The following is a 72,089-nucleotide window of genomic DNA, read 5'->3' on the forward strand; positions in this document are numbered from 1 at the left end:
CCCTTTCTTGAAACATGAATTTTCCCACTGACTCTTACTGATCCTTCAGAACTCAGTTTTGACATCATCTTCTCCAGGAAGATCACTCTGCTCTCTCCCTGACACCACCTCACCTGGGTTTGATGTCCCTGTTCTATGCGCCCATAGCACCTGCACGCCCTCCACCATAGACTGACATTGTCTAACCAATTTGTCTGCTCTTCTGGACCAACAGCTTATCTTTGTGCATTCAACATCAAGCACAGTGCCCTGCTCTTCATCGTGCTGTCTTTCATGCTGGGTTCAGTTTTTAACAGAGGTTTACATGCTTCTCCCCCAGACCCTGATTTGTATGTCAAGTAGAAAGTCATGGCTAGGCTCTTAGATACTCCTGCCACTGTGGCAGAACTGTACCCCTGGGAAACTAATGCTTTAAGTCTCCGTCCCAAAGACCAGAGGTATGTGTAAATCATTTCTGTCAAGCACTGGAAACTTCCCAAGAAGAGGAAAACCACATCTATCTCATGAAGTTGACAATGTAGAAGGAGCTGTCACATGCCCTTTAATACTCCCACCTAGCCTCAGATACAATTGTCTTCTTTAATAGATTACGAAACCAAGGCCCTGAGAGGGACTGACTCAGTGTTCCAGAGACAAGAAGTAGTGAAGCTGTGACTAGAGTCAGTGGCTTCTGTCCCTGGACTGCAGACCAGGGAAAATAGTTCTTCTTCACTCTTCTCCCCTCCTCCCACTGTCCTCCAGACAATGGTGTCAACACTGGGCCTGCAGAATCCCCAGGAAGAGTAACAGAGGCAGGTGACTGAAGCAGACAGCTCTGCAAGGGCCTGCCCTCTGTGGTCTCAGGAAGAACACCATGTACTCTTCCCCTCTCCATCTCAGCAGTGCATCGATCCCACACTTGGAAAAATCAATGTTGGCGAGGACAGGAGAAAGATTTGCTCAGACACATTTGTCATTTGAGGTGCCTACAAATATACTCACACAGCAGTAGCCCATAGCCTCTGTTCCCCCATCACAACCACCTACTCAGACCAGAGCACCTGCTATGGGCAGGGCTGAGTGTGAGGAGTCAGGACCGTGGGATATCAGGGTCAGAGGACCCTTAGAGGCCCCCGGGCCCAACTCCCTTCTGCACAGTGGAGGAGTCTGAGGCCAAGAAGTGAGTGACCTGCTCAAGATTACACAGCTGGGAGGCGACAGGGCCAGGATATGAATTCAGATGTCTGGATGGCATTCCCACACCCTCAAACCTGGATCGCGTTGTACACATATGATTGGTGATGGGAGGCCTCCTTTCCTGCCCCACAGACAAAGTGTCATCACATCCTTGCCCCCAGTGCCCAGCGTGCCTCTCTCAGGATTCAGTGGCTTCAAGGAGGGAGTTAAGAACGCAGGCTTGGGGTCAGACGAACCTGAGATTGTGACCTATTCCTACCAGACGATTATGTAGCTTTTCTATCTCATAGTTGCCATATCTGTAAAAATCACATCCTGCGCCAAGAACTGTTTAATTCCATGTATTAACGCCTAAAATCATTAAAACAATCCCATGAGATTGGTCTATTGCCTATGGTTGCTTTAGGCACAGAGAGAGATTCAGAAGCTTGCCCAAAGTTGTACACCCAGGAAGTGGCAGCAGCGGGCCTTGCACTCTAGAGCACACGCTTTAATTATGGTGCTGTCATACTGCACACCAAACTCTCATCTCCTTCATGCCCACCCCACCCAATCCAGCAAGCACAGCCCCTGCTTGCAGGTGACAACACACCTAGATCATGTGTCCCCTGCTGCACACCAGGCAGTTGGTCAGCTTGTCCCATCGTTGGCCCGTGGGTACAGAGAAAAGGAAAACCATTGGCCACCTTGGCTTCGTTGGGATGCCACAGACCATGCTCCTTGAATGTGCATTCCCAAGACATTCTGTTATCACCAGAGCCTGGTTTGCTTTGGGCTGGTTTATTTCTAAAGCTGAAGGATTCAGAGGCATTTGGGCATATCCAGGAAAGGCCTAACAAACAGATGACTGCTTTTGACCCAACAGAGTCCCACAGTAATTTGGTGCCACAGTGAGGGTGGCCCAGGCTGGATACTCTCAAACATCTCTCCACTCAGCATGTTAATTATTCATCACGTCCTTAAATAATCTTCTGTGAGGAAATGCTAAGTGACACATTAAATATTCATCAGGATGCACCTAGCACGAGGCCAAGGGTGGAATTAGGCAGAACAAATGTGATTTCTGATTACGTCTCTTTAATTCTAGGCACTGAACACCCCCAGGCAGCTAGGACTCCATCCCATTCTGAAAGAAAGCCAGGAAAGTAGATTCCACAACATCCCTTCATGTTCTGCCAAACTATCTTTAGAATCTTGGCAAGAAGTTCTTTCCTTTTTCTTTCTTTCTTTTTTTTTAGCTTTTAAAAGCTGAGGTATAACTTATATGCATATATGTATGCACCCACATAACCACCACCCAGATCAACACATAGAACATTTCTAGCAGTCCAGAAGTTTCCCTCATGCTTCTTGCCAGTCAATACCACCCCACATACACGTATAAGAAATCACTATTTTGACAAGAAATTGTTTTTATCTTTAAGTATAACTCACATCCTTCCTTCTGTCATTTCTGTTCACTTCCTCTCATTTTCAGTTTGAAGGCAAAGGCCAAGTAGTAATCTACTGCCCATAGATTTGAAGTTCACTAGTGTGGGAGCATGGAAAACAAGAGGCAGTCCAGGGAGAGGAGATGCTGGCTTGTTCTGGAGCAGGAGTGGGGAAGATGGAAAGGAGGAGAAACTTGTGGAATGTATTCTGAAGGTAGAGGTGACAGGATTGGAAGCGACAGTAAGGGAAAGTGTGGAATCAGGCATGATATATAGGTTTTGAGTTTCTTGTTGGAGGGTGCTACCATTTGTTGAAGTAAAGAAGATGGAAAAGGAGCTGCTTTGGGGGCAGGGCAAGATCAAGAGCTCAGTTTGGACCTGTTATCTTGAGATACTTACTAGGCATCCACACGTAGAGCCCAAGTCATCTAGAGCTTAGGGAAGATGTCAGGCCTGGAAAGAGATATGTATTTGGGATTAATCAGCCTACAGATGGATTTCAAAGCCTGGGGATGGCATGGAATTACCAAGGGTAAACAGAGCAGAGAGCAGGACCCATGATAGAGCCTTCTAATGTTCTTGGTGATGCTGATACTTGCCTTCAAGCTCTAACAAATGTTAGAAAGGAGAAAATAAGCATCGTGTAATATATAATTCAGTCTCAAAATTGAACAAATTTATTTTCAGCTTGGAAAAAATATTTTTAAATGTTCTACAGCCTCTCATGACAATACAGTGGGATTCTGATGATTAATTTTGGTCAGAGCAGCCATCCCTTTAGGGTCCCAGTGGCCCTGCCCCAGTGAACACAGACCTCTAGTTGATCTCACAAGGGCATTTTGTTATTTCAAAAAGCTTGATTGAACTTGTATGCTTACCTACCATAAAGACATATATGCTAACCACAACATCAGGTTTTTCTGCTTTCATTAGAATTATATCAACTGGCAACACTGTATATCTTGTGATGATCAGAACTTTGACAGTAACATGTCTTCAGTTATTTTTTAAAATGGTAAAATGTACAAGTGCCTAATCCGTGCACTTTTTAAGGAAGACGGTTATTTCAAAGACTCAGTTAATTAATCCGAAAATGAAACGAATAATAGTTCCTACCTCTTTGGGTTACTATGCAAGATTAAATGAGAATGCATGTGAAGGACACATTGTGAGTGCTTAATACATGGCTGTGGTGATTATTACTATTGTGAATATTCTTGATATAACACAGACTCCAAAGGGAACAAATAATAAAAGCTGCCCTTTGTATGAAAGGTGTGGAGACCACACTACTGTTCTCTTCAATGATACATCCTTTGGTGCCGATCATAATAATCCACTGCACGGAGTCAGAGGGCCCTTGTTACCAGTTCACATATTTCTGCTTATGTCTGAGGGCATGGCCCTATCCCTACTCAAAGAATCTTTCTTCCAGAAAGCTAGACAATTAGCCTGACTCCCTCTCAGCTGGGCCCCCGACTGCGGGAACAGTCAGCTGCTGTAACGAGGAAAAAATAATCCAGTCGTTCCTGAGCCAGCTCAGATGGTCAGCCAGAGATAGAGGCAGGCTGACGTAATCTGGCCTTTTGAAGTAATTTCAGCTGATTTGTTCATTTGTTTGCCAATAATCTTGCTTTTGAAACTCAAAAATAACAACAACAATAATAGTACAAAAGGGGACATTTTGTCCTTCTACTGTCAGAGCCATGCCTCAAGCTCCCCACACAGATGGAAACATCACCTGCAAAGTCTGTGAAAGAGTATGGTAGGGTTGAATTATGAAGGGACAAGAAGGGAGGCAGGTGTGTCCAGCCCCCAGGTGAGAGGAGTGGCATTTTAACAAGGATATCTAATTAATGCTTTAAAGTTTTCAAAGCACTTCCACATAAATCATCCCATTTGATCTTCAAAATGCCCTTGCCACGTCAGTAATATTATATTCATTCCAGAGATGAGGATTCTGACGCTCAGAGAAATTAAGAAAGTTGTCCAAATGCTGGAGGCAGTTCCCAAACCCTGCCTCTCTTCCTATCCACTGTCTTGCATGGAAAATCTCCTCTACTACCCGGCAGCCTGTGGATACACCTGGCTCCATCAGGGGTGGGTGTGCATGGTCTTTGTCTATCCTAGCCAAAGGAGTGGGTCCACAATCAAACAGGGCGTGGCCCTCAGGGGCCCAGGATAATCATTTAAGTCATGCTTTCAATGTTTTTAGGGATTTGTTTTATGAATAAAAACATTCAGTCAGACATCTGGATATTTTACTCTAGCTGGAGTCAACTACCTGAATACTTTTTTTTTTAAAGATTTTATTTTTTCCTTTTTCTCCCCAAAGCCCCCCGGTACATAGTTGTATATTCTTCATTGTGGGTCCTTTTAGTTGTGGCATGTGGGACGCTGCCTCAGCGTGGTCTGACGAGCAGTGCCATGTCCGCGCCCAGGATTCGAACCGACGAAACACTGGGCCGCCTGCAGCGGAGCGCGCGAACTTAACCACTCGGCCACGGGGCCAGCCCCTGAATACTTTTTTTTTTTTTAAAGATTTTATTTTTTCCTTTTTCTCCCCAAAGCCCCCCGGTACATAGTTGTGTATTCTTCGTTGTGGGTTCTTCTAGTTGTGGCATGTGGGACGCTGCCTCAGCGTGGTCTGATGAGCAGTGCCATGTCCGCGCCCAGGATTCGAACTAACGAAACACTGGGCCGCCTGCAGCGGAGCGCGCAAACTTAACCACTCGGCCACGGGGCCAGCCCCAACTACCTGAATACTTTTTAAACGAGTATCTATATATGCATCTCTATTTTTCTTCCATTTTCTTCCAAATGTTTGATATTTACAACTAAAGTAATTCTCAGTCTCATTTTTATTTTGGCAGAAACATAAGACTCTGGAAAATCACGGCTGTTCACTGAGTTTGATTTGAACTATCGAATGGCTATGTGTTCCAGAGCAATTTACTGAACTCTCTAGGCTGTCGTGGTCCAATAGAACTTATGGAAACATTACAGATCTGCACCGTCCAATGTGGTAGCCAATAGTCACAAGTCTATTGATAAAGTGAAATGTGATGAATGTGACTCAGAAACTGACTTTTTAATCTTAATTAATTTAAATTTAAATAGCCGCATGTGGCTAGTGGCTATTGTATCGGATAAAGCAATTCTGGGCCTATGTCCTCACCTATAAAATGAAATGTTTATGCTAGAATCAATCTTCCCAAGATTCCTACCATAATTCCTAGCATAGTGGCACATATTAGACAGTCACTAAATATTTGTTGAATAGATATTTCTAGAATGAAAGAATAGCCAAATGAATAAAGAAATGAATGAATAAATTACTGAATCTTAAGGGAACATCATAAATGGAATTAATTTAGGATGACTTCCTGGAAAATCTAGAGTTTTGAGGGATGAAGAGAAACTAGCATTAGCTGCAGCGGAGTGGGAACCCCTGGCTGCTGTTCCCGTGGGGACAGAACCACTAGAATCCAGATCACATTTGCCTTTCCACTTCCTCCAGACCCAGAAAAGCAGCTTCCTGCCTGGGAGTATTTTCATAACCTACGTCTCCCGGTGAAGAGTCTCAGTGCTAGAGCTGTGGGCAGGGAAGAACGTCAGGAAAGAGGGGACAGTTGTCAGGAAGCCCCAGGGAGAGCTGCCAAGACTTCCATTGGAACCATGGGAAAGCCTGCCTTCAGACAAGCTTCGAATAGCCACTGCCCCCAAACACACTGGTTAAAATAAGTGGGTGCATCAGACGCATCTATCTTGGCTTTGACTCTCCTCTCTCAATTTCTGTTCTGAGGAGTTTCTCCCTTCCAGGTGAGGCCCGCTCTCATGCATACTTTCTCTTCTCAACATGGATTATGGTGGGTGCCTGAAAGTTTCCAGGGCGGCTGTCCCATCCAGGGTGCATGTTCTCTGTTGCTAGAAGACCCTGCTGAAGAATGTGCCTTTGTCAGGAATATGAGTATGATGACCTGGGGTGACAGTGGAGTAGCGTATTGCCTGCACCTCCTCCCTGAAGGAGCACTGCACCTGCACCACTCGGAACTCTGCTCAGAGCCGAAGCTTGCCAGCTTGGCCAGGTTTTCCCTCCCTCTCTCTCTTCCTTTCAGTTAACAAGATGTTCTTCTAATCTGTGAAGTTATTGCTTTTATTTTTTAATTTTGGGGGGAGATGTTTTTATTGTGGTAAAATATGCACAGGTTGTCTAGTGGTTAACATTTCACGCTCTCACCGCTGCAGCCCTGGGTTGGTTTCCCGTCAGGGAGCCACACCACCTGTCTGCCATCTGCCGATTGTCATACTGTGGCAGCTGTGTGTTGCTGTGATGCTGAAAGCTATACCCCCAGTATTTCAAATACCAGCAGGATCATGCATGATGGAGAGGCTTCAGCAGAGCTTCCAGACTAAGACAGACTAAGAAGAAAGATCTGGCCACTCACTTCTGAAAAACATTGGCCATGAAAACCCTATGAATAGCCCAAGAGCACTGTCTGATATAGCGTCAGAAGGTGAGAGGATGGTGCAAAAAGACCAGGCAGGGTTTCGCTCTGCTGTACACAGGTTCACTAGGAGTCAGAATGCACTCAACAGCACTACCAATAAAAAAAATATATGTAACATAAGATTTACCGTTTAGCAGTTTATTAAGTGTATAATTTAGTGGTATTAAGTTCAACATTCACATCATTCTTCACCCATCACTATTATCCATCCCCAAAACTTTTTCATCATTCCAAACTGAAACTCTATACCACTGAACAACATCTCCCATATCCCCGTCCCCCCAGCCCCTGCTAACGGCCATTCTGTTTTCTGTCTCTGTGAATGAGACTACCCTAAGTACATGACATAAGTGGAGTCAGACAGCATGTGTCTTTTTGTGACTCACTTATTTCACTTACCATAGTGTCTTCAAGGTTTGTCCATGTAGTAACATGTTTCAGAATTTCCTTTCTTTTAAAGGCTGAATAATATTCCACTTTATGCATATACCACAGTTGGATTGTTTCCACTTTGGGGCTATTAGGAATAAGCTGCTACGAACATGGGTGTCCAAGTATCTCTTTGAGACCCTACTTTGAATTCTTTTGGATCTATGCCTAGAAGTGGAATTACTGGGTCCTGTGGTAATTCTGTGTTTCACCTTTTGAAGAAGTACTTTTATTTTTTAAACCATTTCTAAATTATTTTTCTTTCTTTTCTACCTTCCGGTTCTTGAGTGTTATTCCTAATCCTCTCTATGTGTATATTTTCAGCTTTTCATATCCTGGGTTGTAGCTTTTCATTTGAAATCTTAGTCTCTTATTTCTTTTCACTTTTTTAAAATCTCAGCTTCTAGTCTTTTATCTTTTTATTTTGAACTTTGTCTATTTTGTCTAATCTAATGCGTTTATTTTGTCTAATCTAACATGTAACCTATAAGCTTTTTGCTTTAGTTTATTTTTAAACCATCTCCAACTAATCCTTTTTATTTCTATAGTTTAATTTGTTTCACCTAGGAATTTATAGAGCTGACTTCATGTATCTATAATGCATCTCTCACAAATTTATCATATTTCTGGTGGCTATAAATGTTTCTCTTCTGGGATACTGTGTAAGGAGTGTCGGGAAGGTTATGTTGCAAGGCGGCTGGAGGATAAGTGCGACTGAAGTCTGTCCTGGGTCAGGTTCCCTGGGAGACAGCCTGAGGCAGAGATTTGGATTCAGGAGGTCTATAGGGGAGGGCACTCAGGAGAAGCACTTGTGAGGAAGTGAGGGGAGCAGGACTGGGTAGAGGGAGTTGAACTGGGCCTTCAGAGGCAGTTTCAAAGGAGGCCTTAGTCCCACAGGGAGCTGTGAAGCTGGAATGGACTCAAAGTGAGACGGGGGACTGGGTCTACATCCCCTGGAACCCCGCATGGACCAGGAGGCATAATCTTGGGTGAAAAGTTCCTTCCTTGAGGGCAATGCTGGGGAGGGACTCAATGTGTGCTGTCTGCAGGTGACACTCCTGGGGGCAGGGTGGGAGATCTGAGTGATGCACCACAGCACCCACTGCAGGTTCCCAAGAGAAAAATACTATATTCTAGGGAGGTAGGGTCCCGTAATCCAGCCCAATGGTGGTCAGCCAATTTTGAGGCGTGTATTAAAATTCCCTGGGTAGAGGGAGGTGGCCTGGTGGCACTTCGGTTAAGTGCGCACCTTCTGCTTCGGGGGCCTGGGGTTCGCCGGTTCAGATCCCGGGTGTGGACATGCATCATTTGGCAAGCCATGCTGTGGTAGGCATCCCACATATAAAGTAGAGGAAGATGGGCACGGATGTTAGCTCAGGGCCAGTCTTCCTCAGCAAAAAAAAAAAGGAGAATTGGCAGCAGATGTTAGCTCAGGGCTAATCTTCCTCAAAAAAAAAGAGGAAAGAAAATGAAAATGAAAATTACCTGGGGAGAAAACTTGATGAGGCCCCTCCTACAAAGTGTGTATAGTTTGAGAAAGAAAATCTGATCATTCCAATATGCCTCCAGCACCCCTCCAAAGTGGAGAACCACTGACTTAGACCAAAATGACAATACCCCAACTTCTTGTAAATGGCTTTTACACAAGTTATGTTGAATCTATTTAAAGGACCCTACAAAAAAGTGTACTCTCTCTCCACGACAAGTCTGATGTAGGGGTGGATTTAGGTTTTGTGGAGCCTATAGATTATACAATTGGGGGGACCGCTATAAAAAAAAAATACAAAATTATTCATATAAAATTGCCAGGCATTGCCAGCATCTTGGAAGGGGCCGACGTGCTGAGGGGCCCCAGAGCTAGGTTTTGCCAGCTTTGCTGTAAATCCTCCTCTGGTCCAAGGCCGTTATTGCATAAGCTGACCGAGGAGCCTCCCTGAGTCTGAGGGAGGGACACTTTCCCTGGAGGGCTACACTCATCAGCTGTTTAACTACCTTCTCACTTTCAAGAGCCCTTGGGAATTCTCCCTTGGCTGAATCCCCAATAAGTCTCACCTTGAGGCAGGTGACCTCGCCTGGACACCCTGAAGATACCCTATTTCCAGGAACTGGTGGGACACACTCTACCTTACACCAGAGGAATGGGGCTCAGCAGATGTGGGCCATGATTCTTTACTGGGAGCAAAGGACAAATTATATAATGACAAAATTAGTGATAGTGATAAGTAACAAGTATTAAACATTTAGCACGTGCCAGTCCTAGTTCTAAGCACTTTACATGAATGATCACATTTAATCCTCATAAGCACACTAGTCAATATATATTATAATATATATATATATTATTGCTATTGCCATTTTACAGACGAGGGAATTGAGGTATAGAAACTTTAAGTAACATGCCCAGAGACTCACAGCTAGGAAGCAGTGTGGCCAGGATGCAAATCCAGGCTCTGACTCCAGAGTATTTTCCCCACGACACTCCCCCCACCCCCTGTACTATGCCACTCTACAAAAAGCCCTGGGGTGATGTGTGTGTTCGTTGCTCCTTGTTAACTAAAGGTCTTCACTTGAAAAAAGGCCAATTTAGTTCCTACAGAAGGACTCTGTATACTAAGTTCTTCTGAGGGTTTTAAGGTCTTTTGCTGAAAAGTTTTAAATGCCCAAGTCAAGTAAAGCACTCAAGGGATATTTAAAAGGGCAGACACTGCACTTTTGCTGTATAGACCCCTCTGATCAGATCCAGAATATAGTCTAAAGCATGCTTTAGAAGGTCAATGCTTTGTTCCCCTCAAACTGAAATACCTGTAGGCACCTTTCATTTTAGAACATCCTTTTTCCATGGGTATGGACCAGTTATTTCTGTGACCGTCAAAAAAGAAATTTTGATAGTAGCTATGGTGGATGGGCCACTCATATCTCAGTCAACCTTTGCTCCACAGCGTGGGGGAACAGAACTCCTTGCTTCTGGCCTTCCTGACAAAATGAAGATCCTCTGTCTCACCATTCACACCGCCCTGTCTGCTCAGACTAACGGTCTCCTTTTGATGATAATCTGTATTCATTCTCCAGGCTCAAACAGCATCTCTGGACACCTAACCACCAGAATTGGCAGTGATTCCAATGGGCCCCTGTTTCAAGTTTTTATAGACTGAGTGGATTCCCCTGGACAATTCTTTCAGAGACAGATTTATTAATCTTAGTGGGAAAAAAAAAAATCCTTGCCAAACGTACTTTCTTTGAAAGACAGTGCTTCTGAATGATAGTACAGGGAATAAATCTCAGAGGAACTTATATTTCTATCTATCTCGTATATTATATGTTGTGGCCAGCCCTTTTGTGCTGTGGTCTGCGTAAAAAGTGTACGTTTTCCCTCTCACTTATCTTTGCATGGCTCTCTGGAGCCTCCCTGTACTTATGATTGTGCTGGGGCAGTCAGGGGACTGGCAATAAATACACCAGGTTTTTTTCCAGCTCTATTTCAGCTGTTACTATCAAAGAATCTTTTCAACCTTGGATGCCTCAAAGGAAAGGTTTCTCCTCTCATCTCCTCTGAATGGATTCCCATTACCTTAAAATGATTTTATTCACATTCTGTTCTAGCAAATATAGGACTTACCCTCCTGGTACCTCACCTGACAGGGAAGGAGCATGTAAAGCAGAAATCACAACAGGCCATCCAGGAATTTTTCAAATGAATTTATCATAGATTTCTCATTGCCTAAAAAAACTCAACGCCATAGGAAAACACCTAAGTGTGCCTGTTATATCCTCTGTAGACAGGAACTGGATGTGAGAAAGCTACATGGTCTTGATATTGACCCCTGATTATTGATGCTTGTGCAGAACACACCTTTCACTACTCTAAGAGTTGGAGGAGTTGCAATGTGATTTTGATGCTTAATAGCACCCTCCAAATGGAGTGAGATAAACAGGGACGTGTCTTGGACTTTTTAAAAAATTGTATGGAAATGACTTGATAACATTGGTGTGGTATCCACAGATTCCCACTACAACAAAGAGAATACAAAGATGACATTCTCTTATATTAAAATGGCAAAGAGATGCTCAGCATCACTAATCCTAGGGAAATGCAAATCAAAACCACAATTAGATACCCACCACATCCATTAGGATGACTGCTATCAAGAAAGCAGAAAATAACAAGTGTTGGCAAGGAAAGAAATTGTTGAAGAAATTAGAATCTTTGTGCTCTGTTGGTGGAATGTAAAATGGTGCAGGTACCATGGAAAACAGTAAGGTGGTTCTTCAAAAAATTAAAAATAGGATTACCATATGCTCTAGAAATTACACTTCTGGATATATACCCAGAAGAATTGAAAGCAAGATCTAAAAGAGATACTGGTACATCCATGTTCATAGCATTAGTCACAATAGCTAACACGTGGAAGCAACATAAGAGTCCATCAACAAATGAATGTATAAACAAAATGTGATATATACATACAATGCAATATTATTCAGCCTTAAAAGAAAGCAAATTCTGACACATTTTACAAGGCGGATGAAACTTGAAGACGTTATGCTAAGTGAAATAAGCCAGTCACAAAAAGACAAATACTGTATGATTCCACTTACATGAGATATCTAGAACAAATTCATAGAGACAAAAAGTAGAATGGTGGTTGCCAGGGGTTGGGGGAGGGAGAGAGTTATTGTTTAATAGGTACAGAGTTTCAGTTTTGCAAGATAAAAACAGTCTAGAGATGGACGGCAATGTTTGCACAACAATGTGAATGTACTTAGAACTACTGAACTGAACACTTAAAAATGGTTATTGTGGGAAATTTTATCTTGTGTGTATTTTACCACAATTAAAAATTTTTAAATGGCATTAATGTCATGACTTAGCAATTGCCTTCATAGGTGATTGTCCCTACGTCTAATTACAGACTAAAAGAAGAGTTATAGTTCACCTGTGTTACAACAAAAGTCACTAGTTTGGGCAGGAATCTTCTGGCATTTAACTGCATCTAGTTGACACCCATATGGAGCAAGTTAATTCTTCAGTTCCTGAAGCTTATGTGTTATAATCGATTTATCTAAAAAGACGCATCAAGAAAGTTCACTGTTTAAGGTAATTGTTCCACGAAAGTCCTACTGGGAATTGTTATGGCTGAGGTGGAAATTTCACCTACTTTGTTTTTTTCTCTACTGAATTTATTATGGCCATGCTCAATGACATTGTGTCCTTGATTATTCAGTTGGTAGCTCAATAGGACCCCAAATTACTATGAATAACAAACACCTGAAAAGCAGAGATAGAACGAGATAAAAGTCCAAAGATAAGTAATTCAGGACTGATGTGGCCTCTGCATGGTCAGAGAGACCCACGCTTTTTCAGGCTCTCTGGTCCATTATCCTTGGTGTGTGGCCCTCATCTTTGTGGTGCAAGACAGCTGCTGGAGCTCCAGGTATCACACCCACACTCCAGAGGGCAGAATGGGAGGAAGGAGAAAAAAAAGGTTAACTACTTCCAATATAAGAAAACTTCCAGAAACCCCGTACAACATTTTTACCCATATATCACTGGCTAAAATTTAGTCACATGATCAGTCTTAGATCATCAGGGATGTGTCAACACAAAAGTCAGTATTCTGTTATTTCTAGATATAGGGAGAAGGGATATCCAGATGACACCTAGAACTCTCTGCCACAGCTGGGGAGACTAGAAAGATACAAATCAATTTAATTCCACATTCCCTCTATTTTCCATCTCTTCACTTCAGGATGAAGAGATGGCATTGGCTAACACCCAAAGGTGTGAAATTTGAGGGCAGTTCAGAAGAAGGGTGAGAGGCTCAGTGTGGCAGGCACACCTGGTGTGTGGTTAGATCCAGTGGAGATGACCTTAGGAAGGTAGGCAGGTGTTAGGGAGAACCTTGAATACCAAGGGAAGAAGCGTGGATGTTCTCTATCCAAATGTCAGTGGGAGTCACTGCAGGGTTTTGAGGCAGGAAGGAACCTCTGCTTCTCAACGGTTGCTGAGGATCCTGAGGATGTGGGAGGGAGTCTCGTGTTTGGCGCCTGCCTTTATTATTTGGCCCATCTCTAATATTAGGCAAGTTGCTTAACTTCTTTGTGTCTCATTTTCCTCATCTGTACTAAAGTTAATGTAAGTAAAGTGCTGAAAACAGTACCTGGCATGTAGTATGCCCTACAGAACTGTTGTTGTTGTCATTATTTTTAAATTCCATGAAGTCAAATAGCAGGCAAAGCAAAAGGCATTCTCTTGGGGCTGAGACATAGGAGAAGAGAGGCAACTAGGAGCTTTAACAGCCCCACACAGTTTTACAGGGTAGGGTCACTTCAAGGGGGACTCCTTCCAGAAGCTAGAAGAGGTTTGGGATTTTGATGAACTTGGAGCAGCACTCCACGCCAGGTTTTTCCTCCTCCCAGATATTCTTTGCTCCCTTGTGCATGGGCTCAGACTCTAGGCCAGGCGCCTCCAGGCTCAAGATCCAATTTGTTTTTTTTTGAAAGTCATATCTGGACTGAGTTGTGACAGCATCACTTTAATGTCCCTGCTCTGTGTCTACTCCCAGGGAAAGGGAAGCTCATCTTGCAGCTAGAGTTCTGCAGCAGGAAGGTTATTTTCCATCTCCGGCAAGAGGCAGACAGCCCCCTGCTGTCTACTCCTCAGGACCAGAGAATTTCCATGGGATTCTCCAAGAGCCTCAGAAATCCTAGCTGCAGCTCTCTGCTTTAAGGAAGTGGAGCCTAACCCCAGTGCAATTTAAAAGAAAAATATCTTCCCAAGAGCCTTTGAAGGAATTAATACAACTTGGAAAATAAAATTTTTTTTCAATAGCATAGCCCTTTCCCCAGATAATGCTTCTATTAGTTTAATGAAATTATCGCCAAGAGGTAAAACTGGACACCAAAAGTGATTTCTTACTCCAGCAAAATTGTTACTCTATATTTCATGAATGCTGCAGCAAAAGGATGTTGTGAGGTTGGTATCATCATCACCATTTTTTAGGTGAGAAACAGCCACTCAGAAGGTGATAGAGCTGAGTGAGACTCTGTCCCATGACTTCCAGTACCAAAGCCTGCACAATTACCCAGTCACCAGCAGGTGTTGCTATTGGCCATTACCTCCTCCGGTAACTCTTTCCCTTTGACTTCTATGATACTAACTCTCTCTCTTTCTCCTCCCTAAATAACTGATTATTCTTGGCTCCCTTTACTGTCCTCTGTTGACCTAAGCAAACAGATAGTCTCTTATTTCTCCAGCAAGAATGAGTTTATTCAGGATCAGCAAAAAATTGCAACTGAGGCTGTGCATGCTATGGTGAACCATAGGCAAATCTGGAGAGACAAAGGAAGGGGGTGCTTTTATAGAGCAAAGGGGAGTAGGGAGGGGCTGTTCTAAACGAAAGTCCATTGAAGGAAAGTAACAGTCCGGGGTGGCATGGCTTCTTATTGGCTGAGCTGTGGCACTCACTGACTGGGCTGTTGCCAGGAGGGGAGAAAAGTCTTCCTTCAGTAGTAAAGTAGTTGCACTTCTTGCCGGAGACGCAAGCACGTGTTTCTTCCTGTTTGGAGTAATTGAGGATGTATGATACAGCAGCAGAGCCCCGCTACAGGCCTTCCAAAGCCAATTTAATTTCCACACTCCTTTTCATCCGCCTGACCCTCAGAGGCTGCCAAATCCCAGTGAGCTATTCCAGAAGTATGACTCAAATCCATCCTCTCTTTTCTTGCTTATTTTAGATTTTTAAAAAATCAAACAATTTTAAAAAGCAATTAATGCTAAAATGTTTATAACTGAGTAGAGCAGTCCTGGCCTCACATCAATGTGCCCCACTGCTGGTCCTGCTCCCGAGAGGCAGAACTGCTGGGTAAAGCTGTGCAGGTTGTGCAAAACTCAACCATTTAAATGCTCTATGATGGGAATGGCACCCTCTAGAGTTGAGAAATGCACAATCTTCACCACCACATCTAGTGGCCTAGCAAAGTTGTAACCACTTTCAATTATTTTAGCTATTTCTTCTAGTATTTATCTTTATAATTCTAAATAAGCTTGTACAGCTTTTTCTTGATTCTCCAATACTGCTTGTTACGTATTGACTTCCTTTGATAATGAATGAACGCTTAGCTCTCTCAAACTCTCTCAACCTCTCCCCGTGACTTCGCTCCTCTTTAATCTTTTTATCTGTATTGTTATGTCACAATTTTATTTCCATCAATATGTAATATTTTCCTTACTGAAACCACGTAAACACTGTTTACTCCTATGTCAAGTAGTGTACTATTATTATGATTACTTCCTTGTTCAACTTCAGGTTTTTCACGTGGTTAATACTTGCCTTGTTTTTTTCTTTTTTTTTCTCATTTACTTAGTATCCTATGTACCAATGAAGGGCTCAATCTCTTTATTTTCTCCAACAACTTCTCAAATGCAGTTTGCTATCATACCATCTATTTTTTCCTGGAGCATCATCTCCTGAGCCTTTAATCTTTCTGTTCTATGGGCTGTTTACTGTCTAGGTCTGCTACACAGCTGTTGTCCTGAGACTTTCCCTCACCACTAGCCTGGGAATTCCCTTCCCCTCTCTCTTGTGTTGGATACTGTCCTCCTCGGACTTCGTACTTCCTCTTTTCTTGTTTGGTGGAACATATTGCCTGATAGCTTCTTGGGACATAATACATTGGAGGTAGGTTTGTTGAGATTTTTGTATGTCTAAAATATCTTTATTCTGTCATCACATATCTTGATAATTTAGCTAATTGTATATTCCTAGAGTTAAATAATTTTTCTTCATAATACTGAATGTAGTTCTCCACTGGCTTCTAGCTTACAGGGTAGCTGCTAATTGCTAAACCTTTGTATATGACCTGTTTTTCTCTTTGGAATGTTTTTCTATTAATTTCTTATTCCTGGTGTACTAAATTTCATGAGGATATGTCTTGATGTAGCCTTTTTAAAAATTTATTTTGAGAGGAACACATTTTGGACTTCCAATCTAGATACCTTTGTACTTTGGTTTTCCAAAATTTTATCAAATTATTTCTTTGATAATTTTGTTTCATCCATTTTCTCTGTACTGTATTTCTACAACCTCTATTAGTTTGATATCAGAGGTTGAATCTTCCAATTTCCTTATCTTTTCTCTCTTGTTATTTGTATTTTTGTCACTGTGTTCTACTTTCAATGAGGTTCCTTCAACTTAATCTTCCAATTCTTCTTTTGAAATTTTAATTTTAGCTATATTGCTTATTTATGAGAGCTTTTTCTTATTCTCTTATTGTTTCTTTTTTATAGCATCCTTGTCTGTCTGAGGATGCTAATTCTAGTTTTCTTTAAAGTAAGTTTTCTTCTGCCTTTTGTTTTCTTGGAGTTCTTTACTTTTCTCTCTGCTTTTTATGTTGTAAGCCTTTCTCAAAAATCTGGACCCTTTACCTTCCACTTGTTTTTGAGAGTGAGACACTAAAAGACTGATTGGAATTCCTTTGTGATTGGGCAAGGCAGATCACTGCTGGAATTCAACTTATACGCTGGATGTTTTCCTTGGGAATGTGTGTGTGTGTGTGTGTGTTTCCTTCCCTCCCCACCTCTGCAGGGTCATTGAGAGTCTCCAGAGAAGAATGAGCAAATCTCCTCTCATGAGAGTATAAGTGTGGCAGCTGGTCTTCTTGGGGATAGGGAAAGGGGCTGAGTGCTTCACCATTCAGCATGCAGCCTTTCATGTAGTTCTTCTCATTTCAGTTGGTCACCTCACCCAAGCCCTCTTCCATGTCTGGTGTCTCTGAATTCAGAGGCCCTCTGGTTCAGTTGCTTTAGAGAATAAATCTCTTCTCCCCCATCAAAGTCAGAAAGGGATAATCGTCTGGATGTGCAGAGTGGAGTCCTGAAGGTCTAACTAATCCTTTTACAGACTTTCAATCAATTCCCCCATTTTTAACAATACCACACCTCCACCTTCCACAGCACCTGGTACCTCTAAGTTTTCAGTCTCTTCAGGATTCTTCAGAGTGAATAGGATTAGTTCTCACTGATATACACATGCACAGACACTTAACTTTAATCTTTTTAAGCTTTCTCTGTTCTGCTAAATCAATTCCCAACATCCCATGTAGTTTTTGTCTTTATATACTGTGGTTTGGGATTATGTATGTTTTCTTAGTTTCACTAGTGATGGAATGCATGTTTTATTCTAGTCTTTTCTTATTGCTTAGGTGATTTTTTAAAGTGAAGTAGGCAGAAATGTCAACTTAAAACCAGAAGACCCTCATCCTTTCCTTGTCCCTTCCACTTCCACTGCTTAATAAGCACCCTCATTGACTCTCATCTGTACCTATCATCTAGCTGCTTTCCTAGTCTCCAATTTCTTTCTCTTTCAATTCATCCTTCACAGACAACCTGATCCAATTGCATCTCTCCGCAACTCAAGAACGTTCAATGGTACCCACAGCAAACAAAACGATGACCTTCTCAATTTGGTTTCAACCATCCTTTCCAGTCTTATTTACCTCTATACTCAAGAACTTTATTTTCCAGCATGCATCTATTGAAAAGTTACCATATGCCAGGGCCATTCTAGGCATTTGTAGATAGAAAGATGAAAGTACAGTTCGTGCACTCAGAAACCTCAGAGTCACAGACAAGTAAAGGAAGACAGCTATTCTCTCTATCTGGCATCTTCTTCCCATCTCTATATCTGTCTGTTAAAATTCTATCCATTCAAAGTCAACCTCAAGCAACAAGCCTCCTTTATCTCCTTGTTGGAATTAATCTCTTCCACCGCCCATGCTCCCATGAGCACTTTCTCTGTACTGCTATTAGAACATTAAATCCAAACTACCTTGAATGTCCTGTAGATACGTCTGTCTCCTTCACCTAATAGAGAACTCCTTAGTGGTAGGGGCCATAAAGATCTCCATTATGTCAGGAAAGTTTTTTATGTAAAGCAAGAGCTCAAAAAACTGTATTAGAAATATCAAGTTTTCCTGTTACTGAATTCAAAGAAGAAATATTCACTTGGTGTTTGTATCAGGGACATTGAATTGCTTTATTTCTTCTTTTGACATTTAAAGCTTTCTTAACCTACTGTGGCCCAGGCCCTGTGCCCTACGCTGCAGTTACAAAGATGAAAAAGACACAGTCACGTCCTGAAGTGGCTCACAGTCCAGCACGGAGACAGTAGTGCCAACAACAGATAAGATGTGACTGATGCTGTAATAAAGGTGGGAGCAGGGCAGAAAGAGCTTAGTAGAACCCCGCCTGGGAGTGATGGGGGCACTGGAAAGAAGGTGACATCCAGCTAAGATGTGAAGGATAAAGAGTAGTTCCCTAGAGAGAGAAGAAATAAAAAGGAAATTCTAATGAATGTTTTCACTTATGGGTGTATTGAGGGGGGAAAAAGAAATAAACCTTGTTCAAGCAGATTCATCCTTTTAATATTCAAATACTCATTAAGAACCTACAATGGGCCAGGTTCTACGCTAGGCAGATATTTTTAATATAAATTCTTTAAAAGGTGGATAAATAAGCAGCATATTTTAATTCAACAAAAGATTTTATAGAGAATTGCAATAATATAGTGCAAGTAAGTATTCCGATGATTTCTTAATTCAAAGAAAAAGCTTAAAAGAAGAATGCATGTAAATCATATATCTATTAGGCAGTTTCTCTCAAGTATCAACTTTCCCCAGTAAGCATTTGGCAAGAGCTGCATTGCAATCAGTTCCTGGTTGAATTCTTTGATGAGGGTCGGAAATGCCATGATTCTGTGTTGTTGATTAAAGAGAGATTCACTTGCTTTACACACCAGATGTGCAGGAGGTGGGGCCGAGGGCCTGAGCTGAATGATTAGGAGCCTGATTTATATTCTCTCTCAGAAGCAGGGGGAGTGTACTTCTCACAGCCGCTGAGGAAGGAAATGTGTGTGTATGTTGTGGGGGTGGGTGTTTAACACTAACCTCATGCCGGACACCATGCTAGGCACTTTACTTTATCTTCTTTAATTTGCATGTGATCCTTTTGAGATAGCTGTGTTATGGAGATGCCTGGTGAGACAGAAAAATTTTTTTCTCTATTATTATTATTATTTACTTTATAATTTTAGCAGGGAAGTTCCCAGCCAATTCTCAGCATAGGTAAACACAGTTGCCTTGGGACATATCTCTCTGTCTAGGGAAAAGTTACTTGAGTAGCTTTTCTTGCTTTTGTAAACGTAAGACAAGTAGGCACTCCATGCCCCAAGGAAGGTTGTAACAGCACCTGTTTTATGTGACTGTTTTTCCCTCTTAATTTCTCTGAATCTGTGGAGTTCCTAGGTAGAAAGGGACTCTGTACATTTGCGTAGGGCCAAGAAGCTCCATGAAGCTAAGGGATGAAGACCCTTTTGAGATTCAGCGTTATTAGAACCTCCTTGAATGGATGCTCTCCAACTTAAATGTCAGCTCCACAAGGGCGGGGTCCATCTCTATATCCACAAAACCCAGACAGTGGCAAGCACATATTAGGTGCTCAATAAATACTAGTTGAGTGACTCTTATCCCCTAATTCTTGACCCCATACTCTTGTTCCCAAGTTTTCCAGACTAAATTTTTACTCTTCCTTTTTTATTAACTCTTCATTCACTAACCTTCCTGAAATAATCAACCAAAAGTTTCAGCAGCTTTTGAAGTCTCTTCGTATATTCACACTCAATTGAAAATTATAAAATCAAGTCCTCAAATACAAGAGAATGTTTGTCTTCTTGTTTGTTATAACCAGAGAATGTGCAACCAGATTATTATTAATGCCAAGTTGTTTAAATAAACAAACTAAAAAGAGGTAGTAGATAATAAGAGGGTATTTTAAACCATTTAATATTGGAATTGTATCCACTATTAGGCAGATCCTACTTCTGATTTTAGTAGTAATATTTCCTCACTGGAAGCTAATGATAAATTTATTGTTTTGAGATGACACGTTGTTTGTAAAAAGATTTCGATTGAAGTCTTTGAATGGCTTTAGCTAAATTCCATTCAAACTGCTTTCAAATGACTTTGTCATCATTATTTTGATGTTTTTAGAAATCTTTATAAAACCAAGAGTTAGACAGATTCGGTTTTAGCCAGTCAATAATCTTTTCATCTAGAATTTGAGAGGAAATCAATGCCTTCTCAATTCAACTCAATAAACAGACATTGAAAACCAGATATGTGCCAGGCATCATAATATGAACAAAAGACAGAAAAATGCAAAAGCAGGTGACAGCCTCTTAGACGTTTATAGTCTCCTAGGGAGAGAAAGATGACTAAGGAAATGGTTATAATGCAGAGAAAAGAGATGGAATCGGATCTAGGGGTCTGCTCTTTTACAGGACAGAGGCCGTGTCTGTTCACTTCAACAGGAGAAGGCAGAGGACACATTTACAGATATTAGTGGTTTCTGTTCTGAATTGAAGAAAGGTTCACTTCATCTTAATCTTCTTTATCCCCTTAATCCTTCTATTACTACTATGTGTGTGGTCAGATTTAGCACAATAATATTTATGTTTAGGATAAGCTCAGAGGAGAAACACTGACCCTTAATCTTGTCTACAGTATCTGTCTGAGGATTGATGTAAACAGTGAAGGGTGGACAATTAAATAGCCGATGATGCTGGCTCCTACGTTAAAGACGTGAGTGACGTTTCCTCTCAACTTATTCTAGATTATCATAAATATTTCTAAATTGCTATAATAAATGGTCTTGGCTGTATTTTCATCTTTTGCTCAGGTAGCTATCTTTGAAAAAGAGACCAAGAAAGAGTAACCTTCAGACAAGATATCCCAGAAATTACTGCTATTCTGGCAGGCAACTCTCCTATATTATTATGTAGTCAAGAGATGTCTGAAAAATATCAAATTCAGGAAGGTGTTTGCATTTTCTGTGACATTATTACTTTTTAAATAAGTTCCAGGGGCACTATGCTAAGCACCTTCCCTATTCTATCCCAAATACTCTCACAACAATCCTATAAAGAAGGCTCTATTGTTTTTCTCATTTTAAAGGAAAAAGTTGAGTCAGAAAGCCACTAGGATGTAAGGTCCATGTGGGAAGAGATTATTGTTTCTTTTGTTCTCTGCCGTATCCTCAGAGCCTGGAATTATACAGATGCTCATAAAATGTTTGTTGAATGGATGACTTAAATGATAAAGGTCAAGGTCATGTAGCTAATAAAGGGTAGAGTCAGGACTCCAACTCAGGTCCATTTGCAACGCTTCTGATTCTAACTCCTATGCTCTATTACCTGCCCATGGCTTGAAACTGCCTTTGCAATCAATGCCAGACAGATGAAAGATCAGAATGTTTAATATTTCCAGAGGCATCAATTGATAGGTTGACCCAGTTAGTCTGGCCAAGAAGCTAGACTGAGAGTGGAGGGAGCAGTCCTTGTTTTAAGAGGACCCAGAGGCAAAGACAGTGACGGTTAATTCACCCTTAGAGTCCATCAAAGTTGGACTCTTCGAAGATAAGTTGTGAGGGTTAAATAATATCGTATATGTAATGGATTTAGCCTGGTACTTGAGACTTAGTAAGCACTTAGCACATAGCTGCGGGAACTAAGGAGGTGAGTAAATATTATAAAACATACTAGTTGCTATTATTTTAAATTTTTGAAGGCAAATTATGGTTTAGAGCGACTTTAGATGGTAAAACCAATACTCAGCATGGTTGCATGACTCACACTTAAATAATCATTTGAATGACTGAATGAGACTCCTATTTGCCTTCCTATTTTAATATAGCAAGGATATTGGGAAATGCATTTCTAAAATTCTATTCTGAGCACTTTACAATCGTAACTCACTTAACCTTCATAACAACCTTTGAGATAGATGTTATCATCATAATTGATTCCACTTTATAGATTTGATTTTGAACTGTCAGTAATTGGTTAATCTATAAGTTGAGAGGAAACAGTGGCACAGACAAGCTAAATAATTTGCCAAGCTCACGCAGTTTGTTAAATGCAGAGGTAGGATTCAAACCCAGATAGTCTGGCTTCAAGTCTTCGCTCTTACTGAGTGTGCTCTAGCCAAGAGAACAGTGTAGTCAGGCCTGACTCCTAAGCTGTCTCGGACCTGTAACTGGCTCTCTCCATGGCCCCAGGGTAGAGACTGTATAACAAACAGGCAACAGCTTCCAATGGAGCCAGAGTGGGTCATGGATACACGCTAAGCCTGTTCGCACAGCTGGAGTAACAATACCTGTGCTAAATATTTACTACTGAGAGCAGTAAAGGATGTCAATATATATGAAAGTCTTTTGTCAATTTTAAAGTGTTATACACAAGGAGAGGATTGTTATTCATTATTCTTCTCTAATTTTTCCCTTAGAGGTTTTAGATTACTCAGCCTGAATATAAACTTTTTAAGGGCACAGTCTGAACCCTTGTTTCTCTTTACATGTCTCAGGGGCAAGCACAAGGCTGTGTACTCACAGAGATCCCATAAGTGCTCATCAGCCATTCCTCACACGGCTCTCTGGAAAGAATACTTGGAATCCCAGCAGTTTTGATTAATGTTTCTCTGGCTTGCAGCAAAACCACCTGTCTGTCTAATTTGATTATATTTATATGAAACCCCAAGGCTATAATGTCTAATAAGCTGGGAAAGAATTAGTTGCTGTTCACCAGCTTCCTAGAAACATGTCATGGGACAGGGCCTGGATATTGTCTTAGTTCCTTGTTAAGACTTTTAGAGTTTATGTCTTTGGGAGACAAGTGCCTAACTAAAGCAAACAAACAAGAACAAAACCCAAGTAGTCCCTTCACTGAAGTGTGGGCAGCTTTCGCACCTAGGATTTTTTTTCTTGATTCAAATGGTGACAAAAGATATTTAGGATCATAGGCAAGCACATCTGACAACAAGCAATCCTCCATCATCCTGTTGACATCTTCCCATTCCTTCAGAAACCCATAAGCTCCTAATATCAAAACTTTAAAATAAATGAAGCAAAAATTGAAGGAATTAAAGGGAGAAAGAGGTAAATCTACAATCCCAGTTGGATGTTTTAATACTCATCACACAGTAATTGATAGAATCAAGTAGACAAAAACAATAAGAAAGATATCAAAGATTTGAACACTATCAACCAACTAGATCTAATTGACATTAGTAGAATATTTTACTATATCCAAAAAACACATAATACATATTGTTTTCAAATGCACATGGAATATTCATTAATATAGACTATGTTCTGCACTATAAAACAAGCCTCAATAAATTTCAGAGGGACAAAATGACACAAAGTATATTGTTTGTCTATGGAAAAGTTGAATCTAATCAACAACAATCTGGACAAACTCTAAATATTTAGAAATTAAGCAACGGTAACCATGGGCCAATGAAGCAATCACAAGGAAAATTAGAAAATATTTCTAACTAAGCGATGATAATTTCACAACATATTAAAAGCTATGGGATGTAGGTAAAGCAGCGCCTATAGGGAAATTTGTAGTTTTAAATATCTTTTTATTAGAAAAAGAAGAAAGGCATAAAATCAATGATCTAAGCTTACTTCCACCTTAATAAACTAGAAAAAGAAAAGCAAATTAAATCCAAAATAAGTAGAAGAAAATAAATAATAAAAATAAGAACAGAAACCAATTAAACCTTTAAAATGGACAAACAACAAATAAAATCAACAGAATCAAATATTGATTATTTGAAAGGATTAATAAAACTGATGAAATCCACGTATACTGATTGTGAAGGTTAGGAAATGTGAAATTTTATGCCCTTCCCGTCAAGAGGTGGAATATATCTTCCATCCTTTAATCTGGGCTGGCCTTAGTGACTTTGTTTGTAATCAACAGAATTTGGTAGACGTGGCACTACTTTACTTCCAAGATGTGTCAGAGGGCCAAGCAGCTTCCACCTGTTTCTCTTGGGATGATCGCTCTGGAGGAAGACAGCTGCCGTGCTGGAGAGACTATTGGAGACACTCCATGCGAGCCCAGCTCCCAGCCGACAGCCGGCACCAGCTGCCAGCCTGTGAGGCAGCCATCGTGGACAGTCAGCCTGATCGTCTCACAGGACTGAAGCCCCAGCTGACAACTGAATTCAACCAAGCTAAAGACCCCAAGCAAGAACTGCTCATTTGAGATCTTCTCCAAGTTCTGACCCACAAAATCACAAGTAAATTAAATTGGTGGTTTTAAGCTGCTAATATTAGGGATAATTCGTTATGTAGAAATAGTAACCCAAACATTGATCGAGAACAAAAAGAGAAAATATCAATTTTCAATATCAGCATTGAAGGAGAGGACCCACTACAGATATTACATGCCTTAAAAAGGAAAATAAAGCAACATTAAGAACAACTTCATGGGGCCGGCCTGGTGGCGCAGCCATTAAGTGCACATGATCCACTTGGGTGGCCTGAGGTTCGCCAGTTCGGATCCCAGGTGTGGACACAGCACCACTCAGGAAGCCATGCTGTAGCAGGCGTCCCCCATATAAAGTAGAGGAAGATGGGCATGGATGTTAGCTCAGGACCAGTCCTCCTCAGCAAAAAGAGGAGGAATGAGAGCAGTTAGCTCAGGGCTAATCTTCCAAAAAAAAAAAATGAAAAACTTCTTACCAATATAGTAGACAATTTAGAGTAGGCAAGCAAATTTCTTGAGAGACATAAATTACCAAAACTGATACAAGACATGGAAAATCTAAAGCCATGCCTGTATAATAATAAAAAGAAATTAAATTCATATTCAAAAATCTTCCCACAAGGGAAATTCCAGTCCCAGAGAGTTCAACAACAAATTCAATCAAATATTTAGGGAAGAAATAATACTAATATTACATTAACTCAGAAAGCATAGAGGGGCCCGCCCAGTGGTGCAGTGGTTAAGTTCTCACATTCCGCTTCGGCAGTCGGGGGTTTGCCAGTTTGGATCTTGGGTGTGGATCTACACACCGCTTGGCACGCCATGCTGTGGCACACATCTCACATATAAAGTAGAGGAAGATGGGCATGGATGTTAGCTCAGGACCAGTCTTCCTCAGCAAAAAGAAAAGAAAAGAAAAAAGAGGAGAATTGGTGGTAGATGTTCACGAAGGGCTAATCTTCCTCAAGAAAAAAAAAACACATAAAAGAAGGAAAATATAGAGGCTAATTAGGAACATTTTCCAACTCATTTTGTGAGACCCACAGAATCTTGATATCAAAGACAAAGGCATTATAAGAAAACAAAACTTCAGACCATCAACATAAGTGCAATTATTAACAAAATGTTAGGAAATTATGTCTAGAAATCTATAAAACGGTAACACAACCTAAGTGAGTTTATTTCAGGAACACAAAGTTGGTTCAACATTCAAATGTAAATTAAGTTCAATACATAAAAACCAATTGAACTTCTATATAGTAGCCACAAACAAATGAAAAATAAAATTTAAAACTACCATTCACAATAGTAACAAAAATATTAACTATCTAGGAATAAGTCTAATGAGAAATGTGTAAGATGCCTACACTGAAAACTACAAAACATTTTCAAGAGAAACTTAAAAGGACTTAAATAAATGGAGATATATGCCATATCCACGATTGTAAGAGTCAATATTGTTAAGATAGCCGTTCTTTCCAAATTAATCTATAGATTCCATGAAAAACCAATCAAAATATCACAGACTTTTTAAAAGAAACTTGAGGAGCTGCTTCTAAAATTTTTATGGAAATATAAAGGATCTAGAATAGTTAAAACAATCTTTAAAAAGTTGAGGAAATTTGGAAGATTTCTACTATTTGATTTCAAGAGTAACAGTAAAAATATAGCAGTCAAGTTGTGTAGCACTAGATAGGGATAGACAAAGATCCATGCAACAAAACACAGAGTCCAAAAATAGTTCCACACACACAGAGTCAGTTAGCTTTTGACCAAAGCCCAAAGTTGACTCTATGGGGAAAAATATTCTTTTTAGAAAATAGTCCAGGAACAACAATATCTTTATGGAAGAAAGCAAACCTGAACCTCTGTTTCACATTTTATACAAAAGTAATTTGGGATGGATCATAGACCTAAATGTGAAAGCTAGAACCATTAAACTTCAAGAAGAAAATTAGAATTTCACCTTCATATTCTCCTATACCTTGAGGGAGGCAAAGATTACTGTGGACACAAAAAGCACGAGGTGTATAAGAAAAAAATGATCCTGCCTAAATATTAAAAAATCGTTGTACTTCATAAACATTAAAAATTTCTGGGCCGGCCTTGTGGCCGAGTGGTTAACTTCGTGCATTCTGCTTCGGCGGCCCGGGGTTTTGCAGGTTCAGATCCTGGGTGCAGACATGGCACCGCTTTTCCGGCCATGCTGAGGCAGCATCCCACATGGCACAACCAGAGGCACTCACAACTAGGATATACTACTATATACCAGGGGGGCTTTGGGGAGAAGAAAAAAAAGAAGATTGGTAACAGTTGTTAGCTCAGGTGCCAATCTTTAAAAGAAAAAAGTTCTGCTCATCAAAAATCACAATTAAGAAAATGGACAGGCAATCCACAGACTGGAAAAAATATTTGCAATATATATATCTGACAAAGGACTCATATCCAAATATGCAAAGAATTTCTACAAATCAACAATAAAAGGTAAGATAATTTTTTGAACAGACTCTTCACAGGAGACGTATAAATGGCCAATAAGCACATGAAAAAATGCTCAACATTGTGAGTCATCAGGAAAATATAAATTAAAACCACAATGAGGTACCACTTTGCACCTACTAGAATGGCTAAAAATAAAAAAAAATTTGTTAACACCAACTCATGGGAGGAAGATACGGAACAACTAGAACTCTCATGTGTTGCCAGTGAGAGAGGCTGAAATATCACAACCACTTTGAATAACTGGCTGTCCTTATAAATTTAAATATGCATCTACCTATGACCCAGAAATTGTACTCTAGATATTTATCCCCAAGAAATAATAAACAAAAAATATCCACAAATGGCTTCTACAAGAATGTTCAGAGGAGCCTCACTCATAAGAACCAGAAACTGTAAGTAACTCTAATGCGCACTGACAAGAGAATGGGTAAACACGTCATCTCCATACAGTGGACTGCTACTTAGCAATAAAAAGGAAGGTGCTACTGATACACGCAATAACACAGACAGATCACAAAAAACATTTCGTTGAGTGAAAGAAGTGAGACGTAAAAGAGTATGTACTTCATTATCCTGTATGATTCTGTTACTACACAAAACTGGGCTTCTCTTGCTCGATGCACGTAAGTAAAAAAGTCATTTAATTACGGCATCAGCTCTTGGGGGAGAAGTCAGCTTTATTCTGTGAGATTGATCTGCAGGGAGGCAGGGTGTGTGTGCCCTCAGATCTGTCTCCTGGATTCAGGATTTGGGGCGAAATTGAAGAGGTTAGGGAGAACAGGCTGACACATGGAAACACTGGCAAGCCAGGTTTTGTTTTGTGGGCTTCAACATTTATGGTAAGGTTTTAAACATTTGTGAGAGGGTTCTAAACTTTTATGATGGGGTTCTAAACATTTTTGATGAGGTGGGGAAGGAATTTTAACACCGGAGCTTCCTGAATGAGGGACCTCTCACTCCTGATAAGGGTCCCACTTTCAAGTTTCGGTAGTGTTCCTGTCCTTGGGTTCCTTGAGAAGGAGGGTCTTTGATTCCATGGTCACTTCAGGTCACGATTTCTTCTTTTGTGCATCTTCTGGCTACATGACTTTGGAGTCTTTCTGATAGACAATTCTTAATCACTTAATCACTTTTGTTGATAAGAGATGGGGTATGTTCAAACTCCTCTAAATGGGCCAGTAGTTACAATTCCACTTATGAAGCCCAAGAACAGGCATAACTAATCTATGGTGATGAAAATCAGACACTTCTGACCTCTGGGTAGATGGGGAGAAAGTGATTGACTGGGAAGGGACACATGGAAACTCTCTGGGGTGATGAAAATATATCTTGTTCAGTACATACACAGGTGTGTGTATACACTTGTCAAAACTCATCAAACTGAACACTTCAGACCTGTGTGTTTTATTATACGTAAATGATACTTCAGCTAAAGATATGCATGTGTGTGTAAACACGCACGCACAGTACACACACACACACAAACACACAAGTACGCTTTTGTGAAAGAGAAAACCACAGGCCCAAAATGGTGCTAGTTGTACTAAAGTGCATAACACCAAACCTAGATTTGATACCCAATCTAATTCTAGTTTCAACTTTCTCCAGAAATATAACCTTAATCAACCAATCTGGGATTTTCTGGTCAGTACTGATGAGCTTTCTCCTTTCCCCACCTCCCCACCACCGTCCCCACCCCAGGGGAAGAAGAGGCAATCTGGGAGATAAAATCCTTGCTATTCCCTTCCCCCTAAAGGGAAGAAGTCCTTGCCCAAAATAATCCTTTCTTTTCTTTTGCTAATAACTTCCTTGCCCCCACCTTCTTCCCATAAAAACCTTCCATTTTGTATAACTCCTCTGAGTATCTCTCTTCTTGCTAGATGAGAAGCTGTCTGATTCATGAATCATTGAATAAAGCCAATTAGATCTTCAAATTAATTCAGTTGAATTTTGTTTTCTTAACACTTCGTATCCCACAGAGAGACTCCCCAACCCAGTCTCAACCCTTGGTGGGGGAGGAGGATTCAGTCTAAGACTCCAACTAAATGAAAACAAGAGAATTCACTAACCCCCTCTCGCCGCCCCCCCCCCTCCTACCCTTCTCCCCACCACCATCACCCCCAGGGCAAGGTCATGGGTAGCTTGGGTGAGTGATTGGGCAAGTCTGGGGATGAGATCTGACAGGGCAGGGCTGGGAGAGCTGTCACTTCACCGAGTCTGTTTAGGCTCCTCTCACTGTGCTGGGGTGGGTGCCCTGCATTTTGATCTGAGCTCACACATTGATGTTTTCCTCTTCTCTGTGAACTCCCTGAGTAATTCTGCAGCTAAATAAAAGCCTTCCTCCCTTTCTCCCATCACCTCACCACAGTAGTTTTCTAGTTATTTTCTTGATAAAATTCATTCCGTTTCGCTTTATCTTGACGGACAGAGCATCTTTTTATTGTCTTCAGCGTCTATTCTTCCCTGCTTCTCATTTCACTTTCAGAAATGTTTTTAAGACTACTCTATGCCCGTGCTCCTCAAATTTTAATGTGTGTGAGTCACCTATGGCTCTTATTAAAATTCAAGTTCTGATTCAGCAGATCTGGGGTGGGACCCGAGATTCTGCCTTTTTTAGGATGGTGCCAATGTGTTGATCTGAGGATCCCACTTTAAGTAGAAGGTTCTCTGTAACTTGCTGGCATTGCAATACTGGCTCTGCTGTTGGCAGCTGCTTTCTCTTATTTGCAGGGTAGGGTAAGTAAATGCAGAGTGTGGCATCATAGACGAGGAAGAAAAAAAGCAGTTCTGATTCTCTTTCACTTTTTCTCCATCTCAAACCCTGCCCTTCTTGCTACATGTAACAAGTGGCTCTGTTTTCCTAAGAGCTATACACATCCACCCCCAGCAACGGCTGTCTTCTTCTAAAGATGTATTAGAGAAGGAGGGAAGGCAGGATTACTCATTATAGTCATGATCTGCTCCATCCCACATTGCAGATGGAAAAACTGAGGCAGGAAGAGGCAAATCCTCTGAACTATAAACTAACACAACACAACGAGCTACTGTTTACAACCAAGACTGTATGAGATTAGAACTAGGTATGTTGGCCAGGATTTTCTTAGTGGTTAGGCGTTGAAATTAGAACAGCTTCTTTCATACAGTTCTTAGATTAAATCTTAGGTAAATCTAACATTCTAGGGGGGCTCTGGATAGCATGACAACCCACTTCTTTCCACCTCACATCTCCCAGTCTCTGGCCAATGTTTATTGTTTTCATTCCATGAACATTTGCTGAGCACCCACTAGTCCAGGCTTCATATAGTTTTTGAGGATACCAAGAAGAATAAGTTCATTTCTTATCCTGAAGGGGAGAAACACACAAATAAAGAAACGCTGAGATAAAGGAAGAGAATAGTTATCAAGCAGCTACCACATGCCAGAGATTATGCAGCCTTTTTCAAGTGGCCTTAATAGAGGTGGGCACAGAGCACTTAATTCTGCCAGGGGGATGGAGATACTTTAGTTTCATTTGAGCTCAGCTTTGAAAAAAAGGCTGGGAAGGCACAGAAGGGCATCCTGGGCAGTGGGAGGACAGCATAAGCAGCGATGCAAGACCAAATGGTGTGCTCAGACTTCTGGGTGGTCCTGGGTGACAGGAGTATGAATGTGTGGGGGATAGGAGCATCCCTGTCATTTGCAGGCTTTACAGTTTAGGCACTGTCTTCACACACATTGTGTTACTTGATCGGTGCAGCCTGTGCCTCCCTCCCCGGCCAGATTGCTAATTACCTGTCAGCTGGAATGAGGGAGGCTTAGGACACACCTAGGAAGGGCTAAAAAGAATGTTAATCAAAGCCTTTCTGAGAAAGTGATTAAAATTTCCAATGTGTTCTACAAGGCTTCTGCTTCTCTGGAATTTTCAATGCAATTATTATCTCATTCTTTGGGAGCAAACAGATCTCCAGAGAGGCTTCCTAAGCAGCTCTGACATTTCAGAATCAGAGCCTGCTCTCCTGGCCTGACAGCTCCCTCTGCATCTTCAGTAGCGCCCTGGCTGTCCCTGGCGATGCCCTTTGTTTTGGACCCGAGGTTCCCACGCTCCTCCACTGGAGCCCTCAAACACATCTGTGGCGTCACACACCCACACTCTGAGGTCCTTGGGCCTCTGGATGCCTGAGGAATGCAGAATTCTCAAGAGCAGCTGCTTAAATACAATGATTCCCAATCATCCATGTGCATTTCATGCTGCCAAGGGGCTTGTTAAAAGTACAGGTGGTCTGTTTCTGGACCTGGATATTCAGACTCAGAGATTCTGAAGCCAATCCTGAAAACCTACTCTTTTTGTGTGTGTGTGTGAGCAAGACTATCACTGAGCTAACATCTGTGCCAATTTTCCTCTATTTTGTATGTGGGATGCCGCCACAGCATGGTTTATAAGTGGTGTGTAGGTCCATGCCCGGGATCCAAACCTGTGAACCCCAGGCCACTGAAGTGGAGTGCATGAACTTAACTACTATGCCACTGGGCTGGCCCTGTGAAAACCTACTTTTTGAAAACAAAGCTTCCAGATGACTAGGATATAAACCAAGGTTTGAGAATACCAGCATTAGGATCTGGAAATCGCGAAATGAAAGCATCTGGACCCCCTCTACTCACTTTACAAGTTGCCTTCACGCAGACCTGAGCTCGGTCTCTGATGTGAGACAAAAGGTAAGGTTAATGTGAGACAGATTAAACCTCATCAAGTTCCCCAGCCCACACCATGCCTCAAAACAGGGGGGAGAGAATGATCTTTGCTATTTTTCTTCCAATCCCATTTGCTGTGACGTGTCCTTCTTGCCTCATCCTTTCTGTGACATACTACTAAGTGACCCAGGAGATACTGAGGGCCTCTGACCCTCCCCACTCTTGCCAATTCTGGGGACAGTGCAGCCACAGAAGGATGGTCTGAGCCTTCCCACAGGACACAAAACCCCCGGCACTGTGCTCTGTTCACCTACGGCAATCTGTGCCCCTGCTTTGCCTGCTCGCACAAAGGAATGTTTGAAAACCATTTCCAGCCTGGCTAATGATGCAGGGCTTCAAAAAGTGCCACCAAGATGAAAAACGGCTCACGAGTGGGGAGTCCTCATTATTTTACCACCACAGCTGGCAAGAAGCACCTGCCAAGCAAGATCAAACTTCTCGGGAACGTTTCGAAAAACTGATGGAAACAAGGGCCTCTGTCACACTTCTGTCACACCTCACCCCGGCGTGTGGGGAAAGCTCTCTTGGAATGGATGTTAGTCGTTTTCAGAGACTCACAAAATTGATGTCTCCAGCAGCATTGCCACTTTCACTGCAGTCTTAAAGCAGCATTCTCTGGTTTCTAATGCAGAAGGGGAAGGGTTAGAGAAACCTTCCAGGTTTTTTCTAAATGACTGGAGCAGTTTGAAGATGCTGTCTAAAAAGATGCCTCCCAAACCTTCCCTGCCCTTCCCCCCGTGAGCCTGAGCTGAGCACTGCCTAATTACCTACATAATTTCCCTGGCTTCTGTGCTGGCAGTCCAGGTGCCCTCTCTGTCCACTGGAAGCTGAGCCACCTGTCAGACATCTCTCTCTGGCCTCCTCTGACTTCCCCCTCACCTACACAACTCCATTAGTTTGCAACTCCATTGCAACTCCATAGCAGACTGACAGTTCTGCTATGATATTTGTTTTACCTCTCAAAGATTTTTCAGCCAAGTAGAAGGGAGGGGATTCCCCTGCCCAGAGCCAGCTCTGGCCTTCCGTGGTTCCCCTCTCCAATCTGTTAGGAAAAGGAGCCTGGATGCACTTAGAAAGGGAGGAGATCATGTTTTCTTAGCTGTTGGGTAATGAAGGTCAGGTCCTCCTTGCCAGCCACAAAGCAGAGAAGTCTTCGTTTATTTCTCTAAGTGGCACTGGTTTGTCACTGTGAGCAGCAGACAAACCTAGAAAAGGGAATTCATACTATGGATCAGACCAAAAGCAGGGGGAAAAAAATGTGTCCTTTGGAAACAAAATAAACCAAGTTGAATAAAATGACCATCTTTAATCCTTTAGTTGTTCTTTCCCTCCACCACCGTCATCCCCAATTTGAATTTTCTGGGATTTAGTAAGGTCTCATGAGAGAAATGAGATATAGCATACAGAGATGAGAGCAGTGATGGGGATTGGAGTGGAAAGGGGTGCACTCATCTATAGATCACTCAAATAAACCACTTAGAGAGTCCATGCCCAGATTAATGCATCCAATGAATCAGTGAGAGGCAGAATGTAATTGCAATACAGTCAGAGCCAGAAACCTGGGAGTATCCTTGACGCTTCCCTCTCTCTCACCTTCCACATCCAACCCATCATCAATCTTACAGAATTTGACTCCTAAATATCTGTCAAACCCACCCACTTCTCACGGTTCCCACAGCTACTGCTCTCGTTCAGCACTGTCACCGCTTGCCTGAATGACTATAACAGCCTCCTAATTATGCTACCTGCCCCTTCAGTCTACTCTTCACACAGCATCCAGAGAGACCTTTCATAAGTGCAAATCTCATGCCACCCTCCTGATAAAACCCTTCAAGAAGGTATTTTTCTTATCTCTTTCTCAGCGCCTGCTCTTATCTCCAAAGCCCAAGATCCTTCATAATCGGGCCCCTACTTTTTTCTTCAGCCTCAACCCTTGTGGCTTCTTGCCTCAAACACTAGGCTCCGGCAAACTAAACTTCTCTTTTGCAAAATAGACCACATGCTTTTTCACTTTGGGGTCATGATGCATGCTGCTTTTTCTGCTTGGAACAATCTTTCTGGCACTTCTAAGCCCCCTTAATTAGCTATTAAGTCCTATCTGAACTTTAGGTCTCAACCAAAATGTCAGTTCCTCTAGGAAGCCTTTACTAACCCTCAAGGCAGCTGGGCAGTCTCTCCTCTGTGCTCCCATAGCACCTTATAGATCCACACTTCTATTCTGTAAGCTCCAAGAGAGCAGGGGCCATGGCTATCAGGGTCACCATTGTATCCTTGGCTCTGGAGAGGAAAACAAAATAGATTCAATAAAGATTTTTAAGATAAATAAATGTCTGTGTCTGACTCTTTCCTACTTAATGCTGGAGATACTAAACCATAGTTTACTTCTGCCTCACAATGATAAAATTTTTCCTCTTACTTCATGGGATTCAGGATAAACTAATATCTTTCTCTCTCTTTTCCTCAAAGCCTGCCTGCAAGGGGATCTCCTTCATTGCATTTTGGAAATTTTTGTTAGTGCCTCTCTATGCCAGTTTACCCCTTGAGCTATACCCAGCCCAATTCAATCTCCTGGAATCAATGTATAATATCTCAAAACCATAGCATTCTTGTCCGCACCACTTATTCAGCAATCAATCAAGTGCTGCCTTCTGATAGCTCTTCTACTCCTGTCTTAAATTGTTCTTATTATTACTCAACATTTCACAGCTTTATAGCAAGTCTCCAAACAAAACTGTTAGTCCCTTTAGGATTTAATCATTTTTGGGTCCCCTCACAGCTTCCCCACAAGAAATCAAGCACACCTAAGAAGGGAAAAAATATTATTAAATGTTGAATGAAGAAATGAGTGTTAGGTACTCAATACAGATTAGATATGTTTATTTTTTGGTCATTGTTGAAAGAGTCTAGAGCAGTTGGCCTGAATTTAAGAATGACCAAGACAAATAAGCAAAACTTTAAAAAAATTATACGCGGTGGTGCAGTGGTTAAGTTCGCACGTTCCACTTCTTGGCAGCACAGGGTTCACCAGTTTGGATCCCAGCTGCGGACATGGCACTGCTTGTCAAGCCATATAAAGTAGAGGAAGATGGGCACAGATGTTAGCTCAGGGCCAGTCTTCCTCAGCAAAAAGAGGAGGACTGACAGTAGTTAGCTCAGGGCTAATCTTCCTCAGAAAAAAAGAGGGGGGGGGGACCAGCCGGTGGTGCAGTGGTTAAGTGCACATGTTCTGCTTCTCAGAGGCCCGGGGTTCACCAGTTTGGATCCCAGGCGCGGACATGGCACCACTTGGCAAAAGCCATGCTGTGGTAGACCTCCCACGTATAAAGTAGAGGAAGATGAGCATGGATATTAGCGCACGGCCAGTCTTCCTCAGCAAAAAGAGGAGAATTGGCAGTAGTTAGCTCAGAGCTAATCTTCCTCAAAAAAGAAAAAAAAATATAAAATAGCCTGGCTTGAAGGTAGGAGGTGTAGGGGAGGAAGACATTTCCTCTACCCTCTTTGGGTTCGTCTGGCCGGAGAACGAATTAAATTCACATGAGACAGAATAGCAGGAGAAAATTAAACAGAGCTTTATAACATATATACATGGGAGAGGCTCAGGCAAGCTGAGCAACTCAACAAAATGGCTGAAGCCACCACCTTAAATATCATATCCAGCTAAAGACAAAGGAGGATGTTGGGGGTGGGGGGATCAGTTACAGGAGGTTACCAGAAACAGGAATAAGATTATTATGCAGATTTAAGTCCTTGCCTTTGGCATTGATTAAGAGTTTCTAGAGATAAAGTCATCCCTGCTGCCAGTTCTTCCTGGTACAGAGAGGGAGGCACCTTTACAGATGGAGATTTCCCTTACAATGTAAATGTCTCCTAACAAAGGGCAAGCAAGTTCCACCCCTCAGAGCCTCCTTTCCTGTCTGCATTTTATTAAAAGCAATCAGCCCCAAATAATCCTCATGCCAAAGAGATATATCTTGGGGTGGTCAATTCCAGGCCCCCACAGAGGCAAGAATTATCTAGAATAAATTAAGCCTGCCAGTAGAATAAAGGCACACACATATAATTCTGCTGTTTCAGTTAGCACCCATGAAAGGAAGAGCATCTCTGTAACTTGGAGGGGATGGTTCTTATCAGGAGACTTACCCCAAAGGTCCCCAAACCTCCAATGACTCTATGAGGGCTGCTGAGTGAAGCAGATAAGATTCTGAGGCTTTTGTCTTAATTTTGCCCTTGCCCTCTATCAAGCAATGGAAGGAACACTTGCCTGGAAGTCAAGGGGTCTCAGTTTTACTTTCAAGACCTGCTATAACTTATATTGCTTTGTTGGCCAAGACATTTATTATCTCTGACCCTCAGTCTTGTATATTTACAAGGATTCTAATGCTTAGTCTGTCTACTCCATATGGATGTTGTGATGTCAACTGGAGTTGGATATGATGACACTTCAGAAGAGTTCAAAGAAAAACATAAATGTGAAATATTAACATCTTTATCTCAGACCCACTGGTTAACTTTCTTAGGCTTTGGCTTCTCACTCCACCCACAACCATCAATCTGATAGAACAGTGATGGGGTTAAGTATTTGGTAAAGCTTTGATGTGATTTACCATTTTAAATAATTTCTTACCAAGGAGACAGTGTAAAGGAAAATGGAATCCTTCTTAGTCAATGGTATTTTCTCTAGATCTTTTCCATAGATAATCAAGTGTTAACTATGTTAATTTATGTTTATTTCAAAAAGAATTTCTTGAGAACACATCAGTGCCAATATTGTACAAGGTATTGAGATAAGATGAATAAATCCTAATAAGACTCATGATGTGTGGTAGGAAAGGTCCATAAATGTGTCCTGATTCCTCCAAATGTCAATCACAGTCAAAACAGCATGACAGTTGCAAGGAAGAGAGAACAGAGCATGACTTTAGAGTCAAGCCTGATTTTTATAGTTTCAGAATATAAGAGCCATTGAGATATGCACTTGCTATGTCAGGGGTATAAAGGAGACCAGAGGAGCTAAGGCTGACTCCCCAAGCCGCTCTCAGACATCTGTGTCAACTTCCCAAGCCACTCTCATACATCTGGGACATTTTAGTATTGATAACACCATCCCCTTCTCAGTGAAAGTGATGTGGAGAGCAATATCTCATCACTCCCTGCAACCCACCACCACACCCCATGGACAACAGGCACTTCAGGGAGAAGGGCTCCAATGTATGGGCTTAGTTTCAGCACCAAGGACAGAGGCACAGTGCAAGGATTTCTCCAGCTTCAGAGGTTGACCATGATCCGGGGACTGAACCTAAGACTGTTGTACTAGTTAGTTTAACCTAAAATTTATTGTGTTGATGTTCTTTCTTCACTAAGCTGAATAGTCATATAACTGAAGCACTGGATAACTTTGATATTGCGTGGTCTTACTGACCAGGACCCTGATGTAGGAAGTACGTGCTTAGTGGCCATTGCTAGCTTTAGGACTGACATTCTTGCTTATCTACAGTTTAGCTGCCTCACCCTAAGACTACTGTTTAAAACCCATCTGCTTGCCTCAAAAATTGCCTTTTCATGCCATGGTTTATTATTTTCTGTTCTACTTTACAAATCACATTTTCAGGGCTAATCCAGATGAATCCTATCAGCACAGTAGAGCTTAATTTATCCCTGAGACCAGAGGAGAGATTAGATGTCTGGATTATAACTGGACTGACTAGGTAAGGATTAATCAGTAAGGCTAACAGAGCAAGATGAGAGAAGATACAGACTCGGTGAGCACTCTTACATGAGAAGTTTTGTAATAGATCAAGAGCTTCTTGAGGACAGGAACTAAATCTTTTTGCTGCTCTGTTTCAAGTACCTGACACTTGGTAGTCATTTATTAAATGACAATCAAATAAATGAATAGTTGTAATATATATCTCAGAATCCCATATAATTTTGGTGTCATTTGAGTAAGATGTGGCCCTACTTTCAAGGAACTCACAGTCTAATAAGGTAAATAGAGTCATCTGTATGCAAGTATAAAACAAGATGTAAAATACAGAGCTATGCATAGGCTTTACGGAAGAGTACAGTACCCCATCTAGAATGGGAGTACAAGGCAAGGGAGAACTGAATAAATGGGAAAAGCAGTGACTTTGAAATCAGGTAAAATTTCCACCTATATGACTTGGAAAAAGTTAATTAACTTCTGGTCTCCACTTCATTATATATAACATGGTGGTTCACAGAAGGCAAACCATTCCTGATTCACTGTATTCCCAGAGGAATCAGAGAACTTTATTCCCTTCGAACCAATTTAACTGGCAGGTTGTCTCTGGCTCTCACCTTATTCCTGCCTTGGTCACTGGGATTTGACCAGACAGAGAAAAGTCTCTGGCATGGCTTCCTCATCCTGTCCCAGAGCTGCTATTCTGATCTCAGGGGCCTCATTCCTTGACCCTGCTCCCTGATGAGATCTACAAGTCAGGAGAAGTACATTCTGGTTCTGGCTTTGCCAGTGCTTTCTGTGTGTTCCTGGACAAAGCAGTCCATTCTATCTTTCCTGTCTATCTCCCAATACACTCCAGGTGCTCTGCAAACTGCACAAACCAGGCCAGCTATCATTTTTTTTTTTTTGAGGAAGATTAGCCCTGAGCTAACATCTACTGCCAATCCTCCTCTTTTTGCTGAAGAAGACTGGCCCTGAGCTAATATCCGTGCCCATCTTCCTCAACTTTATATGTGAGACGCCTACCACAGCATGGCATGCCAAGCAGTGCCATGTCCGCACCCGGGATCTGAACCAGTGAACCCCAGGCCGCCAGAGGGGAACGTGCAAACCTAACCACTGTGCCACCAGACCAGCCCACCAGCTATCTTTTGACTACGTCTCATGTTTTCTCACCCTCATGTCCTACTCATGTGGTTCCTCACACCTTGGAAGCATCCCCCATCCCAAATTCCACCCACCTATGGGGATCCCAACCATTCTTCCAAGCTCATTGAATAAAACCTTGAACTTTCCTTGCTCCCCTTTATGGACCTTTACTCTCCACTCCTCTCTGCTCCCCTTTGCAGTGATTCTTAACCCTGGCTGCCCTTGAGAGTCACATGAGGAGATTACAAAAACACCAATGCCTGGACCTCACCCCAGACCAATTAAATCCATGCCTCTGCTCGTGGAATCAATAGAGTACTAAAGCTTCCAAGGTGATTCTAAATGTGCAGCCAGGATTGAGGACATTGCTGCCCTACTATGGCTTCATTTCTCCTGTAGTGTTGGATTTCAAATCATACGCTCCGTGGTGGCAGAGACCACCCACTCATTTTCTGACTCTAAAAAAATGCCTTACTCAGAGTGAGTGCTCAATAATTAATTGTTGAATTGAATTGTACTAGGTTGAATTAATTGCCATTGGAATAAAAAACGATTGGGCTCTGGGCCCAGATCTGCAACTAACCAGCTATACAGACGTGCGCAAATCACTTTCTCTGACACGTTTTCCAGCACCACCAAGCAACTCTCTAATTCTCAGCAGATGCTGAATGGGGGTCCCACAAATTTAACTGAATCCTTACATTATGTCTACCTGGAGATAGCATCATATCTCACAGGTTAAGACCCACAAGACTGCCAATCACAAGTTCAGGTTGTTACTGGCTATAAATCAGAGGTTCCCACACCCTCCTCCTCAAGTCTGATTAATTTGCTACAGAGGCTCACAGAACTCAGAGAAACACTTATTCACATTTACCAGTTTATTATAAGGGGTATTACAAAGGATATAGAAAAATAGCCCAATGAAGAGGTACATAGGGCAAGGTCTGGGAATGTCTCAAGTGCAGGAGCTTCTATCCCTGTGGAACTGGGGTATACCACCCTCCTGGCATGTTTGCCAACCTGCAAGCTCATCAAATCTTCTTGTTCAAGAGTTTTTATAGAGCTTTATTCTGCAGCTCTCACCCTTTCCCCTCCCAGAGGTTGGTGGGTAAGGCTGAAAGTTCCAAACCCTCTAATCACTTGATCCTTTCAGTGACCAGCCCCATCCCGAGGCTATGTAGGGATCCATCCTAAGTCACCTGATAAGCATAAACTCAGGTGTAATTGAAAGGACTTGTTATAAATAACAAAAGATATTCCCATCACTTAGGAAATTACAATAGTTTTAGAAGCTCTGTGCCAGGAATTGGGACAAGACCAAACATATTTCTTATTACACCACACCTTTCTTCTTTTGTCCTCATGGCAAGGAGAACACTTGGCTCTCTCTCCCCTCACCCACCTCTCTGCCCTCCTTGGTTTTTCTTCTTTTTTTTCAAGATAATAAACGTTATTGTTGTTTTAAGTCACAAAATCTGGAGTAATTTGTTTTTATACAGCATTAGAGATTAATACATTTTTTATTAAAGTCTGTGATCATAATTGCTATTATATATTATCCTTACTAATTTGTGAGATATGTATCAAGTCTTCTAGATCTCTTTAAATGTGGTGATTTGTTCTTTTTTTTAATTGAGATACAATTGACTTACAACATTATACTAGTTTCAGGTGTACAATGTAATGATTCAATATTTGTATATATTGTGAAATGATCACCACAATAAGTCTAGCTAACTATCTGTCACCAAACATAATTACAGAATTTTTTTTCTTGTGATGAGAAGTTTTAAGATCTACTCTCTCGGCAACTTTCAAGTTTCAAATATGCAATTGTTGGTGCAAAATAACCAATAACCATCCTACAGATTGGAGAAATAAGGTGTTTACTTGAGCTAGAGTGAGGATTATATAACCCGGGAAGGCCTTAGTAGGTGTTCCAGAGAAGCATGGGTTTCAGTACAGTCTTAGATCTTCTTAGAACAAAGAACACACATTAAATACACCTAGGATACATTTCCATCAAAATTTCAAAGAGATATTCAGTTGCAAATTAGCAGGTCAACATGACCCTGATGTCAGGAAAGGGACTAATCTAGGCATTACCAATAGGGCATAAGAGGGGAAGTATGCATTCTTAACAGAGTGCATTCTTTACTTCTGTGGTTAAGCTGATGTACAATGTATGTTTGGTAGGCCGTAAGTCAGGCTTGTTAGTTCAAGCCAAATCAGTTTTGAACTCCAATAGTAACCTCATGTACCTCAATATGTGACAATCTCTTGTGACAATACAGTATTATTAACTATAGCCACTACTCTGTACATTACACCCTCATGACTTATTTATTTTATAACTGGAAGTTTGTTCCTTTTGACCCCCTTCACCAATTTCTCCCACCCTGCAAACCCCACTTCTGGCAACCACTAATCTATTCTGTGTATCTGTGAGCTAGGTTTTGCTGTTGTTTTTGTTTTAGATTCCACATATAAGTGAGATTGTATGGTATTTGTCTTTCTCCGTCTTACTTATTTCACTTAGTGTAATGTCCTCAAGGTCCATCCACATTGTCACATATGGCAAGATTTCATCTTTATGGCTGACTAGTATTCTACTGTATACATATACCACATCTTCTTTATCCATTCATCCATCAATCTGCCTTCCTTTCTGCTCACCTCTACTCCTTGCTTCTCCTCAAAAGGAGGGAAAGCTACTGTGATTGGTGATGAGAGACTAAAATGTTGATTGGAATACATTTCCCCATGGGCAGAATTGCTGTATGTTTAAAGGCATCACCCCACTCCTCTTTTGCTTGCCTTTCTTCTATGCATCTGGAATGATATGTTGCAGCCAGACCTGGCAGCTTTGGGCAAACCAGATATTCATTCTCTGTCTCTCTTTCTCTTCTTCCTCTGAGGTTCCTTTCTCTAATGTGCTGGCTAGAGGGTGGGAATATCCTAAGGTTGCATTCAGACTGTGAAAGGATATTGGAGGTTCATTTGAGGCAAAAGCCATATTCTCCAGTTCAGAATTATGGGAAAGGTCTACAGTGAATCTAACCATCTTGTGACACTCTGTATCCCATATGGCTACTATTCCTTGACTGTTTCTCTCTCCACACCATCAGGAGGAAAGATGATTGGAGAATTCTCCTGGTCCTGAATCCCTGCCCACAATGCCATCAAAACTCATCCTCACTTGTAATAGGACTCAGTTTTCTCTTTGCAAAGTAAGAGAGTTCTCCTAAATAGCCAGAGCTTCTTCCTGCTCTAGGATTCAATTATAATTGCATAAGAGATAATAAGCCTTGAGATCGAATGGAAGGAGGAGAGAGACAGTTCTTTCTTCCTCTTCCAAAAAATTCCTTGCCCTTCTCCTATCCCCATGCTGTGTATCACACGCAGCGCAGCCCTCCAACACCTTCTCTGACTGTGGGAGGTGTGAAAAGAGCTTGAACTTCTGCAGAGATATTTTGGTGCTGCCCAGAGGGCACATGAACTTGAGAACAAAGTAGCTGAGACTGAAACTCAACCACATCCTGCTTCTGCCCCCAAATTTAGATAGAAACAAGGCAGGGCTTCTTCTCCACAAATTACATCACCCATGGGAGGGTTTTGACAGCAGCAACTATAACCTTTCTTTTATCTTAAAACCAGATCTACTCTCCAAAAAAGAAATGCATAATTGTAGCAACAAGCTAATTTAAGGCTAAAAAACCCTCAAATGTCCTGCAGGGGAGAAAATGCTTAATATGTTTGTTATTGTAGTTCGGTTTTATTTTTTCATCATGCATAAGCTTATTTAGCTGTGTATTTTGTTACTTTATTATGGTCAAGTTTGTACCTTATTGCAAATTGTCTTATGTTCCTCAGAAGATTTTACCAGTTCCACATTGCTAGGAAATGGTTTATTGTTTTTTTCTACATGTACACCATATATATGCATTTTTTCTCTTTGCTTATGTATGATTATGTTGTATTAGTTTCCTAGGGCTTCAGTAGCAACATACCACAAACTGAGTGGCTTAGACCAACAGGAATTTCTTGTCTCTCAGCTCTGGAGGCCAGAAGTCCACAATCAAGGTGTTGACAGGGCCGTGCTCCCTCTGAAGAAGATAGAAGGATATGTTCCTGGTGTCTATCCCAGGTTCTGGTAGCCTCAGGCATTCTTTGGCTTGTAGATGCATCACTCCAGTCCTCTGTCTGCAGGTGGTATCCTCCCTGTGTCTTCACATCATCTTCCCTCAGTGCATGTCTGTCTCTGTGTCCAAATTTCCCCTTTTAATAAGAACACCTGTCATGTTGGATTAAGGCTCACCCTCATGACCTCATCTTAACTTGATTACCTCTGTAAAGATCATATTTCCAAACAAGGCCACATTCTGAGGTACTGGGGGTTAGGACTTGTGGGGGACTGGAATTGGCTACCCCAAGATACGTCTCTTTGGCATAAGGATTATTTTGGGCTGGTTACTTTTAAAAACCGCAGACATGAGAGAAACTCTGAAAAGTAGCCTTTACTTACCCTTTGTTAAGAGACATTTACATTTGTAAAGGAAGTCTCCAGCTGTAAAGGTGTCTCCTTCTCCGTAGCAGGAGGAAGGGGGGATGACCTTATCTCTAGAAATTCTTGTCAATGCAGAAGGCAAGGACTCAAGTCTGCGTAATAATCTTACTCTTGTTTACTGTGCTTTTCTGGTAATCTCCCATAACTGACTCCCCCACCCCCAACATCCTCCTTTGTCTTTAGCTGAGGGTGGTATTTAAGGTGAGAGCTTCTGCCATTTTGGCGAGTTGCTCAGTTTTCCTGAGCCTCTCCCATGTACACATATTATAAAATTTTGTTTAATTTTCTCCTGTTATTCTGTCTCATGTGAATTTAATTCATTGTCTGGCCAGAAGGACCTAGAGCAGATAAAGAAAATGTTTTCCTCCCCTACAGACTCCAGTGTATTTTTGTGGGACCCAATTTAACCCCATAACACAGTCAATTCTCCACTTCTTTTGTACTAGTATAGAAATAACCAAAACACTTTAAGTAGCTGGCTGAATAATGAATTCCAAAGTTCCTTTTTTTCCTATGCATTCATGTCATTGCTAGTAATCATGCAGTTGCATCTGCTTGGGACCAACCATGGCGTTGGTGAATATTAGAATCCCTCAGTCCTCAGAAACCATCTGTCCCAAACACCTATCTGTGGCTTAAATCTCTCCCATAACATGCAAGACTTATGGTCACCCAGGCTCTACTCACATACCTTCATGACAGGGAAATTGTTGAGGTCTATTCCTTCTATAATCAGTTCTATCTGTGAGAAAGTTCTTCCTTATACTGGACCCAAATCTCCCAAATTCTGACCCAAAGAGTCAGACCCTTAGTCTTGGGTATACAGAACGCCTTCAGATATTTCAAGGGTGTGAGGTGGCTGTGTGTCCCATGTGTTCTCCATCCCAGACTAAGCAGCCTCAGTTTCTTCTACCTTGACAGTGCACAGGACCAGAGGGTTGATCTGTACAGAGCAGAGTAGAACAGTTACATCCTGTTGTATTTCTACAAATGAGGCCTGAGGTTACATTAACTCTCACGGCAGACACCTCTCTAGCTCCAACATCTCTTTTACACAGTTAGGTTCACTTCCTGTTTAAGAGCGTGCATGATCAATTTGTATCATGATTGATTCATGTACTTAACGTTTCCTGATCTCAATAAAGCCTTTTGTTAAATGCTTTCATTATCTTACCTAGTCCTCATAGATTGTCTGGGAGGCACAGTAGTTTTTTGTCCTACTTAACTGATAAGAAAACCAAGAAGATTTTTTGTCACAGGCCCATTGCGGGCAGAGCTCAGGTTCAAGTGTGTCTTTTATGTCTAAGCTGTTGAAAAGGCAATCTCAAGAATGCAGTATTTCAACTCCTTCTTGGCCATATAAGAAAGGGCCTTGGTACCAGAACATATTTTTTTCTTTTCTATTTTTTTTTTTTTTTTGGTGAGGAAGACTGGCCCTGAGCTAACATCTGTTACCAATCTTCCTCTTTTTTTCTTGAGGAAGATTGTCCATGAGCTAACATCTGTGTCAATCTTTCTCTATTTTTGTGTGTGGGATGCTGCCACAGCTGGCTTGATGAACGGTACATAGGTCTGTGCCTGGGATCCGGGCCTGAGAACCCTGGGCTGCTGAAACAGAATTTGGGAACCCTGGAACATTTTCTTACCAAGAGATAGAGTCCTCACAGCCTGTGCTGGACTTGTCACCTTGTTGCAGACTCAATGTACACTCTTGTTCTGCTGAAGAGTATGTGTCATGTGGCACCTGGCTAACCCTACTGCTATATCTGTCCTCTGTGAGGACAGCTTCTGTTGCAGAACAAGGCAGGTGCATGCAGGCCAATGGCCCTGCGTCGGCTGCAGGGAGGGATCTTCCACTCGTGGGAGACTGATTCCCGCTACTGAAGCTGATCTCCTTCTGTCTCTTTTCTGTGTGAGTAAAGCATTGTTCCATCCAGTGCTTGATTGCATTGTGTTTTCCTTAGTGACTATGATACCAAGACTCAGTGGGTAGAAGTGCTCAGACTTCTACTCCTGGTAATAAGCAACAGATGCTACTTGTTCAACGCAAGCCAAGTGCACTGTCCATTACATTGTGTTACTGCTCAGAAATGTTATTTATAAGCCCCAGTTTGTTGTTGCAATGAGTTGGATACTGTACAAAGCAAAGATCCAGCCCTTGTGGATCTTTGGCTATGTCCACAGTGCCTAAGTAAGTAAGCAGGCAAACTGTTGGATTTGTGCCATGGTAGATAATTTAAAAAAGAGTGATTTTTATCTTTCAAATTAATCTTGCCCATTGGTCAGATTCAATAAATATTGTTAACGTCTGGAAACTCAAGATGCTAGTTCCACTTTGCAGTGATATGCACCTACTCCTTCTGTGCTTGTGTTCTGTTCATATCCTTAACTCCGTGACTCGGCACTACGTGCAACTTACAAACACTAGAGGTGTGGATACGAGGCATAAATTATTTATGATCATCATTATTTGAGTTCTTTAAATACTATGGCTACTATATTCAATCTTTTCCAAATAAAAACTCACTTAATCTTTATAACAATTCAATGAAGTAGGTGCTGTTATTATCCTTATTGAAACTATGAGGAATTGAGACTTGATGAGGTTAAACAAATGGCCTAAACTGATTAAATTATGGTACATCAGCACACTCTGCACCAGTTAAGAAGAAACAGATATATTTATGTACTGACACAGAAAGATATACAGGATATAGCAAAAGGAAAAAGCAAGTTGAATAATAATAGTGGTAATAATAATAAATAATACACAACCATTTGAGAAAAACATTTTTATTTTACAATATTCATTGAAAAAAAAATTGGAAGAATATCCAATAGGGTGATAGAAATTTTAAATAGTTAACTTTTTATTTTTCATGTTAAGTTTTTCTGTAATTTTTAAATTTTTTTCATTTTTAATGGGTGTCACTTTTGCAGTCAGAAAAAAATGATTTAAATAAGTTGCCCACACAGCTAGTAAGTGATATAGTGAAAGTTAGGGTCAACTGTCTTTAAAACCTGAACTCTTAATTATAATGTTGAATCAATAAATGCCATTAAATCACAGCGTTAATGCCCCATTTTTCTGAGTTGAGTCTACTTCCTCTATTAAAGAACAAGAAGCCATGGATTAAGTCCTCTCCCCCACGATCAAGTTAGGACAGTCAGGCTCAGGGCCAGGGCAGTGCAGAAGTCTGCTGGAAACGTGGGCAGGTCTCTGAGTTCAGAGGACAGTCATAAATCAGGATTCTAGATCCCCATAGAGACTGTGATCTTGGCATTCTTCCCTGTCTTCCTGGAAAGGGCAACATTGGGAGAGATCCAAGAAAAAAAATGGATGAAAGCAGGTCAGGATCCTTTGGGTCATTTAACATAACAAATCAGCCTCCAGGAAGAGCTCTCCCCAAATAAAGGGAAAATATAAATGCTACTAAAAATTCATAGGTCAAACTTTCCAACTTCATCGTGTCTCCCCCAGGCCCTTTGTGGGAAAAATAAGTAAAACTAGTTCCCCCTTACTGGAGGGGCCCACGCCTCCGCAGATGCCTGCAATGCCCTCTGCAGGGAAATGGCTCTTCCAGGATCCTCTTCACAGAAGCCTGAGAGTCTTCAGCCTGGCTGAACCTGCTCAGGCCTCACCACTCCAAGTCCATTGGCCCGCAACATCCGCATCACCTGGAACAGGGGTCAGACACAAATCTAGCCTGCCATTTTTGTCAGTCACTGCCCTTTTTTGTCGATAAAGTTTTATTGGAACACAGCCTCACCCATTAGTTTAGTATTGACTAAGGGTTGTTTTTGCACTAGCTGCCACAGCACAGTTGGATAGCTACAACAGAGACCACACAGCCCGTAAAGAGGAAAATATTTGCTATTTGGACCTTCACAGAAAAAGCTTGCTGCCCCTCGCTTAGATGCTTATTAGAAATGCATAATCTCAGGCCCCACTCCTGATCCCAAGGGGTTCCTAAGCACATCGACATTTGAAAAGCAGCAGGGGGGCAAATAGGCTTCCAGCAGCATCCTTGGTGTTGAGGAGTTGGAGGTGGAGTCATCATGTGCAGTGACTCAGCACACGTCAAGGAGAAGGAATGTGCTCAGGGTCAGAGGCCCATTGGCTTCTCCGTCTGGCTTGGCTCCCCTCTGCACATGGGCACCTGACCCAAGGGGGAGCCCCTGCAGGGCTGAGGTAAGGACAAGGCCTCACCTGGAGGAGGTGGAAAGGTGGCCTGCTGGGAGGTGTGTCCAAGGGTCCAAGCTTCTTTAAGGAGGACCTACTTTGGCAGCCATGCTGCCAGTGACCCCTCAGGGGTGGGCTTTCCTTGTCCTGGTGAGGGAGCTCCTAGGGACCTCTGAAGAGTAAAACAGAACCTTTTTCTAAGGCAGGTTTCTTCCAGAAACAATCGTATCCAGATTGACAAAAACAGGCTGTGGGGTCAGTTAAGAGGGGTATTCCTCAGACACTCACACTCTGGCCTAGACTCCCACTTCCTGGACAGAACCCCAACTAACTAGACCCTCTGTGCTCCTCATCCCACCCCACCCCACCTCCACTGTTTACCTCCACACCCCTCAGATGACCAACTCAGGCCTGGCCTTGCCCTTCAGTTCAGATGTGCTCCATTGCTCACCTGGGTATGACGTGGCTCTTTCTGACCATGGTGTCACCTCTCGCCCTGGCAATGTACCTTCACTGGGCCTGGGTAATTCCCCTGCTGCCTCAGCAGGCCTTGGAGATCCTCCCACTTGGGCACCAGCTTCTGCAGCATTCCCACCACCCCCAGAAGAACAGAGAGGCCTGGGTGGGTCCTAATTTCAGGTTGTCAACAATGCATGACCTGTATCTCCATTCCCAATTCTGAATCAGGTCTTCAAATCTGTTACCTTGGTCTGTCACCTCTCTTCTGGAGAATTTCCCAGTGCTGGCCCAGCCAGGAGGAATGTAAGAAACAGTGAGGCTCCCTTCCCAGGAACCTGGATGCCCTGTAGCGGCATTGGAGAGACACACGCAGAGCTTCTGGGAGGCTTTTTTTATGAAAATGACTGAACTGTCCTGTTCTTTCAGATATTTGGAGAGTGAATGGCCTTTTAGCTGGTGCCTCCTTGTGATTCCAGGTTGCTGGCAACTGCTGGTCATTTTGTGGGTTGAGAGCAGGGCATTTCCTTTGATTTATCCATTTCTACTCCTCTCTGGCCTCTGACCAATTATCCTAACTCTAGAAAATTACTCTCCTGGTCAGCTTTTATGTGTGCTCAGCTGTGTGCACCCTGCTAATTACTTGCATCAAAACACTCTTGTGCCAGCATTTTGGCCTGCGGCTCCACCATTTCTTTGGCCTTCTGCCTCCTTTTGAGTAATTCTTGAGTTCCATATTCTTTCACTGACTATTCTAGCAGGCCCTCCTTTCCCCTTTATACTCTCTATCCCTTCCTGTTAAGACCCGTAGGTGGGGTCTAAGCCTGGCTCTGGGGATGTCTCAGTTTTGGTGGGGCCTGACCAGATGCTGAGATCCCAATGGGAACAGGAAGTGAAAGTCAGTCGCAGTGAGGACTGCAGGGGAGGTTGAGCAAGGTGAGATGGGGCCTGCCTTTCTTCTTTTAATTCCGAGCAACTCTTGCCCCTAATTTGTAAACAAGGGAAAACAAGCAAACAAAAGAGCACCCTGAGGTAAGGAGCTGGTTCGCACTTGTTCTTTGTTTCATTTGGGGGATGTTAATTACCCTCTCCAAGGATCCTACCTGAAAAATGGGAAGAATGCCATCCACCCTGTAGGACTGCTGTAAATGAGGAGGCATGTAAAACACGCCATAGTACCTGGCCCATGTAAACCCTTAAGGAAGAGATGCTTCTTCTTTCCTGGGGAGTCTGTCTACTTCTCTACAGTGCTTTCCCCAGGACCTAGACTCCTTCAAAGAATAGCGTGGGGTTGAATATATTTATTTATCCTGGGATCCTCACCCTCTCACCCCAGCCTGACCCCTAAGTCACTTCAGGAGTGGGAAGCAAGGAAGGTTTGGGGAGCACCAAGTGGTTGGTAGGTGAATCATACCAAGAGCAATCATTTATTGAGGGCTATTGTTAACCCACACAGCACCCCAACAGTTAAAAAGTTGAGGACGCTGAAGCTCTGCCCCAAATCACACAGCCGAGGCTTGATTTGAATCTGGCCTGACTCCAAAGCCTACTAGCTTCTTTATTACATCTTGATGCATCCTGAGAGGATGGAGAAGTAAGTTAGAGAGGCGGCTTAGAGGAGATGGGAGTAAGCATCTGGAGAAAGGGAATGTGAGTGAGATGGAAGAGTACAGGGAGAGTTTTGGGGAGGAGAGAGTTCAGGGGAGTGGAGAGCTCAAAGCTGTTCCTGCTCCCTGTGCCCAGACCTGGGGGAGGCAGGGAGGCTGGTGCACACCCTCACACGTGGGTGCACGTGCACACACATGCTCCCAGCATGGCTGACAGGGTGCAGCAGTCCAGGGCTCTCAGGTCCCCAAGGCTCCTGGGAACAGAGTGGGTGTACAGAAAGAAATGGGTGACTCCTCTTTAGTACTTCTCAGAAACAGGAAAAAGAAAGAGATCCATTGTGCAGGGTGGATGGTGGGAAAAGGCAGGACCAAGATGACACCCCCAAGAGTGTGAAATGGAGGAATCAGATTTTAAGACTTCTCTGTTATCCCTGCCCTCCTTTAATTGATGAATCAGGGAGGAGCTTCTTCTGTATTTCCTGCTTTTCTTCTCATCCCCCTGCTTGAAAACCACCCAGGAGGTCTCCCATCTAAAGCCAGAAAAGGCAAGAACAGCCGTGTAGAGCCAGCTTTCCAGACCCACCCTGGGGCACTGCTCCCCACCTGTCAGCCTCAGTTCGAACCAACCTCCTTTGAGACCTAACTCCACGGCAGCCTCCTCACTGAAGCCTCTCCTAACCCAGGGCAGAGTTAGTCTGGCCCTCAATCACTCAGCCTTATGCACTGTTTGTATTTGTTCTCAGGTCTGTTTCCTCCATTGGACTCTGAGCGTCTTTAGGGCAGAGTCTGTATCCCATTTATGTCTGAACTCCCAGCACCCAGCTTGGAGTCAGGCTCGGAGTTGAAGCTCGGCAGGTGAGTGTGGAAATGGCATTTACTGACTACCTACTCAGGACCAGGCACTGAGGACACAGGCATAGAGGCCACACCCTAATTTCAAGTTGCTCTTGGTCCACAGCAGGGCCCCTAGTAGGGAGATTTTGTTACCATCACTATCGTCATCACCAATGTCCGCCTAGCTCCCAAGAGTTCCTCCTGGACATTTGTAAAGAACTCCAGCTCCTTCCCCTGGAAACAGCAGCACAGCCACTTCCCGCTTTCAAGTGCCAACAACTCTACAATTCCCAGGTTCCAAGCCCACCCTGTTGCTTAAGGTGCCCTGAACACATGCCTGCACACCCTCTGAAACTGGTTCCTGGCTTCCCACCCCCACTTCAGCCACGAGCCACTTATTGGGTCGGAGCACAAACCATCCTTTTGCCTGGCCAGTCACTGCCCTTTTCTTTCCCTGCCACCTGAAATGAGCCCATGTCACCGTCTCTGCTGCCCATACCTGCAAACAAAAATTACCTAAGAGCAGACCGTGATTAAGTAGGACAAGGAACTAAGGACAACTGGAAGGAGGACTGCAGGGTACTAACCAAGGAACCCCAGATCGTGGCACAGAAATGTAGAACCTAGGAAGAGCATTAAAACATTGTCACGGGGGCCGGCCCCGTGGCTGAGTGGTCAGGTTCGTGCACTCTGTTTCAGCGGCCCAGGATTTCACTGGTTCAGCTCCTGGGCACGGACCTAGCACCGCTCATCAAGCCATGCTGAGGTGGCATCCCACATAGCACAACCAGAAGGACCTACAACTAGAATATACCACTATGTACTGGGGGGCTTTGGGGAGACAAAGAAAAAAAAATAAAAAGAAGGTTGGCAACAGATGTTAGCTCAGGTGCCAATCTTTAAAAAAAAATTGTCATGGGTTCTGGGCCATGGGGAAGGGCAGGATGACCCAGGGACTGGCTGCAGCTGGTCAGGCCTGGGCTCACCTTCTGAAAGGGACCAGAAAGGGCAGAGGACGGAAGCATCACTCCCTGACACCAATGTCCTCAGCAGACTAAAACAAATTGTCTAGCACTGCCACCCCACTCGGTGTCCTCCTCTGCTCTTTCTGGATATGACCAGAGGGGGCAAGATGGAGGATGATCAAGTGAGTGAGTATTTCTACCCTTTCCAGCAGTGATGGCAATGGATGAGAGAGAGCTGAGAGAGAGAGAGAGAGAGCTTTGGCCCTGAGCCAACCCTACTGACAAGGCTGTGGCAGGGCATTCCTGTCCTGATGTACATCATGGAGCTCCAGGCAGCCTCACAGGAATGAAGAGCTTGGCTATGGCCCTAGCCTATGAATCTATCCTTGATTTCAGAACTAACTTACCCTTTCCCTGCAGCATGGTGCCTTCACATAGGAGCATCCCTCAGGGCTACACCAATCACAGACTCTTCCCGTCAGCCCTTTAGCCTGAGCCTAGTTTCCTGATTCTTCCTGTGCCTCTGAGCTTGATCACACCAGTCCTGACCCTGGAAAATCCCAGGACCAATGACCCAGTCCTGCCCCTCCCCAACCCACCATCCATGCATAGCAGCAATGCTCCCAAAAGAGAACAACGAGGCAAAAAAAAGGGAGCAGGAATAGGGTAGGGAGAGTAGAGTTCACATTTATGAACAGCTTTCCGGCCCCAGTGGAATTTATGAGCCACAGCTGAGCTAACTTCTTGTCTGGTATCTGAGATATATCTGCTTTGGGAGGAAAATGGAGGGAAAGGGGGTCAAACTCTTGCTGGGAGTCAAAACTCTCCATTTAAAAGCCCTCAAACATATTTATAGAAAGATCTGCAGAAGAACTATTTTCAGGCTTTGTCTCCATTTCCTTTCAAAGAGAGGCTGTTTTGGGCACAGAAGTAGAAGCTGCCCAAAAGGCCGGAGACACGCCGTGAAGGGTCTCACTCTAGGGGTGACTCAGCAGCTGAATAAAATACTTGGAAAGAACTGCTTGGGGTGTGGAAGGAGACTGAAGCAAAATTAACCATCTCTCTCTACCCCCACCCCTCCCTTCAACCTATGCAAGTTATTCCAAGATCCTGGGAAGATGAAGCATCAGCAGCTCTTGCTCTGCGTTTATAGATTAGGCTGGAAAGAGGAGAAGAGAGGTAGGAGGTGTCTAGAGAATGCCTGGAAGAAGAATTGGAAGAACTCCATGCAGTAGAGGCTTGTTAAGGACTCAGGCTCTGAATTCAGGGAGATGTGGGTTCAAACCCTGGCTGTGCCACCTATGGATTGTGTGACATAACCTTCTCTTTTGCATCTGTGAAATGGATTGTCTATCTTATAGAATGCCTTGAGGGCTATCTGAGATAATATAGTTAAGATAGCACATGCCAGCAATAAGCAGTTGTTGCTATTATTATCTGAGATATTAAACCTACTCTAGATCTAATATACCCCATATGGTGTATAGATAAAGAGCATTTAGGAAGAAGGTCCCGGGACCAGAGGGCATTGGTAGGTTTGCTGGAAAGACTCAAGGAGCTGGTCTTGAGTTCTTAGCCCCTGGGGGGAGGCAGTGCTCAGACCTGTCACACTGAGAAAAGTGAAAAAAGTGAGGGGGTCTGAGACAGTGTCTGCTCTCTTTCCCCTTCCTCATCAAAACTTGCTTGATGACAGCTGTTTACTTGTAAGTCAAAATTTAAGCTGATGTGTTTTGCCCTATGACCACTTGCATGTGAATTCCTTGGTGTTTTGTTTTGGTTTTTGGTGGAAATAAAGGGTTGGTTGATTATTAAAGAAACAAAAGGTAAGGAAACATTAAGTGGGGAATAATAAGCAGGGAAAGTATCTGAAGGCAGGGAGAATTCCCTCACTGAAACATCCTCTGTAGTTAATGGGATGTGTGTGACCTGAGATCAAAGGAAAGTCAACTCAGATTCCCAAAATCAGGGGAGGCACCTCGATGGCCTCATTAAAAGCTGTAAAGAGGGGGAGTAGTAAGATGGGCCTGGGGGAGGATTGGGGAACTCAGGCAGTCTCCCTCCGGTTCCCGTCCATCACTGTTCCTCTCTTACCCTAGTATATCACCCCTTTCACTGTATTTCTTATCCAGTTTTCTAGCCAGTGGCTTTGAAGTTACCTTGCAAATATTTTTCAGATCTCATTAGGCAGCAAAACATTCTCTCTGCCCACTGAGTGAGCATTAAGCTGACATTTCTCAATGCCTTCAGTGTCCGCTCCATCCTCCTCATCCCTGAGCTCAGAGAACAGGCATCTGCCTGCAGCAAACACAGATCTGACCTCTGCAGATTGAGGGTCTCAGGGTGAGACAGAAAGGAAGGAGCCTGCTAGATTCCTTTTAGGGTTCCCTATGTGGTTAATGAACGCTATGGGCAGGCTACAGAAGAGAAGTGGGGAATTGAAAGAAAAATAGTGACAGGAAAAAATATCACCACTTAGTGTTTACATAGCACTTTGTATTCTCCACATTTCTTATCTATTTTGCTTTCACATCTATATGAGTTCCCTTGGGCTGCAGTAACGAAGTACCACGAACTGGGTGGCTTAATGCAACAGACATTTATTCTCTGACAGTTCTGGAGGCTACGAGTCTGAACGAAGACGTCAGCAGGGCCATGTTCCTTCTGAAGGCTCTAGGGAAGAAGCCTTTCTTGCTCTTTTCCAGCTTCTGGTGGCTCTCAGAAATCCTTGGCTTGCCTTAGCTTGTAGCTGCATTTTTCCAATCTCTGGCTCTTTCATCACATGGCCTTCTTCCCTGTGTGTATCTCTGTGTTCTTTCCTCTTCTTATAAAATCATGAGTCGTCAGATTTAGGGCCCACACTAATCCAGTATGATCTCATCTTAACTAGTTATACGTGCAAAGACCCTTTTTCCAAATAAGGTCATATTCTGAGGTTGTAGGTGGATGCATATTTTGGGGGGACACTACAACCCACTACAGTATTACTCCCAGGGATCTCGTCTTCTAACTAGCCCTTCTTAGACAGGTTTTCATCTGTGAGGAGAATACCAGCCATTCACCTCCCTTCTCCCACCTCTGCCTCGAACTGCTCTGTAGTGGAAACTTCCTCCCCCACCTTGCAGATCCTATTCAAACATACTTACTACAGATTGTGTCTTTTATGTTACATTCCCCCAAAAGCAGACCCTGAAACAAAGATTTAGCTACAAGCAGTTTATTTGGAAGGCAATGCCAGGAAGCACCTGTATGGGAGTAAGGAACAGGGAAGGACAGAATGTCAACATAGGGTTTGCTGTTGATCAAGAAGCTGTGGGCAACCAGAGCTCACTTCCACTAGGAACCTCTGGGAGACTGCAGAACCACCTTAGAGTTCTTCCACCTGAGGGGGGTTGACAGCCTCTCTTCCTTTTTTTTTTAAAGACTGACACCTGAGCTAACATCTGTTGCCAATCTTCTTCTTCTTCTTCTTCTTCTTCTCCCCAAAGCCCCCGAAGTACATAGTTGTATACTCTAGTTGTAGGTCCTTCTGGTTATGCTATGTGGGACGCCACCTCAGCATGGCTTGACGAGTGGTGCCATGTCCATGCCCAGGACCCAAACCAGGGAAAGCCTGGGCCACTGAAGCGGAGCACATGAACTCAACCACTTGGCTGGCCCCAACTCCCTTCTTTCACTAGCTGAAGACTGCTCCCAGGAGCACTTGCTTGCTGCCCTTCAAGCCTGCACTGTGCACAGGCTGAGCATGCTCCTGAGACCGGAGAAAGCCCTAAGGCAGAGAAGTCACAAACGCTTCCAATAGGGAGCTGGTGGCTTCTTCAGGAAGCAGGAGTGTCAAGGGGACAAGAACACAGGAACTCAGTATCTGCTATAACTAGGAAGACATGTTCCTTCCTGGGCCTTTCCAGGTTCCTCTTACATAGTATGTCCTCAATAAATATTTGTTGAATTGAATTGGCACAGGTCACTTGAATAAAGGGATAAAGAACGAAGAACATTCATTCAGTCATTAAAGACTTATTAAGCATTTACAGCATTCCATGTACTGTGCTAGACTTTGGAGATGCCAGCCCTGTGTAATTTTGAGCTTAGTACAGAATTATTACCCTTAACAACCAACCAACCAATCCTAGCCTTCATCCATTATTATCAGCCAAAGACCCTGAGGTCTTCCAGAAGACCTAACTTTGGCTGAATCAGCAAATCAAGCTCTGTGTGTCTCTGATAGTGAGAAATCTTTGTTTCACTGGGGGATGAGACTATCCTTCTATGCTTCCACGTTAGGATCTTATTCTTTCCAGTTCTCAGATTTATAGAGCAGAAAAGTCCCTTACTGGGTCATCTGACCAGCTGAAACTTACTACCAAGTAGACACAAAAGAAAATCTTGACACTCTTGACATTGAGACCTTATCCATCCGTCTTTCTTACACTCCAAACTATCATAGACCAATGGGGCTTAATGTTCTTTTTTTAACAAGATGTCCCATTACAGAAAGTCTCTCTCTTGCCTCACTCTCCACTGCAGAACAAATTATTCTCTCAAAGTCTCAATAATGCCATTTCTTTCTGCTGGCATTCTAGAGAGAGCCAAGCCCACAGTTCAGACAATTCCAGAAACACCCCCCCTTCCAACAGCAGAGCAGTCTAGTGAGCAACATTTCCCAAGGGCAGGCTTGTCAGAGACCAGAGCAGATTCGGGCAATGGATCCTGCCTTGAGTCAAACTCCGCACCTGTCCCTGCATACTGAGGAGCTCCCTGTCTCCCCGTCTCCCTCAGTCCCTTGATGTGCGCTTTTAATATTCATCTCCTTCTCCCTCTCTTGATGGAAGTAAAAGAGCAACTCGCAAGGCAAACAAGAGGAAAATAACAGATTGCTGCTGCTCATTAAAGCTTCAGCTCAATAGAGTCTGATAAGAGCTGTGAGATTGGATCCCCCCCACCCCAAATCGCAGGTGGAGGAGGCGGAGCACAATAATTACAGTACCTTGGATTTGCTCTGAGCTTAAGGAATTTTACGGATGGAAATGCATTTTTCTTCCTGAAGCTTTACTGCCTGGTGGAACCCCAGGGTCTAGGCTTGTCTCTCTCATTCTCCTGACACATAATCTTAGAGAATTCACTTTCACTTTCTGAGTTTCATGTTGTGTCTCCACCTGGAAATGAAAAAAAGACTAATAGCCTCCTAGGTGGACTGTAAGGCTAAACAAATGAATAAATATGAAAACATTTTGGAAGAATTATCTTTTGTGTTCTCTCTCTTCTATTTCCTTCTTTCTATCAGCATTTAAACTTGCTTAAATAACTTCCATCTTAAACATGTAAACTCCTCCTCTAACCATAGGTCCCACTTTAGCTACCAGCTATTTCTTTTCCCCTTTTGAAGTCAAATGTCACGAAATGTTGTCTATATTTATCTTCGTTTCCTCACCTCCCACTCTCACCCCTCAGCACACTACAATCTGGCTGCTACTCCATCACTCCCTGGAAACTGTTCTCACCATGACCACCAATGACCCTATTGCTAAATCCGATTAATACATTTTAATTGTATTAATTACAAAACTTTAATACATTAGTTATTATCTAATTTGACTTTCTTTTTTGAGCTGGTCATTCTTTCCTTGTGTTCTTAACTCTTTCCAGAGCATCCAAACCTCCCTCTCTCTAGGTTTTTCTCCTGTCTTTGGCTAATCCTTCTTAGGCGACTTCCTCAGTTCCCCATTAAACGTCAGTGTTTCCCAGATCCTGCTCTCATCACTGGTTTTTCTGGGAATAACTCCTATGTCTCCAGTCCATATCTCCAGCTCAAATCTGTCCCCAGAGGTTTAGACCCATAAACCCAGGTGCTTACTGAATGCCTCAAGGTCCCTCAGACCCAGCATCATTTTCTCCCACTCCATGTTTTCCTTTCCTGTTCCTACTCCTGAGAATGACACTACTATGAGCCCCATTCCCAAGCTAGAGGCCTGGAAGTGGTTTTCGATTTCTCTTTCTCTCTCCCTGACCCCATATAGCCAATCAGTGCCTGAGTCCAGCTAATTCTTCCTCAGTTCCATCACCTTCTTTCTCCCACCACGTAATCTTCCCCTCTGCAGTCTTCCACTCCCATTTCTTTGCCCAAATGGTTTCAACAGTCTCCCAAATGGCCTCCCTGCCTCAGCCTTACCATCTCCCAATCTGTTCTCAACACTGCTTCCAGAACCATCGCTTTATTTTTTTAATTGCACTGTTTCTTTTTTTTTTTGAAGATTGGCACCTGAGCTAACATCTGTTGCCAATCTTCTTTTTTTTATTAATTAATGAATTAATTTATTTGCTCTTCTTTTTCTCCCCAAAGCGCCCTTGTACATAGTTGTATATTCTAGTTGTAGGTCCTTCTGGCTGTGCTATGTGGGATGCCACCTCAGCATGGCTTGATGAGCAGTGCTAGGTCCTCACCCAGGATCCAAACCAGCAAAACCCTGGGCCGCCAAAGTGGAGTGAGCAAACATAACCACTCGGCCATGGGACCAGCCACCAGAGCCATCTTTCTAAAATGCAAATCTGATCATCACACTCCCCTTCTTCAAACAATTCAACGACTCTTCATGGCCATCGGGATAAAGTTCAAACTCATGAACATGGTATCAAGGCCCTTCTTGTTCTCACATCTCTGCATCCCCGGAACTCTATAGTCCACTCACTCTGCACTTACACGTCCCCAAATATAATATGCATGCACACATGTACATTCTCTCCTCTGAGCCATTGCACCTGTTCTTCCCTCTTCCGGGAATGATGTTTTCCTCTACCACTTATTTCAACAGTCTAGCAAACTACCTTCTGTCCTTCAAGAGCTCAGCACAGATATAATCTTTTTTAGGAATCCTTCACAGTTGGGTTTGAGTCCCTCTTGAATGCTCCTCAGCCTCCCCGAGGGTCCCTCCTCATAGCATCTATCATATGGCATTGTAGCCACCTATTTTCCTGTGTGTCCCTCACCAGACTGAAAATTCGCTGACCACAGTAACTGTGCTCTTGTTGTTAGCACCTAGTCTGGTGCCTGGCATGAAATAGGTTCTTAATAAACACTCACTCGAAGAGTGTGCGGTACGCCGAGGAGAGAGATCACCATCACCGTGGAATGAACAAGGCTCAATTTTTCCTGATGGTTGAGTGGAAGGTTGAGACACCAGAGATTTAAAAAGCACTTCCAGGGGCCGGCCCCGTGGCCGAGTGGTTAAGTTTGCATGCTCCACTTTGGTGGCCCAGGCTTTCGCGGTTCGGGTCCTGGGCACGGACATGGCACTGCTCATCAGGCCACACTGAGGCGGCGTCCCACATGCCACAACTAGAAGGACCCACAAGTAAAATATACAACTATGTACCAGGGGGCATTTGGGGATAAAAAGCAGGAAAAAAAAGATTGGCAACAGTTGTTAGCTCAGGTGCCAATCTTTAAAATAAAATAAAATGAAATAAAAAGCACTTCCAGGAAGACTCCCACTCTGCTGGATCGAAGAACAGACCAACAGCTAGTTTCACAATCCTAGAGCACAAGCTTGCTTCATTTTTCTATTCTAAAGCCCACACCCCTCTCTGAATAGGCTATTTCTCCCTCCAAACAAATGAATATTTATTAGCTGTATTTGAATTGAAAATCTAGTGGAGAGGTGTTGGCATTATCTATGTCTGGTCGGGCAGGATTATCGAACTTGCTTATGCTCTTTTTGCTTATCTTTATATTTTTATATTGAGCACATATTATGTTTAATAAGAAGCCAGCATAAGCAACTTTATTTCAGGGTTACAACTGGCAGTAACATGAAGTGGAGCTGATAACCAGGAGCAGAGTGATGATACTTTTAAAAGGAGATTACAACTGGGAACATGGAGGGAACAAAGACACAAAGGAAGTTTTAATTTAATTCAATTCACAGGCATTGATCACCTGCCAGCCACAAGGTGTTGCTCTAGGTGCTGCAGCGAAGAGGCGTGAGCAAGCTTGGTGTCCAGCTCCAGCAGTGGGAGGAAGGTGCTGGGTGGGGAGCTGTTATCTAGTGCTAGGACATGCCAGACAGCGTGCTAGGTGCTTTGCTGATTTTATTTCTTTTCCTTTTCTTTTTTTTTTTTTTTTTTTGAGGAAGATTAGCCTGAGCTAACATCTGCTGCCAATCCTCCTCTTTTTGTTGAGGAAGAGTGGCCCTGAGATGACATCCATGCCCATCTTCCTCTACTTTATATGTGGGACGCCTGCCACAGCATGGCTTGCCAAGCGGTGCCATGTCTGCCCAAGGGATCTAAACCAGTGAATCCCAGGCTGCTGAAGCGGAACGTGTGCACTTAACTGCTGTGCCACCAGGCCGGCCCCAACTGATGCTATTTCTTATCATCTTCACAACAATCATATGAGGTAGTTATCTTAATGCTGTTTTTGTGGATGGGGAAACTGAGGAACAGAAAGCTTTATTGATAGGCCCCAAATCATAATAAATAAGTGAGGATTTAAACCCAGATGTGTCTGATTCCATCCTCTTTGCACTACGCAAAACTGGCTTTGATAAGTATCTCATGAGGGAGGTATGAACACATAGGGCTTCTGATAGCAGATTGGGGAAGGCTTTCTGAAAGTGTCCTGTGGGTTAGCTTTGAAGAAGGAGGTGTGAGATAAGAGAAAGGCCATGATATAAGCCTCAGGGAAAGGCAGAGTCCTTTGCAATATTATGCCAACAACCTACCAGTGAAGCCAAAGGCAGCCACAGCTGGATAGGGTCCAGGAGCCAGGTGAGGGTGCTTAGGTATCTTGAGCCTGTTATAGGTGAATGGGAGCAGAGCAGAGGGGCAAGCTAAGACTGGGAACCAAGAGTTACCTGGCTGAGGAGGGAGCTGAAAACAGGGACCAGAGCCAGAGCGCATGCCAAGGTCTGATGATGCTGACTGATGACAAAGAACAAGGCAGGACAGGCAGGAAGCAGCAGGCCGCAGGCTGCAATGTGCTGGGGTGAGGTCCTTGACAGTGGTCTTCACTCCTGCAGGCCTACTCTCAGTGCTCTGAAGGACCAGGACTTGGAGCCTGGCAAGTGACAGGAGGAACATTCCAGAAAGAAGGAAGAGCATGGGCAAAGCATATTAAAACATGGAACAGTTTATGCTTAACCAAAGCAGGAATGTTGGATGTGGTGGGGTGTTTAAAATCTCTCAGAGGAAAGATCATAGTTTCCTGGGAATTATTTTCTTAACTCCCCACCCATGGCCATTGTCACCAATGTCAGGGAAGTGTTTGGTGATAACCAAGACTTGTGTTCGTCAATTTATTGGTGACTCCTCCCTGCTCCCTGTGGTCCCAGCACTACTCTTTGGCGCTGGTCATATAAACACAGCCAACCCCCCCACCTGGAGCCGGCTACGTACTTTGCAGGGCCCAGTGCAGAATGAAAATGCGAAGCCCCTTGTTCAAAAACCAGGGTGAAAAAGTGCTGTTAAAAGTCACTACAATGTGAAATTTTTCCTTTCTTCCTTGACCTCTCTTTTGACTTGTCATGGTGATCTTCATTTGATACTTAACGCCATTCTAAGTAAAGAAAAATTTCAAATTTTAATTATTAGTATGGATTTTTCATTCTTTATATTGTATAATGTCAGTTTTAAAGGAAAAGATAAGAGCATCCAACTTATATGGAATCATTGAAATTACACTATTTATATTTCCTAGCTCTTCACGCGTATGCATTCCATTCTTACCAGAACAGTAGGAACACTGCACAAAACTAACTTAACTGTTTCCATTTTACTTCTTGATGTGTGTACCTTCTATCAATACTCTCTGCCTTCAGCTTACTGATGAGTAAGAAGAGACTGAAAGGAAAAGGAACTGTGGGTTGTCGGGTTTTTCCCTCTCCTCCTGTGCCCTCATTTTCAGCCTAAGTGGTTGGTTGATTCAGGGGAGTAACACATTTTAAAAAGGACAGGATACAGTTCCTTGGTCATTTGTGCCTCTTAAAACATCACTGCTATCTTTCTGCATTGGAAGCAAGTTCTAGTTCAATTGGAAAGTATAGCTTCTCGGGGTTGTCCGCACCCCTGATTACTCAGTCACATATGTAGCACATTCACCCTGTTTCAGGCTCTGAGTCTCGTGGAACTCCCACACATTGTGGTTCCACTGGAATTCTGTGTTCATGGGGCATCACAAACGCTGTATGCAACTGGGTGGGCAAGGAACAGAGGCGGACACTCATATTACACACACCTCCTCTGCTCACACACATGTTCCATTGTCCCGTGAGACTTTATTTACAAGACGCAAGTTGTAAGATAAAATTATTAAGAGTTTCAAGATGGTGACAACAGGACATTAAACCACGTGCAGGGCCCTCTCATCGCAGAGCCCTGGGTGACTGTGTAGGCTGAGTGCTCATGAAGCTGGCCCTGCTCCTACCAGTCACGCTGTGGTAGATACACAAAACCAGCCCTGGACAACTGCCCAAGTCCATCTGTGCCAGACCGTTCTCTTCTTGCTCCTGGGCCCTCCCCCTTCCTTGAGCATATCCTGGTTCTCAGTCTCTGGCTCTTTACCTTCGGCTTTCAGTCTGTGATTCTGGCCTCTGAGGCTTGGCGACTCATTCTAATTCCCCTGCTTGACTCTTGGTTCCTAACTGGGGCATTTCCCCCATTGTCAGGGAAGAGAATTCCTCCTTCCACTTCTGCCCCACAGGACCCGTCAGCTGTGCAACCTTCCCCTCAACTCAGCACCACCAACTCGCAGTCATCAGGAGACTTCAGACATCAGTGTTCAGTATTCAGACAAACACCCCCCACCCCACTTGATTGTCTTTCCATCTCTATCACTTTACTAAAACTGCACTTTTAAAGATCATATTACAAATCCAACAATTGTCCACATCCTATTCTTTTGATCACTTTGGGGCATTACTACGATTGGCTAGTCTTTTTCTTCTCAAAATCCTCTCCTTTGGTTTCCATTACACTGAACTATTCTTGTTTCCCCATTTCTGTAAGTGTATTTTTGAGTGTATCTTCTCTCTTCTGCTCCTAGCGGTAGATTTCCCTCAAGATCCAGGCCTTAGCCATCAGCTCTTTCCCATTTTCTTAATTCTCGTTCCTCTCAGCCCTTGGCTGACAGTCCCCAGATCTGTATCTTCCAGCCTGACTCCTTTTCAAAGCCAGTCTATTAGCACCTCAACCTCAAGCCACTTTCCCTCTGTGGGTCTCAGTTTCCTAATCTGTGAAATGAGAAGTTTGGACTGAGTGGTCTCAGGCTATCCTCCTAGCTAAACAATGTCTTCTTTCACAAACTGAGTCTCCCTCCTGGTTACCCTAATTCCATTGAAACCTCCAACTGAGAACACCAATATTCATGTCAGTTCACTTTTGCGTGTCTCACTATCCAAGAAAATTAAGGGTGGGGCTTTTTACATTCAGATCTGAGCCCACAGCCTTTTATCTTGGGTCCTCGTGAATTTTTCACTCATTCAGCTCTTTAGAATAAAGAACACCTACCAGTGGGAGGAACTCTCAGGTCACAACATACATCCCACTAGGCAAATTACAGATCTGAAGCTTAGTCAATTCATTTTGACACAGCTTAAACAATGTCTGTGTTTATACATTCGTTTGCTACTATTCTAATCTGTTTATTGCCCAAGAATTGGCTGGTTTATCCAGCCCTAGTCTTTGAAAGACTTAATTCTTTCCCAATGAATTCAAAACCTTAGCTCAATACGTCCTTTCTGTAGCCACCTCTCCCTCAAGCCAATAATCCTCTAGCCTCCTCCCCTACGACTCCGAGGTGAGCCTTTTCTGGAACCTCTTAGCAGCCCACTATATTTGCCTAAGCCTGAATTGAATCACCCTTCTTTTTATCTACCAGAACCTATAGCAACTGGTACTGCTTTCCTGTCTGTGGAGTCTTAACAGCTTGACAAACCATCCTAATTATAAAATCAACAAGTATAAATCTCAGCTTTTTATTTAATAACTACCAAACATTTTTTTTAATTATCTAGAGGAAAAAAGGAGAACATGTTTGGCATTCAGTTTTAAATTGGGGAAAGTAGGTGTTTTCAAAATCTTAGGTTCAAATTATGAGTCATTGAGGGCTCATTAATTCTCTCAAAAGTTCTCCTTCATCCTCCATATCAGTCAGTCACCCGGGTCTGCTTGGTGACCATCCTTCAAACTCTCTCTCCTGCCTACCCTTTCCTTTCCATTCTCAGGGCATCCTACCAGGATTGGCACAGTCCCCTGACTCATCTCTCGATCTCTCTCTAGTCTCATCTCTGACCCATTCTGCAGACCCCTGCTAGAACAATCTTCCTCAGACATGACTCCCCTGATATCTCACTCCCACTCCAGTGTCTTCACCAGTTGGGTCCCCAGGATATCCAGGACTGAGTCCAGTCTCTGCCACTGTCCTTAGTGGGGACAGAGTGAAGTGGTAGGAAAAGCATGAGTTTGGAATCAGACAAATGAAGTAGCAATTCCAGCTCTACCACATGCTAGCTATGTGACTTTGGAATACTTAGTCTCAGTTTTCTGTTAAATGGGACTAATGGTATGTAACCCAACTCCCGGAATGTGGGGCTTGATTAAATGAGATAATAGATGAGAAGTATTTAGTGCACAGTGCTTCTATGCATCTGTTTGGAGCTCAACCAGTGTAAGCCCTCCTGGTCATCTGCCCACCTCAATTCTCCTCCAGACACGAGTGGAGGTCTTCCTCCTGGGGCTTTTCAGATGTCTCATGTAGGTCCACCTCTGCAGCCAGAATGGAGGCCTTTTGAACATAGGGACCATAATTCATACCTCTTTGAAATCTCTATCAGAGGACATGCCAGGCTCTCAACAAATAATCATGGAATCAGAAAGAAGGCTGCAGTTGTGGTATCATTGTCTTGGGGTGAGAGGAGTGTGTTTGGGGAGCTTCCTGCTTCGGGCAGTGTTTTTCTGAGGCTGATGTTAGGATGAGTTTCCACCTACTAAGTACTTGCTGACCAGCCCGGGGGCAGAGGCATGAGATTGGGCTGTGAGGTGGGGAACGTGAGCCTGGGAGGAAACATTCATTTCTACATGCTCTGTCATCTTCTGCCTGATTTCAGGTCCTTTCTCTGACCAAGAGTTCCCCAAATGAGCAGCATCTCCCTCTCCTCCTTCCTTTCAGTCCCTCATCAACACCCAGGCAGTGTTTTGACAGGCTATGCCTTGTTTGGGAAGAAAAGCCTGAGCTATATAACATGGTACACAATTAACAGGATCCCTGGGGTAACAGGAACCTCTCGTATTCACGATCCACATGGCTCTCTTACAGATGCTGTGTGTTAGGGTGGAAATATACTGACTGCTGGTCAGGGCGATGGTTCTAAGCCCCGCTCCCACTGGGCAGCTGCCTTCAAGTCCACTCCCGCATAGTGATTGTGTCAAGGCACGGGTTAGGAGAGAAGGTCCAGTGAGGAAAACACATCCATGCCATAAAGTTCAATATAGAGAACTTAAAGAGGGAAGCCAGTATTACAGGTTGTAGAAGAGCTGAAGAGCAAGCAGGAGGGTGAAGCAACCCAAGATTAGCAACTACAGGGAGATGTTACCAACCCGAGGCTGAGAGAGAGGGAGGGCAAGGTGTTACCTTATTCCAGGGGCAAGCCCACCCTGTGGGAGCTGGACCTGAGGCAGGGGCTGCCCAATGGAGGCTGGGGTCACAGAAGAAACGTGGTCTCTCCTTGAGATGCTACTCAGAAAAGCAGCCAGCGAGAATCACTTGGCCTCCTCAATTCTTTGGTCTCCAATCTCCTGCCTCTCATTCACTCAGAAGCCAGAGGACAAGGGAGCCCGGGAAATGGCATTTTCAGGGTTGGTCCCTGAGGTACAGAGCAGAGCAGGGGAAGGGCATTGAAAGATGTGTCAATGATGAGTATAGGAGAGTTGATTGACTACCCCCATTATCTCCACCAGCCACCACAAGCTACCCTAATAAACAATCTAATTTTAAAAAATGCTTTCTGTACAATTTCTTCATTAAAACAAGCCTGCTTGCTCCTTCTTCCAGTCAAAATGCACCCTGAGCTTCCTCCATATAAGTTCTAGAACTGGTGCCTTCCCCACCATCTCCACCGCCTCCCTAGAATTCTTCTGGCTTGGCCATCACAGCCTGGCTCCGACAAAGCCTCAGAACTCAATTGCCACATGGAGCTGGACTCAGCCAGTCAATCATTTTTCATGTGATTCTTGAAGGTAAGAGAAGTTGAAGGTTTTCAATTATGAGAAGGCTGGGTGCGAGGATAGCGGGGAGCTGCCAGGGAATGACAAGTGGTAGGCACAGCCTTTCCAGGCTGGGGCACGTCCCAGCTGCAGTGATGAATGTGCTCAGCCCCCTTGGTTGGCACCAACTTGTCAGCCCTTGATAAAGAGCTCACCAAACATTGTGCTAATATGAACAAGAATAAATGGGATGGTATGTCAGCTCCATTTGAAATACACTACCAGGGAGTAATCTGAACAGGCAAGGTGAGGAGAGAGGCCCTGAAGGACAAGAGTCGCCAGTGCGTCCTTCCTGCTGTCTCAAGTGAGTTTTCCCTCCTGTCCACTCGATTTCCCTAAAGTAGTCAGTCCTGGTCATCTCAGCAAGAAGGGACTCCATGGGGAATGAATGACAGGGGAAGACTGGTGAATACACTATCCTCAAACCCAGAGGAGACACCAGGGGGCGACTTGGTTGGAAACAGACTGTGACCACCTTGAAAGCGATTTGGAGAAGTTGGGCATGTTCCTGAGAACAGAGGAACCACCAAGTGCTTTTTAAGAGAGGAGTCAAGTGATAATAGTTATATTTCGAGAATAGAGATCCTGTGGCACTACGCTATTGGGGAGACTGTAGAGGTGGAGGTGGAGACAGCAGAGACAGAAGGACCTTTAGGAAGGCGTTTCAGAAATCCCACCAGGGAGTACGTGCCAGCGTAGGGATGGCGGGAGTAGGAAGAAAAAGTCTGATGTGAGGAGATTGTTGAATGTTTACAACACATCATGATTTCAAAGATACTCAAAGTTTCCAGGGTCCATAACTGTACTGACTGAACAGAAATGAGAGAGAATTTGGTTTATTTTTCACATTGGGTGCTAGACTTGTCGGGTTTCGATAGACAATGAGATACCTAAGTAGATTTTCACAGCAGGCATTGGACCTTGGGATAAGAGAACAGCATTAAAGCAAAAGATTTGCTGGTCTTCGAGGGTGTGGCTGATGCTATGACCTTTTTTTTTTTTTTTTTGCTTTTTCTCCCCAAATCTCCCCAGGACATAGTTGTATATTCTAGTTGCAGGTCCTTCTGGTTGTGGCATGTGGGACACCACCTCAGCATGGCTTGATGAGTGGTGCCATGTCCACGCCCAGGATCCAAACCAGCAAAACCCTGCACTGCCAAGTGGAGCGCATGAACTTAACCACTCGGCCATGGGGCGGCACCCCCTATTAGCTTCTTAACGAAGGATTAATATGGTTAAAAATTTAACTTGACTGTGTGCTCTGCAAGAGGAATAGGATCTACCTCATGTTCTATGGTTCCTTACTTGATAACTTCAAGCTTCCAAAAGTCTCTAGAGATCATATTTTCTACCCTCCAATCTCTCCCCTTTTCCTATGCACCTCGAGATATGAGCCACACTAATAGTTAGGACTGGCATCACTGCTTAAGGCCCAGGCAGGGTGAGATGTTCCATTTGGGCCTCTCAGGATTAAAAACGGGATCCTTCTTGAAGCAATCTACCTATCTGACCAGGTGATTGAAAGAAGGGCAAAGCCAGCTTCCCAAGAAGACTGAAGGTACGATGAACACCCGTGTGTGTGACCTGACCTCATGCCATTCTCTCTGGGGGAAGAGGGAGGTGCTGTCCAGATGCCATTAGCCACTAGGGGGACAGCCCACTTCCTCCCCTTCTCTGGCTGAAAGGTTGTAAGTAGCTAATCACATCTCTGAGTGATCTGAGATTTCAAGAACAAGAAGGAGAGGATTTTAATCGTAAGGGAAAAGAAGAAACCAAACAGATTAAAATCCAAATCCCTCTAGAGGAAAAGCATGTCAAGGGGATCAAAGAGCCCTTGAGACTCAAGGATACTATTGAACTCAGATTGAGGGAAAGACCCACTCACAAAATTTGGTCTGATATTTCTCTTTTGGGTGGTTTGTGGTTTTGTCGTTGAGTGGCTCACAGTGTGGGTTTACAGTGTATAGGAATGGGAGGCCTTGCTAGGATTTTGTGGAAGAAAGGAGATTAGTGCTAAGCAATCTGGAGGCACCCTTGCCAAGTCTGGCTTCTCTCAGAGTTTTCCTGGAACACCCTTCCCTTTCATTTCCTTTTTCTGATGGGCAAATCCCTATTTTTCAGTCAGTATCCCTCTCTGGAGCCAGAATGCTCTGGTTTAAATCTAAGTTCCATTTGTTTATATGTCTGACTCTCAAGCCAGACTCCAAACCTCTGGAAGAAAGAGGCAACATCTTGTTCTTCTTTGAATCCCCTCCACCCAGCACAGTGCCTGGCACCTAAGGGGTTCTCAATAAACACCTGATGAATGAGAAACTAGGAAGCTAACCTGGTCCTACCAAGTATTGACTGTGTGATCTTGGGTAAGTTTCTTATCCTCTCTATGCCTCAATTTCTTCATCTGTAAGATGGGATAACGATAGCACCTATCTCATGGGGTGGATGTGAGGATGAAATGAGGTCATGTATGTGTAATGTTTAGAATGGTGATTGGCATAGAGAGGGTACTTAATAAAAGCTAGTTATTATTACCATCAGCACTTTCACCGGCACCTCAGATGAGTTATTGGCTGTCTTGCTTTAAAGAGCTGCACATTAAACGTAATGGGTTGGTTAACAGTTTCCCTTCAACACCTAGGTTTGTGAGGAATTTGTGATTAGATGAGCTAATGATCACACAAACAAATTATAATTCAGGATTTCCTAAAGTAATTTGGCTCAGACAAAAGATGAGCTCTAGAGAGCCAAATTGGCTCATTTATCTCTGCTGCAAGAGGCTCCACGGTAAAGGGGAATCGTTCACCAGAAAGTGCCATCAGTGAGGGAATTTGTTTTCGGAAAACAGTGATTGGGCTATTTTTCAGTCTCAGCTTCAGGTGATGCATTTTTATTTTGTCTCAGGCGAAAAAGGAGTTTTATAAAAAGATGTAGGAAGTGACAGAAAGTAAACATTACAAGCTGTATAGGAAATGAGTGCCCACTGGAACTGAGGGGTAAGCCACCAGATCTAGCTGATGGCTATGTCGGCACCAGTAGCAGCCGTCAGTTTCAGGAATTCAGAGCCAGAAAACTCACTTACCCCAGAATAAGATAACCTGACTCGTGCTCTGTGCCACACTGTCGGCACGTACTTTCATACAAACAGCTCAAGGTCAGGGACCAAGACTTTAAGTTCTCTGTCTTCTGTTGAAATAATGATAACAGCTACCATTTGTGGAATGAGTAGGATGTGCCAAACATTATGCTAAGCACTTAACATAGATTGCCTTATTTTCTCCTCACAGAAACTCTACGAGGCAGATTCTAATCTCTGTTTTACAGATGAGTCAACTGAGGCATGGTGACTTGCCCTTGGACACACAGCTAATCAGTCTTTGAACCCAGAGAGTGTGACCCAAAGGCTTGCCTGCTTATACACCACACTTGGTGCTTTGTACAGGACATACTATACAAGCAGCAGCTGCTTAAAAATCGTGTTATTTGATGGATGGATGGATGGATGGATGGATAAATGAATGAATGAATGAATGAGGCTCCTGTAGGATGGAATCCAGAAATCACACCCAGACTCTCCCCTCATTGGACTCTGGACTCCATGAGTAGATACCCATAGTAGGGTAAGTCTCTGCCTTTTCTAGGCCTTGTTTTGGATGATTAAAGCAATGCTTTGGCTTGGAGTGTCTTTGGACCGTGCGCCTGCCTGCCTGGAATCCACCCCTGGCTAGCTTGGCTAACACAGAGGTAGTGGCCCCCAGAAACCCAGGTAATGCCTGCTGGCCTGTCATCTGGAGTTTTACAGTGACACAAGTTTTAGACTGAAAATCCAACTAGCAGTCATGGAATCCTTCAAATGGCAGGCTCCTGGATCTCTCCTCTCATTTCTAATACCACACCATTTTTGAGAAAGCCGCAGAACCCTTAACTTGCTCTGAGAGGCTATGTTTTTCCTTTGCGTGCTGGGAAAAAAACAGTGATTTTCAAGTTATTTCAAGCTAATCTTCAAAGACATAATCTCTGACAGAGTCTGAGAGGGCCAAACAGAAAGTAGGTCGTTAGCACCCAGAAGCCCTGGCTAGAACTGGCTGCACTGACAGATAACCTGACAACGGCAAAAGCCATAGGATTCCTGACGAAAAATGAGGACTCACCCTGTTCCCCTGCTTCCTGCACCATCAGCCGCTGTGTGGATGGCCCTGCGTGAGGGATGTCCCACTCTCCTCCCCCAGCCCACAATGAATAAGCATTCGATCCATCCAACACGTTGGGGAGGGGTGGGCAAGCCCCTCTCTTGTGCTGGAAATTCACCAGCAGAAGAATCACAGCTCAGTATCAGCCCCATCTCCCAGGGCTGTGCAGATCTGCTCCTGATTATATTCCAGCAGCTGGGCACAATCTCTTTCCTCACCGCTGAAAATGATTTGGGGGGAAATCAACAATGGAATTTGCCATGTTAATATTCTCCGCAGCCTGCTGGGCGTGAGATGCATACTAAGCACCATGGAAAGCTCATCCACCCAGAATCAGGAGGTGATCTTGGGCTCAAAGGGAGAGAATGAGCTGTTCTAAAAGAGAGAGCCCCTCAGCTAACAGCCACCAAACCTCCTCCCTCCATTCTGACTTCCTGAGCTGGCCTGAGAGCAGCTGGTGCTCCCAGCTAGGGTCTGATAGTGACTGAGCCCGAGCCTCAGACAGGGGCGTGAGTCAACAGCCCAGTGTCACAGGGGAAGGTGGCCCTTTCAGGCCTATTGAGATGCTTAGTAGTATTAAGATTAGCTAATTATTAAATACATACCATGGATGAGGCACTGTGTTAAATCCTTCACAAATATTATTTAATTTTAGAGTTATATTAATTACAAAAGAAATCCATGCTCATTATTTTAAGAGTAATATAGATGAGCAAAATGAAACAATAAATCCTCTGTAATCTCATCTCCCAAAGATAATCGTCATTAACAGTTTGGCATGTACACCAAACAGCAGCCCAGTGCGTGTAGGTAGTTGAAGAGATTTGAGCCTATTCAAGCCTAGAGAGGTCAAGGATCTAGATAAAGCCACTGGCTGGCAGAGTCAGGATTTGAACTCTGGTTCTGTCATTTGACGAATGTCTATTGAGAACATAAGCGTTGTTCTGAGAGATGGGATTAGATGAGAGATGGGATCCTTAGGAAATAAGGCAAAGTTTTTGTTGCTATGAAGCTTCAATCTAGTGGGAGAGTCAATCAGTACACAAATATGTAATTGCTGGAAATGACAAGTGCCACGAAGAAGAGAGCAATCAGGCACTTTCATGGTTAGTTAGGGAAGACGGTAAATTGAAATGGGTCAGAGAAGGATTCCTTGAGGAAACGACATTTTAATTTTTTAAACAAACACTTAAATAGTGTTTCCTGTGTACCAATCACCATTTTTTTTTAAAAAACCACACAAATGTCGATGCATTTAAACCCCAAAAGATCTTATGATAAAAGTATTATTAGTGTGCCTATTACAGATGAGGAAACTGAGGCACAGAGAGGCTGAGTAACTTTTCCAAGGTCACACAGCTAGGAAGTGGTGAAGCTCAAGAATTAGATCCAAGCAGTTTGGTTCCAAAGTCATGCTTGTGGCCATTAACCCCGCAAGGCCTTTGTTTGAGCTGAGATCTGGACAATAAGTGGCCATCCGTGCAAAGATCTGGAGAGAGTACTCAAACAGAAGGGACAGCAGGGGCAAAACACTGAAGGAGGCATGTGCTGTCTGAGCATCGGAAAGAATGCCATCAGCCTGTCAGGCTAGATCACGCAGGGCCTTGTAGGCCAGAGGAAAGCCTTTGGATTTTGTCTTCGGTGCAGCAGGAAGAAATTGGAGGGATTCAGCCAAGAAGTAACTTTACAACAAGTTTGCATTTCAAAGGGATTCTTTTGCCTATTGAATGGAGAACAGAATTTAGGGGGGCAAATCAGAGAGGACCCACGGACCAGGTAGGAGTGCAGACTAAAGATGAAGGTAGCTTGCACTAGGATATTAGCCAAGGAGATTGAGAGAAATGGAAAAAAATGGGCTGATCCAAAGTGATACTTTTTCCATTTAAAGCTCACTGCCTTAGAGAAAAGCATTTTGGTAAAAATTCCTCGCTAAGCAAGGGAAGACCATCTTGTGGGATTGGATGGAAGGCATAAAAAGGATAGAGGCTGGTCCTTTACAAGTCGTGAGCTGGAACCAGTGAGGGAGCTTATCACAAAGGCACAGAAAATAATAATACCTGCCGCTTAATGAGCGGCCAACGTATTCCAGGCTCCGTTCTAAGTTCCTTCCATATATAACTCGTCAAATCCTCACACCAATCCTATGGGGAAGGTGTTATCATTAACCCTATTTTAAAGACAGGTGAAGTGAGACCTACTCAAGGCCACAAAGCTGGTAAGTGGCAGAGCTGAGCCTTCCACCCTGGCAGGTTGACTCAGAGACCGTGGCTGTCAGTCACTTCTCTGACCTGCTTTTGAAA

The 72,089-nt window shown here is 43.2% G+C and overlaps 1 long non-coding RNA gene across 1 annotated transcript; it reads left to right on the plus strand.

The window, feature by feature from the left end:
• The first annotated feature begins 15,935 nt into the window (after positions 1–15,935).
• LOC138924112 (uncharacterized) lies at positions 15,936–29,666 on the plus strand. The gene is made up of 3 exons (XR_011438766.1): positions 15,936–16,224; positions 21,104–21,181; positions 24,367–29,666. It is a non-coding gene; the product is annotated as an uncharacterized lncRNA (long non-coding RNA).
• The last annotated feature ends 42,423 nt before the right edge of the window (positions 29,667–72,089 follow it).

This window comes from Equus caballus, chromosome 5 (genome assembly GCF_041296265.1).
Source record: "Equus caballus isolate H_3958 breed thoroughbred chromosome 5, TB-T2T, whole genome shotgun sequence".
Lineage (NCBI taxonomy): Eukaryota > Metazoa > Chordata > Mammalia > Perissodactyla > Equidae > Equus > Equus caballus.